The sequence below is a fragment of the Oreochromis niloticus genome, linkage group LG8 (assembly GCF_001858045.2).
Source record: "Oreochromis niloticus isolate F11D_XX linkage group LG8, O_niloticus_UMD_NMBU, whole genome shotgun sequence".
Taxonomy (NCBI): domain Eukaryota; kingdom Metazoa; phylum Chordata; class Actinopteri; order Cichliformes; family Cichlidae; genus Oreochromis; species Oreochromis niloticus.
Genome location: NC_031973.2, coordinates 22,758,710 through 22,829,375, shown reverse-complemented (window position 1 = coordinate 22,829,375; position 70,666 = coordinate 22,758,710). Strand labels below are relative to the sequence as shown.

Here is a 70,666-nt window from a genome sequence, read left to right as displayed (position 1 = left end):
TGGAAATCTGTTTTTTCCTATTTCCGTTGTGTTTTGTGTGCTTTTGCAGCGTTTTTCTTATTGCTGGTATTTTCTTAAGTTGCAGTCTGTTTGGCCTCTCAGGGCCACCGTATAAAACAGACAATAAAACAGAGCATGCTTTAGGGTGTGGGTACCAGAGATGGGTAATCCGATTACTTTTTTCAAGTAACGAGTAAAGTAAGGGATTACTATTGCAAAAAAAAGTCATTAGATTACTGTTACTTTCTCATAAGCACGCTGCATTACTAAACCTTGATTTAGTTTGTGAGAGTGTCTCACAATGACGTACGAGTGTGCAACGTGTGACCAACACTTGTGGCTACCTTTTCACACGTTGCTAACATATGAGCATTCAGTGTTTGTCAGTGAGATTTAGCCGTATGTTGTAAATTCTGGCACCAAAAAAACAAAATAACAAGATGACAATAGCCCAAAATGCCAGAGACCCCAAACCAATGGACCTATATCACTGACCCATGGTGAGACACTTGCTACTAGCTGCTGCTAGCTGCTTCAGGCGGCAGATGTAGTTCTGACAGACTTGATTTTTATTTTCATTTTTATTTGTTTTTTGTTTTTCCTTGACACAGAAAAAAACCCCACCTTGTCAGACCTGCCCAAAATATAAGCTGCTTTGTCGTCCTTCTGGTCACTAATTGGGGCTGTGATGAATAAACCAAATCAATAAGACCTGAAAATAGCAGCTGGGATAATAAACTCATCAGGAAAGTGTTTAATGAGGTCAGAGTTCAAGAGAGCTGGTTTCTTTACAACAGGATTTCATTTTTGCAGACAAAGCCCCCCCGCCACACACACACACACACCACACACACACACACACACACAATACTGGCAAATAGCCTCACAGACCCAGAAGACAACACCATCTTTGTTTACAGTCTGTGGGAAAAAATAAAAGCAATTTCCAACATAAGAGAAAAAAAACAGATGACTATAATTGTAGATAAGAGCAATAAAACGTATTTATTTAATCTAGAGATGATAATAAGTTTTCTCCCCGAAGTAGATCCACAGCTACAAAACACCTGTGGTAAACACACATGTACAATAATTGGAGATGTATTTATTTTTCCGTGACATTTCGAGATCTATAATAAACTAGCTGTATAACTCAATGCCGAGCTGCAGAAAGGAAATGCTGGCCCATTCCTTGAGGGGCTCAGACTGCGCTGCGGTCAGTGAAAGAGAAAGTTTTCGCTTTCTGCTCTCGTGAGTCTCAAGAAAATGGCACACTGAAATTAACTGCAGGAGATTTATTCTTTTTTACGGGTGTGTGTGTGTGTGGGGGGGGGGGTGGCTACTTTAACACCAGTTACTCTAGCAAGTATCTATGCGTGACATTACCTGTGTCCTAGCTTTTCATTTGACATTTTAGCAGGCTTGGTCTTGCTGTTGGCATCAGGTGCGCGCTCAGTGCTGACTAAACTTTTAATAATACATTCCAGTCTCACATCTTTGCGCCGAGAAATCCATCCGCTCTTCAAGAAAGAAAAAAGAAGCCGATGCTTTCCTCTTCGTCCATCTGAGCATTATTTACCCGTGAGACAGCTGACTGTCAGATGTATATGGAAGTAACGGTGGTGACGTCAGGAGCAAAGAGCAGCAGGCGGAGAGCGGAGAGAGAGGAGGGAGGGGGAGGGAGCGAGCCACAACCTGTGCCAGTGCGCATCTTTTCCAAAACTTGTCCGGAGCTGTCAAAGAGCACGGAGCGGATCCGAGCGCGCCATGAGTAACAAATCTTTAAACCTGAACACCAGCCCGCCCCGGGCTGGCGGCACCGTGGACCACGAACTCGTCATCACTTCCACTTTCGGGACGCTCCTCTCCGTTGTCTACATCATCGGGGTCTCGGGGAACGTGTACACGCTGGTGGTGATGTGCCACTCGATCCGGTTCGCCACCTCCATGTACATCTCCATCATCAACCTGGCTCTCGCGGACCTGCTCTACCTCTCCACCATCCCTTTCGTGGTGTCCACCTACTTCCTGAAGGACTGGTACTTCGGAGACGTGGGCTGCCGCATCCTGCTCAGCTTGGACCTTCTCACCATGCACGCCAGCATCTTCACCCTGACCGTAATGTGCACGGAGCGCTACCTGGCCGTCACCAAGCCGCTGGACACGGTCAGGCGCTCCAAGAGTTATCGCAAAGCTCTGGCGTGGGGCGTGTGGCTGCTGTCGCTGGTGCTCACCGTGCCCATGATGGTAATGGTCGCTCAGACAACTAAAAGCACGCCGGACGGGGGTGTGAAGAGGATGTGCGCGCCCACATGGGCTCCACTGGCTTATAAAGTTTACGTAACGGTCCTGTTTGGCACCAGCATCATGGCCCCGGGGCTCATCATCGGGTACCTGTACGTCAAGTTAGCCCGCACTTATTTAGAGTCCCAGCGCAACTCTGTGATCAGCAAAGGCGGCAAAAGGTCACCGAAGCAGAAAGTGCTGATCATGATTTTCACCATCGTGCTGGTGTTCTGGGCGTGCTTCCTGCCCTTCTGGATCTGGCAGCTGCTGCCTCTGTACCACACCAAGCCGCTGAGCCTGGCCTCGCAGACGCACACGTGCATCAACTACCTGGTCGCGAGCCTCACGTACAGCAACAGCTGCATCAATCCGTTCCTCTATACGCTGCTCACCAAGAACTACAGGGAGTACCTGAAGAACAGGCACAGGAGCTTCTACAAGTACACGTCGTCGTTTAAGAAGCGGCCGCCCAGCCTCTACTCGTGGGGCAAGTCGGCGTCCTCCAGCAATCAGTTCGAGTTCAACTCCGAGACGCTGGTCATGGGGTCACTGAAGTGAGGAGAAAGCGTCTGGAGCCGGAGCAGCGACAGGTAGGCGGTGATGTCTCCGTTACGCACGGGCTGGAGTCAGAGCAGCTCCGCGTAAAGCAGGAAGCTGCCAAAGTTTGTTTTCTCTCATTTTAAAGTGCGGCTGTTCTTTAGTCACTCATGTTTGTTTGTTTTTATTCTGTCCATGATGGACAGCACACTGAGCCACCCTCCCTCTCTCTCTGCTGCGCTCCTTCAGCTCAGCCTCAGTGGAAGAACTCTTCCTGCGGTGCTGTGTTGCAGTACAAGGCCGCGGCGGTAATTAGAGAAGCTGAAGCACCTCTTAAAGGCAGAAGTGATTTTAAGAAGCAAATGTTAATGTTTAATTTAAGGGTGTTTTAATCTGACATTGCATTATTTGTATTAGAGCAGTTAAATAAAGGGAGGTAGTATGTCTGAATTTATGCTATTACGGACCGAGGACCCATTTTACAAACGGAATAAGTCAGCGGAGTTCTGATGCCTTATACAACTAACCTCATAGTCCCGAAATACGTATATATACGTATATGTAATCAAATACCGACACAATAAATAACAAATAATAATAATAATAATCTGATTAGGATTTTTTTGTCCCACCCTCTGCAAAGGTTGTGTCTGACTGAGGAAAACATGCAGTGGTGGATGGAATTCCAAAGCCCCACTTTCACACCATGTTACTAGTTTATGCTGAGCACATGTAATCATATTTCTTCAAGCTTTTATTGTTTGAAGTAACTGATATAGATGTTATTGTGTTATTCCTTCATAGAAGTACCAGTATTATATTTGCCTATACACAGAGAGAATGTTTGAACTACGTTGGAATGGGAAAACTGATTTTTTTTTTTGTTTGTTTATTTCTTTTGTTTTTAGTTTATAGCATTGCATCTCACAAACTGGTCAAGGACTTGAACTCATTGCTGCTCAGCTATGATGCTACTCTGCTGCATGCGCTGCAGATAGTGCAAACAGGATCATAAACAGCTGTGCTAGCGCCATTCTGGTGGACATACTATGTGATGATAACATTTCCTAATTATCCTCCATTTATGAATAATAAATGTTTCACGTTGGTGGATATCTGACAATAAATAAATACATAAAAGACAAATTTAAAGACATACAATATGTCAGGTCAGTGTGAGCTGATCTGATCCTTAGCAGGTCTTAAAACTAAATACAACCTCAGATGAACAACAAAACATGAAATATTACACTACATCAGTATTGTTTTGTTTTTTTTTAAGCCAAAATGCAGAAACGGTGTGTGGAAAAACTAAGTACACCCTCACTGCTGTCATAGGAATAAAGAGGGTCAGTACTGTAGCAGCCAGGTGCTGCTAATTAAATACACTTGATTACACTCAGCAAATGTGAGGGCCTCTATAAAAGCAGAATTTTGGGCAGTTGGTGATCTGGAGTATTGAGGTGTGTTAACACAATATCAAGCAGAAAACACACCAGCAATAATCTTAAAGAAGCAACTATTGCCCATCTATCTGTGGAAAGTCAAAAACACTCAAGACAGCTGCTAATCTTGAGAGGAGTGGCGGTCCCAGGAAATCCAAAGAACAAAGAGCTACATCTCCAACTGTAAAAGCCTCAGTTAGCATGTTAAATGTTAAAGTTAAAGACAGCACAATATTTTTTAAAAAAGACTCAATAATTACGGCTTACACAGAAGGATTGTCAGGATAAAGTCTCTTCTTTCTAAAAAGAACATTAAAGCACAGTCTAGGTTTACAAAGTTGTATCTGAACAAACAGCAAGACTTCTAGAATAATGTCCTTGAGACACATGAGACCAGAGTGGAGACGTTTGACCATAATTCACAGAACCATGTTTGATGAAAACTAAACACTGTATATCAGCATAAACATCTCATACCAACCGTCAAGCATGTTGGTGGAGGGGTGATGAGCCTAGATCTAAATGAGTGAATTGTTCTCGATGTGTTGTGTGACAGCCATAATAAGAGCTGGTCAAATTCTCTGAAAACAAAGGAAGGTGCTTTAGTAGTTCCTTTCTTACCTCCTTTAGTAGGAGACACTGGAACATCCCTTGTGACAGGAAAGGAGATAACTTCTTCTTCAAAGTAAGACAGCAATCGACTGTCACTAAAACAGCAGATCAACATAACTGATAAGAGATGTGTTTCACATTGTAAAATGCAGCTTTAACCCACAGGTGAACGAGGAATACTGCACTACTCCTGCTTGATTTGAATTTGTTCCCTTGTGTGAAGCACTTTGTAAAGCGGATTTTAAAAAAGTGTTCCACAAATGAGTATAATTACCCACATTAAACAATCAAACTGAAGTGGACCTAATTTGTGTTAATTGTGTCCTCATTCTGAGTTGCTGTATTATCAGCTTTTAGAGCTCATTAATTGATTTTACTTCACAGATGCTAAAAACCTTAATAAAGGAAAAGTGAAAATAAGGGGATCACCTCTTTAGTGGGGAAAAGAACATCTGATTGGATAGCAGCACGAGTATCTGATAAAACAGCTATTTAATTTGCGTGTTGCTGTCTTTACTTGCCCACAATTATACAAGCCCACATGAAGAAACACACTAAGAACACAAATTGAAGAGTTTGTGTCTCTAATGCTAGTTTAAACCATAGCCTGTATAAAAAAGATGGCCACCATGACTTCACTCGATTGAGATGAGCATTTTCATCATCCTTTTTGACTCTAATGGGAAGATTTACTAACGCACTGCCCCAGCATAAACTGGGTTTTGGTGTAAATTTTAAAAAGTACTGTTGGTATTTACAAAGAGTGACAATCATCCATAAAGCTAATCATGCCCTCACACGCTACTTTGTCCCGTTTTAGTAAATCTGGCCCAAAGTAGAACTGAAAATTAGAAAATTGTTGCATGATCATGTTGCAGGAGGACTTAAAACTACAGATAATATAAGCTAATAGGCAAAGAGTTTACTGAAGTCACTCATCAACACAGTTGAGGGTAGGTTTGATTGATATATGAGTCTGGAGCTATTTGTCAATATATTAGTATCAGAGAGTAACTTTAAAAAATTTTTTTAAAGAAAATTTAAAAAGAACAGATGGAAGAAACAGCCTTCAGTGATGTTATTATGTAATGAGTGTTGATGTTGTGTAGTTTGTTCACCAGGGCCAGCAAACCTGTTTAAAATGCCCCAAACATGATAATCAGTTAATGTGAGCAGAATTATTCAGAGTGTAAATAAGCAAGGTACAATTTGTTGTTCCAATAAAACCAGTTTATGTTTAAGATACACAGTCATATTTTCCTAGTAGGGAGTCATGAATAACTACACGTAACAAATGTTAGGAAAATGCATTTGTTTTGTGTCTGAAAGAAACAAAATATTGTGCAGTATGTCACATTTTTAAATCACCAAATATCAACATCAAAATCTTATATTTTCTGACTTCTTCTTGTCCCAATCAGAAATGCACCCCCTGCTGGTCATTAGAAAGAATGCAGGTTCAATTTCAAACGCCAGGAACCTTGGTTCATCTTTTATATACAGTTTACTGATTTTAACTGCAGAGCCATCACATTATTAAGCAAACAATTATGAGCTGAACCCTCTGAACACTATAATTATCTTTTCCTAAGTCCTTATAAATTCTCCCTTACATCTTACTTTAAGACGTTCCCCATCACCATCAAGGAAAAGTGATTAGCAACAGAGATCATTTTCTGAATATTTAATTGGAATCCTGAATTTTGGCAGGAAATGGAAAAAGAAGAGAAAAAGAAGCACCTACATGGCATGTCACTGCCATTGAATTTGCATGCATCCACCCGCAGAGACAAACACACTTCTGCTGCTGTGGTAAAACCTGAGCCAAAACACCTACTCCTCAGCGTGCTCGCATCCAGGCTTTGTGCGCTGTGGTTACTAGGCTGAACTGTGGCCCACTTACCTGAATGGACAGACAGGACTTCCTTTCATGCTGTAGTGTTTGTGTGTTAATAACACAGTTAATTGCATAGCACCTGCACCCATTAACAATTGCTGCAAAAGTTTAGAGGCTGGAAGGTCTCAGTGGCAAGCACGCTAACAACAGATGCATAAAGTGCCTGTGTTTTATGAAGAGTTCACAGTCTTTAATTAAGGAAGCTCTTCACTCTAATCTGACATGTCGTTTCCAGCTCACGCAGCCTTCAGCTGTAAAGCCACTGTCTTCTTTAGATTCATAAGAAGCATGGAGAAAAAGACTGTTACAGACCAAGAGTGGTGGAAATATTACGTATGTCGAGGCAGTGAAAGTAAAATGTCATTAGTGACAGATTTCCTGTAATTCTGAAACATATCTGAATATCTAGAAGTGTGACATTTTGCAAATCATGTCCCAGGTGGGACTGGGCACTTTGGTACACTGACCTTTTTGTGTTTGCATGTCAAATTCTCCAAACTCATGCATAAATTCATTACATCCTGCCACATCACAGATATGGAAATCCCCCACCCTTTCTTTCCTTTTCTTCCTTTCTCCACATATTGAGTGACAACACTTTGCAGAAGTTTCAAAATTCTGGATAAGACCAGGTCTGTGTGGGACTTAGCAGCTTAAATCTGCATACATTCGAGCTGAGAAGTTTAGCCTGGATTTGTAGAGTTCTTCTAAGCGTTAGCTTGAGAGCCACTTTTGGGTTTTCTGCAATGTAATACGTTAATCCCAAAAGAGAAATTAGAAAGATGGACGCTAAAGGTCTTGAAGAAATTTGTGCCATTTGATTCTGTTCAGTTTCAGCAGAGGTGCAAGCACACTTTTTTTTTTTGATGTGTAATCGTTTTTTTATCTTACATCTTAGCAGACCAGCATCAGCAGTAAGGAAGCTAAAATTCCAGTAAATAAAGCCATAATTTAGTGTTTAACCTTCATGTAAAGCTCAGCAGGTTTTTGAGCTTGTGGATGAAAGAAAAAAGGGAGAAAATCCCTCCTAAAGCACACAGTGCTAGATTCTTTCTTTACTGTAACGTGGTACAGATCATACTGCTGTCTGTGTCTGCAGAATATTACATTACGTTAAACATTACATTAACTTCCAGCGGTTTACAGCTGTCTGTGAACTGTTTATATTGGCGGCTGTTTCCCTGCATTTCATTAAAGTGGAATTTAGACAGATCACTAGAGTCTGAGTCCTCTTTAAGCCTTGCAGAGAGGATCTAATGGCGCCAGTTGGCACAAGCCAATGATAACACCTGTAATAATCAGTCACATCTAGACTATTAATTACACAACCCATATCATGATAAAACACTGCTGAGGGCAATATGCTCTACTGAGAGTCTGCTCTTTGTTTAAATTACCTTAAATAGGCCTCAACTGATCCTGCATCAATGCCTACAGCTGTCAAAGCCTTAAAAATAATACTTGGCACAGTCTGCACCATACATTTATTTGCAGTCCAAATCAATTACACCCACTCCTGCAGAAATTTATCCTGACATGCAAGATAATGGTTATTGGTAAGTAGAAGTATTTACTGTGTTATTGTCGGGCAAGGCCAGACGGGTCATTTACAATCAACTGCTGGCTCAATTCCATCCCCACACAGTATCAACAACTGAAAGAAATCACATTTAGAAGCAGTGTCCTTGATATTTAAAGAGATCAGAAGCCAGTGTTTGTTTTTCCAGTCTGTTCAAACCAACAAGAAAGATATAAGGAAATGAAAAAACTGTGTGTGTCTGCTTTAATATAGGCTAGTACAACCATAACGCAATCAGCTAGCTAGTGATCACAGTATGTCACTTTAGAGGGAAAAAGCTGACATCAATTCATTTCAGTTTTATTCATCATCAAGAAAGCTTTGTCTGGCCTTCATTGTGTGATCAAATTTACATTCCAACCACAGCAAAGCTTCCCAACCTGCAGTACAAGAACAATGCAATTTCTTATCTTTTTTGTTTTGTTTTTAAATAAAGCTTTGGCATCTTTCAGCATCATTAGCCAGAAAAGTACGAGGTGGAAGATTCTTTTGCAAAAATTTGTCTTATTTCATTTATGTTTATATTTATTAACACTTCCATGTGGAAACGTCACCACAACAGTAACTGATGAAGAGTACAGTGACTAGAACCATTATTTATAAGGTTAGAGGTGATTAATGGCTTCTTTATTAGTAAATTCATACGTGGACATCTTTATCAGATCAGTTGTAAACTCTGAACAAGGTGCTGCCATTTACAGCTGTCTGACCTTATCACATCAGAGCATAAATATATATATATAAATATGTAATGTATATATGTGCTATTGCACAGTGACCCAACACCATGCTCACTTCGAATAAACTCCCACACAGCCCTGCACAGCATAGAAAGACTTACCTCTATTCTTTATATCACCACTGAATGTGCTAACAGCCGTGCAGCAAGGTGAAAAAAGTGTAACATATTGAAAAAGTGTAAAAAAAAAATGTTTCAGTCACAGCTGAAAGGTTTTTTTTACATGTATCTTTTGAATATGTGAGTTCACTAATGATAAATTATAAATGTATACTTACATTTTTGAGAACCAGTGTGCAACTGGCACGTCTTTCTGTAGCATGAAAGTTGCAATTCTTAGCAACAAACTGGGGAACAGGGCAGCATCACCTCACTTCAGTTTTTCATGACCTTTCGGAGCATTCTTCATTTACCATTTATTTATTCTGTTTTATCTTGCAGGTATTTTTAATTTAAAATAAACGTCTGTGATTAGATTAGATGTGTAGATAGATTTTTCATAATTTATCTACACAGCCTGATATTTCCAGTAAGAGTTGGAACAGAAACAAAAAGAGCTAAAAAAAGAAAGTGAATATTGGACATGCATCAGACTGTTGCACACAAAGAGAAGTGCACAGAAGCAGCAGTTTATTAGTATATTTATGTTAATGAGTCAACTATATACAAGTGAACCTAGTGCCAAAAAATGAATGGATCTTTTAGTGTAGGCGATTCGAAAAACTTTTGCTTTCAAAGCCAAAAAATGCAGAATTGCACACCTGAGTTTAAATATAGGCTAAAAGATTGTCCTAGTGTGTTTACATTGACAGAAGTAAACAGCTGTTTGCATTTATTAAGTGTAAAAAACCTGCTGTTATTTTAAATGACATGAAAAGCGTTTTTTTTGTTGTGCTTTTTTTAAAATGGAAAATGGCACCACGTAATAATATTTTGACTTTCTGTCTTTCTTTCTTTGTTTCTGATCCTACCTTTAAAAGAAAAAAAAAAGAAAAAGCCCCAAACACACCAGTGTTAAATGTTGAGAGAGAGAGTAGCATTAACATTTAAAATCATATTAGAGCATAAAAACTGAAATGGGTGTTTGGCCTATAAAATAAACACAAAATGATGGATCTTAAAATCAAAAAACTCCAGAATCAATTAAAAAAAATGAGAATGGAGACGGTGGGTGGTTCAGTGCAGCTGTGTGAAAAATAAGAAAGGCGAGGATGATGACTTCCCAACCACGTGATAGTCTCAGATCAATCAAGAGATTCCTCAAGTGGCTACCTCACAAAGGAAGGGCAGATAAGACTCTAGTAGCAATCAGCAGGAGCAGAGACGGGTATAACACTGGTTAATTGAATTAAAAAAGTAGCAATACTTAAAGGTTTAATATTCCAGGCTGCTGGTTTTAAAATAGAAAAGTACAGAGAAGTATGACTAACAAAACCACGCAAACTTTTAATGTCATTTTATTTCAAAACGTCCTCAAGACTGCACAGAAGCATAAGGTAGGAAAAACCAAACGAACAGGACAGAGAGACGGTTCTTCTTAGAAGAAAATACCTCACGGGTCATAGGATGGGGAATGAGTGGTGGACTTGGTGATGAAACGTTGATTATTCAGTTGGCAAGTTTCGGATCTCTTCTTCAGTGAATCAGCAGCTCTCTTAAAATGAAAAACACAGAAATGCAGAAAACAATCCTGCTTTGGCAGAACCCTGCAGGGGAACTGAAAAACCCTTAAAACCAGCGAATAAGATGGTGCAAGAACAAAAAGACATTTCTGTAGAAAACAGGATAAAAATAGTGTGTAACAGGAAAGCACAGAGGGAGACCACATGTGGCTCTTTTTTCCTGTTGCACCATCAGCAAGTCAATACTTGAAAAATAAATGGAGAAAATTGAAGATATTGACCGAGCAGCTACAGAATACCAATGTAAAAATCCATGTAAAAGCTCTTTTTCCTTCCCCTTCTTCTTAATTCCTGCCTATTCTGCCTCTTTGTTGCAGGGCCTATCGGAACCAGTTGGCAGTGCCGTCATCCATCATCCGTGGATGCCTCGTGGCAGGGCGGGGTCAGAGATGGCGTGTTCAGGGTCACAGGTGAAGGACACAGTGATGGCGTAGCGTGTCCCCCACGTTACCTTCTCCACGCGGTGGAGGTTCTCTGAGCCAGAAGAGAAGAAAGAGACTCTCCCTAAGGGTGGGGAAAAAAGGAACAAGAGGAACTCTTTAGGAGAGAGGAAATGTAAAAGTGATTCGGAGAAGCTGTTCAATATTTACTGATTCAGATCCAACACACACAGCTGGTGTTACCATGTGTTGAACAAGGCTTTTAAAGTCAGAGAAAACCTCTATTAATATCAAGGTCAGTTGTTACATCAGAGGTATTGGCAAGGCAGAGATACGGCACTTGACGAATAGAAATCTTGAAGCGAAATGTATTGAAGAATGCTGTAAACCCAACTATAGAAGCTGCCAACCATGCCTCTTTACGAGATGCTATCAAAAAGTTGTGGGATTACACTTCTACAAATCAAAAACAGCATTAGATTTAAATTTAGACAATCTGTCCTTCAAGGGCATCTTCTCGTATATCTCTGGACTAATTTAAGCGCCTCTGTGCGCACGCTGGATCCTCCGCTGTGTCAAAATGACGATCAACTTGAATTAAATTGTATGAAAGTGGAGGAAGATAAACCTGGCAGTGAGACAGGTGGTGAGTAACGATTATGCTCTCGTGGCCAAAAACCTGTAGCATTTTTCATGTGCTGTGGGGGCTCACAGACACGGCAGTGCAGCTCATTCCAGCTCAATATTCTCTCACAGATAGTTCATAGCTTTAAAGGAAAACTCTGCGCTGGCAGCTCAAGCCACGCCCACCCCCCAAAACCCCCCAGCAGGTATGCTCCTGTTTACAAACCTTACATGATGTGCTGCGCTGGAAACTGGACATTTCAACAAGAGAAGGAGAGGGGGGGGAAAAGAAAATGTAGTCCCTGTATCATAATTCAATACAACAATGATCCTCTTCAAGAAAGTGTTTTCAGTTTGACACAAGCTGAGGTTTGCTTTCTGTGCACACTCGAGTCCTTGAACTTGGATCATGGTGAAATCACAGAACGCACAATGTCGTTTCCAGGGATTTATATCAGCAGCACTGGAAGCTGTTCAAAGGAGTATGAGAAGATGACTTTAAAGTCAAACTAATATTAACAAAAAAATTTTAAATTTTTAAATTATGAACACATCTCATCTCAACAGTCAACCTAGGAAACATATAAGCGAGTTGACTGGTTTAAACTGTCATAGTAAAGATGATGATGGTACGTCTGCTTGTTTTTAATGGCTGATCATTCACATGATTAGCATATTAACATTCGTTACAGAGCAATGCTAGGATAAGAGAAGTTATCATATCAGAAATCTGGATAGAGGTGTAAATGAAACTTGCGGCATGTGTACTAGAAATAAATCTGTGAGGAAAAAAAGATTTTTAAAACCTCTTTCTGGTGAAAAGTCAGTAAACTTTTTAAATGATTCTTATGAGATTTAACTGGCTGCAAACATTCAGTTTTTATGAATTACTGATCATATATATAAAGCTATGGCCTCCCTAACCTTCCTTCAGATATGCATCTGGTCTTAACCCAAAATAAATGCCTAACGGGATTATCAAGTGGCAAGACGTCAAGAAAGGTTGAAAACAGAGCAAGGACGTAGCTAGCGAAGCTTGGTATACACACCAGAGGCAGCATAAGCAGTTATTCTGGTTAAACACTTCTCATTAGTTTAACAAAGTTGTTCTCAAACTGTGGGGGTGGGGACAGAAAAACTTCAGTTTGGGCGTGGGTGACCAGGCTAAAAACCTGGAGTCAAACTGTATTGAATGAATATGATAAAAATTAAATTGCTGATACTTGTGTGCATACTGAAATTTTCTTTTATATTGTTGATTTATAAAAAATGTTTAAAATATGAGGTGTGTGAACTATTATTGACTTCTAAAGTGGGACATAGTGGAAGTAGTTTGCAAACCATTGGTTTAACCTGTTCACTGATAAGACAGTCGTCCCTGGTGGAGCCCGACCAGAGATTTTTAAGACTGATACTTGGTCATTTTAAAATCTTACATTCTGAAATAAAGGCTGATCGTTTTAATAAATTCTGATATCAATATTTCGGCAAAATGTTAATATCAGCCAATAATATCAACTCGCTGGTAAAATGGTAAGGGTCTCGAGACAACTCCAACTCTAACACCATACATTCAGAAGCAGAAGTTTAATTGACTTGATGATAGCTTACTAAACGGCTATGCTGTTCATAGAGAAACTGCTATAACATCCAATTTGAAAGTGTTGGTATGCACTTTTAAAAAATTTGTATTGTTATTTTTTTAACCTTTCGACAGATTATACCTTGCTTATTAACCATGCTTCCAGGTTTTTGCCTAATATAGCGTATAAGCCTTAAAACTCTCACTACAATCACAAACGCTGGAAGTTTATTTCGAGCCAAACTTGCTCTTTTGTAGTTATTATGCAAAGCAAGGTAAACCATGTCCTCCCTCTGTCTGGTTGTAATATTTTCCTTTCATTTGCAAAAAGAAAGCAAATAAGGTAAAGCCATTATTTTAAAAAAAAAAAAATAGTATTTGCAATGATGGTGGAGTCAAAAACCATTGATAAGGGAAGCGAACACAAAGACAAGCGGTTGGAAGCAATTTACTTATTCTAGGGTTTCATTTTATTGGACTGAAATGCATTCCTTTGACTGAAGGGGTTTTTTTTCATTAAATGAACAAACACAGTCTGAGTCTGGTGAGGTTGCCTCAGGATAAATTCTCTTCATTTATCAGAAGCTCTGCGTCACCAGGTCATCTCATGAACTACTACCAGTTACTAGCCAGTGTTGTTCTACCTGTGCTCTGTGTTAGATGAGACATTTCCATTCATGTTTAAGCAGCAAGCCCACAGTTGTAGATCGCAATTAAGAGATTTATATTCAGATATCTTTCAGACTCTTGGTTTGCTAACAAACTTACAGTGTCTTAAACCTTTTGAAGAGGATATCTCATTATCTCATGCCATGAATAAAAAGCTGCAATCACTGAGCCCCCATTCTGTTGCTATAATTTCCCTTACAGGCGCCTTATACGTTTGTGTCTTTGTGTGTCTGTGTAAGAGAGTTTGAATCTCCCTGGATAGCATTAGCTGACGACATCAGAGGAGCTCGCTGTATAACAACAGAATTTATGCTGCAAACTCTGAGAATAAGGGAAAAAGGAGAAGGAATTAAACACAAAAGTGCAAGCGTGAACACAATAAATACTCTAGTGTAGATAAGATAATAATAGTAAATTCAAAATGCAGTTTTGAAATTTGATAATTAGGGAAAAAAACATTGTGAGAAAAAATAATTGCCCCCTACTCCTAATAACTGGTAGTGCCATCCTTGGCAGCATGAACTGAAATCGAGCACTTAAGATAACTGGCAATGAGTTTTTCATCTCACTGTGGAAGAATTTTAGCCCACTCTTCTTTGTTTGAATTCAGCCACCCTGGAGGTGGTTGTTTGAGCATGTACGGCTTGTTGAAGGTCATTGTCAAAGAATCTCAATCAGACTGGAGACCGGACTGTGACTGGGCCACTTCAAAACCAACAGTTTGTCATTTTGAGCCATTCAGAGATGGCCTTGCTGCTGTTTCAGATCATTGTCCCGCTGCATAACCCAATTTTGCTTCAGTTTAAGGGTACAAGCTGATAGCTGGACATTATCTTTTAGAATTTTCTGGTAGAAGTCAGGTTCAGTCAGTTACAGCAAGTCATCCAGGTCCTGAAGAAGCAAAGCAGCCACAGAGCTTCCACCACCATGTTTGACTGTTGGTATGATCTTTTTAGTTAGTTTTACACCAGGTGGAACGGGACTCAAACCTTCCAATGATTTTTTGTGGCAAATGTGAGACTTTGTTTTCTGTTTGGTCAACACTGGGTTTCTCCTTGGATCTCTCACATGGAGGCCATTTTTGCCCAGCCTCTTTCTTACTGTTGAATCAGGAACTTTGACAAGTTAGCCGTGGAGTTCTTTAGATGTCGTTGTGTGGATAATGGCTCTTTGTGGTTCAGTGGAGTCCCAAAGCTTTAGAAATGGTTTTGTAACTCTTTCCACAGTGATAGATATTACTGACTTTGTTTCTTTTTGTTTTCTTTTTCTTTTAGCCTACTTCACTTCATGCTTTTTTCTACATTAAAATTATCATTTAAAAACTCAATTTTGTATTTACTCTAGGGCAGGAGTGGGCAACTCCAGGCCTCAAGGGCCGGTGTCCTGCAGGTTTTAGACATCACTCTTGGTCAACACACCTGAATCACATGATTAGTTCATTACCAGGCCTCTGGAGAACTTCAAGACATGTTGAGGAGGTAATTTAGCCATTTAAATCAGCTGTGTTGGATCAAGGACACATCTAAAACCTGCAGGACACCGGCCCTTAAGACCGGGGGTTGCCCACTCCTGCTCTAGCCTATAAAATACAGATGACCAACGAGTAATGCATTTTTTTTTTATTTAGTAACATCAAACATCCATTTCTTTAATTACCTAATAACTACCTTACAATATCAGCCACATTATCCTGTCTGCTAGATTCTAAATAGTACTTTCTTCATTAAAAGCACAACTAGAAAGGTCTTCATAATAAATGCAACATGTTTATTAGCAGAAAAAAAGCAAAACTGATACTTCTTAAAAACAGAAAAACTATATGTTGTAATTATTGCTTTACCTGCGGTCTTTCCCAATAGTATTTTAGCACTTTGCAGTGTCATAAATAGGAGTAAAGCATCAGTACATTTCTGTCATTTAAGGATTTGGGTTTCCACAATAGAAATTTTCCCATGAAACAGGAAACTTTAGAGAAACAATTCCACTACCTGAGCTTACTCTTGAAGCACCTGGGTCAACAATAAGTTCTACGGAGGAAATTTATCCTCCAAAGCTCACGCTTAAGTGATAGTACTTCCTAAAGATTGAGAGTATTTGGGGTTTAGCTTGATTATGCTACCATTTACAGGATACGCAGCACTGCTAAACCTCTGAAGTCATCATAGGTGGCACTTAACATTGTGTTCACCAAATGTATAGGGAAGTTTTGCCTCATGCTACTCATGTGTCATACCATTAAGCCATGAATATTTGCCCATAATCACCAATGGGATGAGCAAGAGTACAGGTCCAACAGTAAAGCTGAACCATAGAGCTTCAACTGCCATCCAGTGGCTTTAATAAGCTTGTCCTCTATTTCCGATTGTGATTGTCAGAAGCATCAGGAGAGAAGCTGATAGATTTTTGTGACACAGCATGACAGGAGCTTAATAGTTTAACTTGCGTATCTACGGATTTGCCTCTCTTTAAATTTATTTTGATCTCAGCTTCCTTTATTATTATCTGTGTTAGTTTATCACTGGTTCTTGAATATAATATGTACTTAATAATGTATAGCATTGATATTTTGTAGTACACTGTATGACTTTTTTTTATTCTTTGATTTTATATAATAAAAAAGTCCAATGTATGTAAGTTTAAAGTCAAGTGAAAAAAATAGTTTTTTTAATTATTTCATGTAATTTTCTTCTTTCACAGAAAGGAAGAAAAGTGGTTTGGGAACTAGTTTGCTTCTCTTGTACGTCAACAACTGAGCATCATGTCAGTGTTTGACTGACAGCAGCTAGCAGGCTGCGGTCCGGCAGCAGAGCAAGAGAAACTGTGATTAATTTTTGATGGATGGAGTGAGAAAGTAAGGACCACACGCCTCCAACTAGATCTCAGTGAGAGCTGCAGCTTTGTTTACATGCAGTTTAATGCGCTGCAACCAAGCAGCAAACCAGGCACCTAGCCTTCAAACTGATGTTGCACACTTCTCCCTGGTGATGTGTGCTTTTTGAAGCAGGAATGTGTGAAACTAGACATGCTCATATTTTTAGGACAAGGAAGAAAAAGACTTAGGTAGTAAAGCTAAAGTGAGTTATTTTCAATATGTAGATGAAGCAGTGCGTGGGCTCTGTGTTTGACAGATAGCCGACTTAATGTAGTAGTGGTAAGTTCAAGGTTTGGCATCTACCACTGGTTAGTTAAATTTAAAAAAAAAAAAAAAGCAGACCTTTAAATTCCAAGCTTTTATGTATTAGAACATTAAAATAATCAGATCGTTAGTTTATCTTAAACATTTGAATCCCACTGAAATGCTTTTGGTTGATTTTAATCAGGCAGTATAAGCGCTACTACTTGTGCAAAAAATGTATACATTACTTCTAAAAGACACAGGGCTGGGTATCGTCCCTGATTTCTAGAACTGATTTGATTTGATCCATGATTTAAATTCGATTTGATTCAAATCAGGGAAATTTTGTCAGAAATATTATAACTCTGATCATTTATCAGTACTGACACTTGTGAGAGCTTCTTATTGTGGTGGAAGCAAAACAGCAAAAGTAAGAGGGAATTCATGATGATGTTTATGTGAAGTGAAATGTGAAGCTTAGATTTGATCTTCTTTTGCTGCTGGTTCAGTCAATTTTGGTTGGAGAGTGATGAAACCTGCAGCTTCAGAATCTAGCGTATAAAAAGACGTAAACACAAAGCACGGATCCGCCGCATCAGAATCAGTGAGCTGTCGGCTTTCAGCCTCGGCGGCGTGTCCATGTACGTGCTGTCGGGTGAGAAAGCCGACATCTGAAGTATCGAGTCTGCGCTTTGTTTTTACGTCTTTTTGCGGAATCTGTTTACCTGCTCTCGTTTGCTGTTTTGGCGGTTTGGTGGTTGGTAAAATAGTTTTGTGAGGTTTAACCTGAGATTTTGGGTTTCTGGCAAAATACATTTATATTTAAAAATCGATTCAGGATTTTAATGAATCGACATCGCTTTATCCAAACTACAATCGATTTTAATCGATAAATCGATTATTGAAACCCACCCCTAAAAATACAATAATAAACTGTTAAAATTTCCACATAAGATTTAGTTCTACTAATAGTTTATAAAATGTTTTTTTTATGTGATTTCTACTTTTGACTGTGTTTAGGAAGTCGACCGTTATCTGTGGGTATTCAGTCATTAGGATCAAAAGTTTGATGCCATACAAGGGCATGCAAAGTCAAACATTTTCCCTGAATACACATTTATTTTTACATCACAGTTAAATATGCTATTTGGAGTCTCATAAGGTGATTACGTGCACCATGATGAATTTTTTTCTTTTGTTGTGTATTATTCAAATGAACAAATTTGCCTTGAGAATCAAACACGGTTAAATATTCAGAGAAACAACGACCACGTACAAAAATGTCTTCTAGATAAATGTAAACGCCATCAACAGGAAGTGAACAGAAAAAAAAAAAAAAGTATGTCATAACACTTGAGACAGTAGGAGAAAAAAACCTGCAGAAACACTGCCGTCTCTCTTGGACCTGCTAATTAGAGACTTTTTTTTTTTTTTAAATCCAATTAATACCATCACAGAGGTACTACGATGCATAATAGTGATCAGCACGAAATGCTTCAAGTAACGCCACCAGTCTGTTTTTGTTTTTAATAATAAAAAACAGCCACATGCTGCTGATTAGCACTTAATGAGTTCTTGAACTCCACAGACCCAACCGGGATGAGTGCACAATTCTAACAAGATGCTAAACGACGTGTGACTCATCCAGCGCCGATAACAAAATCTCCTGCTGGAGCGAAACGCCTCTTTAGACTGCCGGCACAGTCACAAGGTGCGCTGCACATTGACACAATGTCCAGTCAATTTATTACTCCCACAGCCTTATAATTAATCAGCTGGGGAAGAATTAAAGAGGGTGTTTGGTGTAACCAGAGATGAAAGGGATAAAAGATAAAGATAGATCACGTTAAGCTTGAGCAGACAGGACAGAAAAATGTGCTCCCAGATGCAATTACCTGGATTACATTGTGACTGACTTCAATTTAAAACCCTTGAGAAGGCTGAAAGGAGTGTGGGCGCTTTCCATTTGTCACCATGCGTCAGTCTAAAGAGCAGCTTAAGCGGATCCGTTTCACTCTTTTCTTTTAACGATAACTGGATATAGCTTAAGATGGCGAGTGCTGGAAAATGTATATCTGCTAAACATCATCTTATTAGCATTATCACTCTGAGAGTGTTAGCACCGTGAGCTTCAGACAAGAACAGAGCTGCAAAATGTTCTTGTTTTATTCACTGTGAAATTATTCTGGACATTTTCAGTAGCATTTGGGCGTCTCACCACTGGCTGTCTGTCAGTGTGTGTTAGCTGTGTGATAGACTGACAACCTGTCCAGGCTTCACCTCAGCTCCCATCCAGTAACAGCCAGGATAGGCTTCAACGCACCGCAAAGCTGAATGGGAAGAAAATGCAAGGAACTCTGTCGAGCTCTCAATACATTTATACAGGCTTACACTCGATACTAAAGTCATAAATGATTTCACAAGACTCAAGTACAGACGTCATCCAAAGCTGTTTCCCATCATTTGTAGAACAAGAAAGAGAAAATCCTCTTCAGGCGAGCTCTGACTAGACAAGTGGAGGGCATGCAGCAGGACGCATGACGCACGATGCACAAACAATTACTGTGAATTCTCCGGTCAGTTACTTGTGCTATTCTCACATCTCTGCAGTCTTAATCCACACAGACTTTGGATTCCACAGCTGGGAGGCTAAAAGCTAATTGCTTTCTCACATCCACCTGTAGAAAACTTTAGGGCAGTGCTGCAGGCGTGAAAGCATCTTTTCAATGCCCAAATCTGAAACATGAACAAAATTTTATACAAAGTTCAAGGACTCTTTTACCTCTTAATTCCAGAAACAATTCTCACTTTAACCAAGGGGCAGCCTCCAGAGATGAAAAATCAACTGAGTGCAGACATGCTAAAAGTCTACAGTTTCTTCAGTTCAGTTCAATTCAGTAATAGTTATATATCGCCAATCCACAACAACAGTCCCCTTAAGGTGCTTTATATTGTAAAGTAAAGGCCTTATAATAATACAATCAAATAATCAAAGACTCGCTATGAACAAGCACTTGGTGACAGTGAAAAGGAAAAACTCCCTTTGAACAGGAAGAAACTTCCGGTGGACCCAGGCTCAGGGAAGGGCAGTCATCTGCTGCGACCCGCTGGGAGTGAGGGGAGGAAGACTGGACAAAAGACATGTTCTGGTATAAAGCCAGAGATTAATAATAACTAATGATTAAATGCAGAGTGGTGCATAAACGCACAGTGGATGGAGAAAAAAAAACGTGGGTGAAGAAGAAACGCTTAGTGAGCAGCCTCCCAGCAGCCTACGCCTATTGCAGCATAACAAAGGGAGGATTTAGTGTCGCCCTAACTATAAGCTTTATCGACAAGGAAAGTTTGAAGCCTAATCTTAAAAGTACAGAGGGTGTCTGTCTCCCGAATCCCAACTGGCAGCACAGAAGAGGGGCCTGAAAGCTGAAGGCTCTGCCTCCCATTCGACTTTTAAATATCCTCGGAACCACAAGTAAGCCAACAGTATGAGAGCGAACTGCTCTACTGGGATGACACGGTACTGTGAGGTCATTAAAATAAGATGAGGCCTGTATATGAAAGACCTTGAATGTTAGGAGAAGGATTTTAAATTGGGTTCCAGTGGCCACTTGAGGCTGGATACGAAAGGAAGTTGATCCCCAAGTGCCCAGCTATGAAATATATGTTTAGACCCTGGCAAAAAAATGGTTTTGGTGTCCTTTCCCTTTATGACAGTTGTGTAGTAGGTACATTTAAGTAGCCAGTCGGCGTCTGCTAGGCCCCTCCTCACTCTGTGCTGCCCGTGCCTTTTAAAGCATTTAAACTAAACTACCTGCAGAATCCTACAGCTTCCTGTAACACTGCAAGCTGATCTTCCACATACGGTCATTTCTGACTAACATTGATGGCATCGTATCGACTGTGTTCATCTTTTACATTCAGTCTATGATTTCGCCCACACACACTAGCAGCATCTTTAAAACAACACACCTTCTCAGAGTGAGAGATTAATGCACATATTTTCACTCCATACACTGTGTGTGTCTGTACAAGCACAGCGGGCAAGGTCAGACCGGCCGTTTTAAGGTGTCTGCCCACCTGAGGTTATCTAATTCCCCTGTGGTTATCCAAGCAGTCAGGTTAACTGCTGCTGGCTCCTCTAACTGGTAGACGTGTCTTTTTCACTCTGTCCTTTTATTGCCCTGTTTGTATCTGCCATTCCCAGCCAAACACCATATCTCTCACGCTATCACACACTGTATTTACTCTTTATCTGTCTCCCAGCCATTTTCTGTGTCTGACCTACCTTCTTGCCCTATCGGGGGCGCTTTTCACATTCCGCAAATCTATCCATCATCTCGTCTAATCCTCCACTTTTTCCTCTGCAGTCTGAACACCTCCACCGCTGTCCCCCTACTGCTCATTGTCATTACATCCTTGACTGTTGCGCTCTCTGACAGCAAAGTCCTGATTGTCTTCCTGGTGTTATAATTACACCTTGTTCATTGCAGTCGCCTCGAAGACGCATGATTATCTCGGCAAACTAATCATCCGTCCAGATATGAGGATTAGACTCTTATCAAGTCAAAACATGTCAGTGAGCTACCTGGGATCCATCCCAAACAGTTTCCTGATGAGGTGATGGTGGATTTTAGTGGAGAAAATAAAATGATGGGTCGTTGATGGATTATGAATGAACTTGTGTCATCTCTACTATTCGACGCACACACATAGTGGGTTAGGATTTTACCAGCTTTACAGATTGCCAAGCATTTAAAAATCTAACAAGGGGACAGACTGTACTTTTCCTAGTTCACTGTTCCATGATCCTCTTCCCCACCTTCCTCTTCCTCCTGCAATGTTCACTGGGTTTAAAAATCCTGCTCATGCCGCTCTCTTTGCTGTCTGGAGATTATTCTCACCTCGCCGATACAAGACGGCTGAGCTATTCACCAACACCCGTCACAGGAGACTAGGAGGCAGACAAGCTGCAGTCACTCTTTATTATCATACGTCCTTCACTCGATGTCCAAGACAGTGTCAGCAGCCCAGGATCCTTCACTGCAGCTCACTGAGTATGACGCACGAGCAAGAGTGGTAGCAGAGATTAAATGGAGGTGAAAAAAAGGCAAAAAAAAGCATTTAAGGTAAGAGAAGGAGTAAAATATCATTTTTCTGAATTGCTTTTGATTAAAAGTGGCAGAAGACTTGGTGTAAATGCACAAGATGATGGACAGTAGGGGAGATAAAAGGAGAGAGCGAAAAGCGGTGAAGAAAGAAGTTCAAGAAGGGACAAGGTGAGCGGAGGCAGTCTGGGATGGTTTGCTGTCAAAAGTAATCGAGAGGAAGTTTTACTCTGAGGAAGAAGGAAAACGCCTCAGGAGATGTTTCCCATATAGAATTATTCAGGAGTAACGCCGCACGCGGGGGAATATGAGCCGAGAAGGAGGCTGCCCCAAGTTCTTATCACACTTTTTGAACAAAAGCTAGGTCACACAAATATTACAAACCATGACACTTTGGAGCTTCACCTCTTTTCTTTCCCCACAGTGGAGCCTCCACGATCAGCAGACTATACAACACACAAAGCTTTTGACTTCATCTTTCAAATTTTCTTCAGTGATGACCTTTCGACACTAAAGGGAGCTATTATGGTTTTCCTTATTTTCTGTGATATATCTACTGTTACAGTGATGAATGCTCAACCTACAAAGTTTAAAACATGAAGTCACCATATGAGCTCCCCTGTGAGAGTGGATATCCCTAATATTTGGACTTGCTGCTTTTTATTACCAGAAACCAGTTTCCAAAAAACAAAAGTTAGCAAAGTGTTCTCATATTTTTTCCTCTTCTTAGTTCAGTTTAAGAAAACAAACTGCTGCTGTCATCTGTTCAGTCAACAGTTTTTCTTATTTACACATGTTTTAGTCCCGATGGAGCACTTAGCTACGCTTAGTTACGCTTAGCTACGAATCATGTGGACAGATTTGTGGATAATAAATGATTGAAGTGGTCCTATTATTCTTCCTAAAGCTTCATATTTTTATCCTTGGACTCCACATAACTTAATCATAATCATTTTATTTATATGACAGATGGCCCCTCAGTTGATCCATCCCCTGAAACGAGCTGTTTTAGCTCCTCTCCCTTTAAGCCAAACTTTTTCTGATAAAGAAACTCTGCTTGGAAGCATCCACAATTTTAATATGACAAAAATAAGGAAAAGTAAAACAGTTGCACATTACCAACAACTCAGTTATTATTTATTTAATAATAATTCCTTATTGATATTTGATAATTACTTCTGTCTTACTTATTTATTCTGCATTTAAAAGCAAGTATCTTAAGTGTGTCTGTTTATTGGAGAGCCTCTAGAAACAAACTGATTTTAAGTATTGCTGTCACCTGACTTAACTTACACCCTCATGTAATATTCCTCAGCTTCTCTTTGGCTCTACATCAGTTCACCACAGTGCTCTCAATGACTTTACAGGGTTATGTTAGAGCTCTGAAATACGCATGCACACAGTCATGTTTTCATATCTTAGTGGGAACATCTAATTGACATACTGCTTTCCCTAGCCACTTACCATAACCCTCAGCTTAAACCTAACCATAACCTAATTGTAAACCTGACACTAAAACCACATTTTGAGCCTCAAAAACGCCTTCAAACTCGTGGGGACGCGGATTTTATCACCATAAAGGCTGTTAGTCCCCACAAGTACAGTAACATTCGAATCATTGGTCCCCACAAAGATATATAAACATAGTACACACACACACACACACACACACACACACACACACACACACACACACACACACACACACACACACACACACACACAGAGTGGGTCATTTGTATTTCAAGGCCTGGGATAATCAGAGTTGAAAAGTTGGGGAGGTTGAGGAGAGTCCACAGTGGTAGTGACAGAGTAAAAGTAGAGTAAAATGTGAGGTAACCAGTTTTGAACCGCACAAAGCGCAGACGTTACATTTAGACTCTGTGTGTCTACAAGGCTTCATGGTCAATAGAATTAAATAAATATGATTTTTTTTTAAAACCCTGTGAGATTTGTCTAGAAAAAGAATCAAATCACTCTATATCAGGGGTCTCGAACCCCAGTCGTTGAGGGCCGGTGTCCTGAAACTTTTCCACGTGTCCCTGTTGCAACACACCTGAATAAAATTAATAGGTCGTTAGAAAGACTATAGAACTTGAGTGCATGCTGAAGTGGCAACCCCTAACCCTACTCAAGTAAATATAAGTAAATGTAAGTGTTTGGAAGAATGCACTTCTAACAGTACTTTTATTGCACCATGTTCATTCACTCATGAGCTGCTGTAACATGAATCAAATGGCTGAATTACCATCTCAGCATGCAGTCAAGTTCTATAGAGTCTTGCTAATGACCTACTAGTAGTATTCAGGTGTGTTGCACCAGGGATGCATGGAAAAGTTTCAGGACAGCGCCCCTTGAGGACTGGAGTTCGAGACCCCTGCTCTATATACAAAAAACAAATCATATTTATTGCTCGCTTTCAAATTCATCCAATTCAATATATAAATAAAACAGGTTTACATGCTCACTGTGTCACATTCCTTTAAAGTGACCAGCTTGGAAACTTCCCAGATTTTCTGCATGCTCCCCCTGAGGACGGATTCAACTCCTCCGCTTTAAAATGTCTGAAAAGCAGCTGCCCCTCTAGGCTTTGCTGTTTCAGTCTTCAAGGTGTTCATTTGCTCATAGTGTTGCCCATTTTTTCTTAATGTGAAATGTAGACACAGACAGATCACATTACTTCTAAAAAAAGACCACATGTAGTTACTTCTAACTTTCTAACAGCTCAATAAAAAACCAAATCCCCTGCATGCTCAGTGTGCTACAGTCTGTGCTGCTGATTACCCACTTACAGAGGATTACGCCCACTTTGCTGCACATATTAGTGCTAAAACCACCTCCAGGCTCCCTAATGCAGCTCAGCAATTATAATTTTAAACTCTGCTGTGATAATGAAATCATTTATCTGTCTCACATCATTTACTTTAACTTTTAGGCTTATGAGAACAAAAGCAGCTATCAGGTGTTAACGTCGACAGCCTGAGTTTATGCCATCCTGTCTTTAAGCAGGTCAAGCATTGAAAAAAAGGCTTAAAGCTGAAAAAGCACATGTGTTAGGTAGATTCAGCTTCTAATACCTGCCCGTGGTTCCACAGTCCGGTTGCCATTCTGGTCCATGAAGACAAATCTACCTCCAGTGAAGTCAGAGCCATAGTCAGACAGGTACAGGAGCGAGGTGTAGTCGAAAGAGCCATAAGTCACCTGTCAGACAGTGAGAGAGGAGGAAAGCACGAGTTGAGAGCTGAACCCCGCGCTGGTAGTCCAATCAAGGTTGTGTTGATGGATGATGGTGTTGGGCATCAGCAATGGCCACAGCTCACCTATCACAGTGATTTGTAGCTCATTTTTCCACTGATGCATCACATTAATATTAGCATTATAATAATACTCAGAGTCAATTGAATCTGCCTCGCTATAATTTCATGTCTCATCTCCATATTCAACCAACACTCGCAACACACGTGTCACAAGTTCATTCCCAGACTTCCGCACGCTTTAAAATTTAATGTCTTCATGTGGAGCAGCAGCATCGCTCCATCATCATGAGCTGACAGGTAAAAACACAAGCAGAATATTTCTGACTGCTGGCTTGATTTTTGAATTAGAGCTAGTGCAGTGTTCACTATGGCGACTCCTAAAGGGAGCAGCTAGAAAGAAAAAGAAGAAAGGAGGAGTGACACCGCGCTTAGTAAAACATTTTTTCTCCTTTGTTTGTCCTTGAGAAACACCGCTGTAGACCTATCAGTCTAAGATAGAAAAAACCCCACAAAAAAACAGCAAGTGTTATAACTCACCACTGTTTTATTCCACATCATCAGCATCATGCTATACATTATTGTTTTAATGGCTTTCTGGGGGACTTGATGCAAGTGCACCTCTGTCCTCTCAGTACAATTTATCCCTTGGATTAATAAATTATATTCTGATTCTGATCCTCGCACCAACAGACAAACTGACCAGCAGCCTGTGTGAAAAAAGAAATTTATCAATATGACAAAAAACAACAAAAAAAAGGATCAGTTATGTCTGTTTGGTTTCATTTTAATGGAGATGGTAAGGAGGTACAAACTAGTGTTTTTGGAGCTTGGCTCGAGTGCATTACAGTTTTTATATGCACATTAGTGGGTTTTCGAACACAATTGTTCCTAAATGGTGTGGCTCCTGATTCTGTAACACACAGACATTATTACTGCCAATGCAGAGGCCAATTCTGTACTCTTAAAGAGAGCCCCAGTGGCCAGCAGCCATATGCTGGAAAGTATCACAGTGCAAAACACCACATTCCCGACACAAGCATCAAAAATTCAAGACGGGCAGAATGGATTACTTTATCATCTGCAGGAAACCAAAACTAACAACTAGCACAGCACAATCTCTATATATCTAAAGAAAAGAGGGGAAAAACTATCATGCAAGCCTGGTTAATGCTGCTGATTTCATATGTCACAAATGTGTTCCCGGAACCTTCACAATACAAAAAAAAGAACAGACAGCATGCCTTTGGCTTTTTCTTTGTTGTACCTCCGTGACAAAAGGTTTGAAAAGCACTGACCTAAGGCTCCGGTAGAGTCTGCCTATGGAGCGTCACTCCTGTGGATTCCAAAAGTTATTGTATGGATTCTTACTCAACACTGTTTTTAAAAGCTACAAAAAGCATTTGCAGCTGTGGAACCGTTCACGCATGCATTTAATGCATATCGCTTCATGAAGCATATCCCTGAAGGTTTTATCCATCACACTGTAAAAGAAGCAGCAGCAGCTCTCTTTCTGTACATTTTGGCTCCACGTGAGGTCCCCAGGCTCTGAGGCACAGTTTGGATCCACTCACTGTAGTTCCACACATAAAACATTAGGTTAAATGTCCCACCTGCATGTTCTTTACAGGCAGGTGAATTGGTTACTTTCTGCATAAACTCATTGTGAAGTTCCTTTGTGTATACACCACACAGCTTCTCCCACAGCAGGATGGCAGCCACCTGTTTGTGCCCACTGTGTCAGCGGCTCATGTGGAAAAAGAAGAGCTTTGTCTTTACGTCTCTCAGAGATTACCTGCTGCCAGCTCCTCCCTCCCACTCCCCCCATCGTATCTGTAATCACTCAAATACAAGTCAAAAAGATGCCGCTTTGAGCAGCAGCAAGCTTTATTCATGGGAAGTGAACTGTTGCCTGTTTCTGCAGAACAACTAATAGCAGTGCTAACGTGAAAGCGCCTGATCTCAAAACCTTAATAAATCATCTGAAGTAAGCTGAGAGGGAACAAGAAACGGCTGCCTCTCTTATTTCAGAGCAAGAGCGCTCTCACTTCAAAGAGAGAACAAAAGTTAGCTGCTAAGAGTTTTATGAATCCCTGAAACGACGTCAAACCGACATCGTTCACAAAGCGCTCGTAAGTGTTTCCAATCGAGTTCTACAATAGGAAACTTTAACAATGCATGAACATTTGTCTCTTTGTGCGTGTGCCTGAACGTCTGTGTTCTCCAATTAGAGAAGAGTGTGAAATGGAAATATAGTGTAACCATGGGGACTGAGAAGCTGCCTGAAGTTTGAATCATGTTATGTAAGGTGTTATTTTTGGCTAACGTTTAAACACATTTTACTAACATATACTGTAAATCTGAAAAGTTAACATATTACTGAGATTTACAATGCCAGGAAACACACCTAGCACGCATCTGTTAATAGTAAAAGCCAATTGTTGCTTATACACTGTTACTGTAACAGAAGCTCACAGCAAACGCTGCTAAAGTTTCAAGAGGATTTTGCAGGTCTGAAAACCAAACTAGTGAGTTTGAAGATGCTTAAAATCCCCTAGGATTTAAAGTCATGTGAAAAGTAATTTACATTCCATTGAATGTAGTTAAATGTAGAAGCTAGTTAGAATATCTAACTGGCTTTCTAGACTTAAAAGAATCCACAACTTTGAAAAAATGGTTTAGCGTGCATCTTACAATGACTGCACAGAAAGCAAAGAGAACAGCACGCCTTAAACATCAGTTTTAAATAGGACAGGTTCCACCTATCTGGAAACACTGAGTTACAAATTTGACATTCTGACACATTTATATTATTTCCAGACACCGATTCAAAGAAGTGCAAATGTTTACTTGATCATTAAAATTTAAATAAAATAAAATATTCTGCAGTAGATCAAAAACTGAAGAAAACCATGAATCAACATATGAACATTACCTGATGCTGCTGAAGTGAAGCAGAAAATGTTACAGAGGTTATATTAGAGACACAGCCAAGCGTTTTGCAATCTGGTAGAATTTTAAACGTTTAAATTTCTTTGGTATTGAACAGCAGAAATAAGACTTTCTTGTCGGAGGTGATTTTTAAGGCAAGGCAAGGCAAGGCAAGGCAAGTTTATTTATATAGCACAATTCAACAACAAGGTGATTCAAAGTGCTTTACAGAGACATTAAAAACAAAATAGATAAAAAGCATGATTTAAAATTGATTAAGACAAGCAAGCAAGCAAACAAACAAACAAACAAAACAGTATATAAAATCAAAAATCAAAACAGTAGATAAAATCAGAACAGTAGATAAAATCAGAACAGTAGATAAAATCAGTAGTTAAAATGTAAGTTTTGGAATTTAAGCTTAAAAGTGTGGATTTGGTGATTTATTCAAAAGCAGCTGAGAACAGGTGAGTCTTCAACCTGGATTTAAATAAACTGAGTGTTTCAGCTGATCTGAGGCTTTCTGGGAGTTTGTTCCAGATATAAGGAGCATAAAAGCTGAATGCAGCTTCTCCGTGTCTGGTTCTGATTCTGGGAACTGATAAAAGACCGGATCCAGATGACCTGAGAGATCTGGAAGGTTCATACTGGGTCAGGAGGTCACTGATGTATTTTGGTCCTAAACCATTCAGAGCTTTATAGACTAGCATCAGAACTTTAAAGTCTATCCTCTGACGGAGGATAGACTTTAAAGAAAAGAAACAAACAAAAAAAAAACAGCAAAAGTAAGAGGGAATTCATGGTGATGTTTTTCAAATGTGAAGTGTAGTTTTGATCTTCTTTTGCTGCTGGTTCAGTGAATTTTGGTCGGACAGTGACAAAACCTGCAGCTTCAGAATCTGTGAGATGTTGGTTTCCACACCAGACGGCATGTCCGCGTATGAGGCTCTTTAGCTTTTAATTCCTTAAATACAGTGGGGGAAATAATCATCTGATCCCCTGTTGAATTTGTTTGTTTATAAAGATATCAGATAATTACACACACTCCAGATCTTAACTCATTCTGTGTGTAAAGCACACCTGTCCACAGAATCAGTTTCTTCCATTCCAGCCTCTCCTCCACCGTGGGCATGACCAAAGAGCTGTCAAAGGATGTCAGGGGACAAAACTGTACACCGGCACAAGGCTGGAATGAGCTACAAGAGACGTTTGATGAAAAGGTGACAGCTGTTGTTGCGATTACTCAAAAGATTTAAGAAACAAAATGACCATCAGTCGTCAATCTTGCTTGATGGGGTGAGGATGATCATGAGAAAGGAGGTAAATCAGCTCAAAACTACACGATGGGAGCTTGTTAACGATCTGAAGGCAGGTGGTCCACAAATGGTAACACACCTGCAGGGTCTCCTGCTCAAGAAGGCACAAGTTTGCTGACTTCTAAATAATTTACAGGAGCTATGGAGAAAGTGCTGCAGTCAGAATTGTTGCACTAATGCACCAAAATCGAGCTGTTTGGCAACAACTTGACCCGCCACGTTTGGAGGAAGAGAAATGCTCCATGATCCAAAGTAGTCAAAGGAGATTGGAAAGAAAAGCGTCAGGACTTCTTTAAGTTGCTTGAAGACATTTCACCTCTCATCAGAGAAGCTTCTTCGGTTCTAGGGTCAAATGGTGGAGAGTCCCAGATTTAAGCCCTGTGGGAGTGACCCCCTAATGATCCTCTACCTAATCACACGAGCCAAGGTGTGAAAATGGGTGTAGGTCACAATCAGCCAAGGTTTTGGGTGAACTCATTGTGAAACCTTGCCCCACCCTATCATGTGATTTCAAATGGTACAGGATGTCAGTGCGCGTTAAGGCGTCTGGGAAAGGATCTCAACACTGGATTATAGATGGCAGACAGTTGGTGTCGTAAACCACCGCCTCTGTTCAAAGATGGTCATTCACAGTGGACATAAATGGCTTCTTTCACTCCTCTTTCAAACCATCTGTCCTCTCTGTCCAAAATGTGAACATTGGTGTCCTCAAAAGAGTGACCTCTGTCCTTTAGATGCAGATGGACAGCCAAGTCTTGTCCCGTGGAGGTGGCTCTTCTACGTTTTGCCATGCGTTTATGAAGTGGCTGTTTGGTCTCTCCAATGTAGAGGTCTGGGAATTCCTCGCTATGCTGTACAGCATACACTACATTGTTAAGTTTGTGTTTAGGATTTTTGTCTTTGGGATGAACCAGTTTTTGTCCGAGTTTGTTGCTTGGCCTGAAGTACACTGGGATGTCATTCTTGGAGAAGACTCTCCTGAGTTTTTTTCTGATACACCGGCTACATAGGGGATGACAATGTTGTTATGTTCGTCTTTCTGATCCTTCCTAGTTGGGATCCAAAGTACGCCATCTCCACAGTCAAGCACAGAGGTGGAAACATTATGCTTTAAGCCTGTTTTTCCTACTAAGGGTACAGAATGACTGCATTACAGAGCCACGTACCAAACAATCTTAACAGAGAAACTTCTTAACTAAGAACACTGGTGGGTCATGGATGGGTCAAACACACAACAATGTCCCTTCAACTGATGTGGGGCTGCACCATTTTATATGTTTGTCACAACACACATTCATCTGACCCATTGTCAGTGTAAAATAATAATGAGTGTATGCAAGATGCTGTCTTCGTGTGATACAGTGTGACACAGACTTTGTAAAAATGGACCAGGTGCTATTTGTAGCTGTGAAAAGATCTGAGTGTCTGGTGAAAATGCATTTGTTTGGTGGAGTTGCAAACATTGTCTGAAGTGAGTGCAATTATCCTTGGTGGGTGCATCGGAGCGGTTGTATTTCAGGGTAAATCCAGAGTGATTACCATGTTAGTAAGTTGATGTGCAGCTTTACTCCAGCAAAAGGCAAAGAAGGGTCGGGAATGAACAGGCTACTTGACACTCGTGTCTTCACCTTCAATTCCATTTCATTACAACGCCAGATATGAGATAAAACACACTCTCTGTGCTGTCACACCCCAACTGCTGCTATGACACCGCATCAGTGCTATGATCGATGGGGAGAGAAATCGACCACCGAAGACGGCCGAGGGCCATTTAAATTTAAATGAGGGTTGGGTTGGCCAATTAGCCCCAAAATAGCAGCAGAGACAGATGGAGGGGAAAAAAGTGGCTCTTTCTGATTAAGTTTTACCAGCTGTCAAAGGCCAGCAGGAGACGATTAGGTGGCAAATATTAATATGGCCACAGGGCCCACATTAGGTGTTAAGTATACACCAAGGATGAAGCGAAGGCAAACAAGAATAATCTTAGAAAGATAGCACAATCATGGTCGTCACAAGCAAAGTGAACATGTAAGAGAAACATGTCTCGTTTCTGCTTCGTGTAGCAGGAGAACCACAGAATAATATTCAGACTGGCGTGCAGTTTAAACACTATTGCAAAAGCAGCATTCAGGGACACCTCTTAAATTTTAAAGTGTTTTTCTTTCACCAGCTCTTTGGTAACACATTAAAAAAATACCATAATACATTCTTCCAATAAGAAAAGTCATCTCAGAATTTACCTACTAACACATTTCTCACTTTCAATAACATAATTTGTAAGCCATGAAAAGTTTGTGGTCTTTTCCTATCAAAACACATCTAACTCAAGTTGCCTCAAGGTCTTCTTTCAAACGCAGAGCAGAGAATGTCTCATGACAATGACCAAAGTGTAAAATGAAAGAGCGAGATTAAAGCAGCAAGCTTTAAAGCTGCACCTCATGAATAGAAATTATGACTGAATGATGTAGGATGTGAAGAGTTTACATAACAGAGCAGAGACATGGGCTACAGGAAATTAACAACCTGCCTTGCGGGGCAATGTCACCTATTTGAAGCCATGATCTATGTAAAACCATGTCTAAATGTGAAACGGCAGCTGTTTCAGAACTGCTGAACTGATGGTATAAGGCAGACGTTCCCAAAGTGTGGGGCCCGCCCCCTAGGGGGGGCGCAGAGCTATTGCAGGGGGGGCGCGGCATGAAAAGGGAAAAAAACAAAAAAACAAAAACAACGCTTGGACACTGCTAGCACGGGGCGCCCACACAAACGCAAAGCAGGAGATGAAGCATTGCTGAATATGTTTCCAAATCAACTTCATTCTAAGCTAAAGACTAGAAAATATGGTGAAGCATATCTTCCCTTTGGTTTCACCTGCACAAGTGCTGAGGTAGGTCTCCCTGCAGAATTAGTTTTCCCTGCATCGGGAGCAGCGCTGGGCTGTTCAAATCACGGAGAAACAGTATCCCACAGCTGTTTATGTTTTTGAACCCATTTTGCAGAGGGATTTTTTGAAAAATGTATTGACAGCAATGTTGAACATTATTACACAGGAAAAAAAACAACTACATGTAAAATAATTACACCGTGATGCCTCTGCCTTTCTAAATGCAGGGACAGTAACTGCCTGTATATGTAAGCGTGCAAAACCTGCAGAGTCAGATTAACAGTATTTTGTCTCTATCTGCCATTCTGTAATTTATCCCATGTGAACAATAACATGGCGCACAGTGTGACGTGAAAAAAGGCACATACCTTTGACCTTGCGTGACAAACTCTGTATTCCTTGTCCACACGTAAACGCAAAAAAATGAGTTTTAAAAAATCTCCGTTCTCGGTGATTCGATACGCCGTTTACATGTGCCCGAAACAGCTGCGCGTTCAAAAATACCCGTGTAGGTGCGGACTGAGCGTAAAAGAGTTGGTAGTTTATTTTCTTACTACCTGTAATTTATTGCAGATTATTTGTATTTGCTTAATTGTTTAATAAATGTTTGAGGTGTGAAATAAACCGCAATGGAGCAAAATATGGGTGTGCGTGGTTGAAGGATGTGTTTGTGCGTGTGCGCGTGCACGGGGGCGGGGGGCGCGAACATTTTTCTTGTAAAACAAGGGGGGCCCAGCAAAAAAAGTTTGGGAACCACTGGTATAAGGGATGATCAAAAAATATTATTAGGTGTCACATATGTGGCAGATACAGACCGGAGTGAGCTTGGCACTACATGTTTGCAACCTCGCTCAAAGGTAGAAGGAAAAGTCTTCCAGTACTGACAACTTTCTCTTCTTTGAAAGTGACCTGGTAGCAAACAAACTGAGCTTAACAGAAATTCAGACCTTTGTTCATTTCAGAAAAGTCCACAATACATTTCAAGTGAGAACAAGATGTGGGTGGAGAGGCCTTGAGATCATTCTCACTGTTACTTTGATGTTGCAATAAGGTTCCCACCCAGTTCGACATGCCTGGAGATAATGAGATACACCCTTTTACTAACCTGAATGGAATCACTGGAGACACAAAATCCATGGGGCCACTGTTTTCTAATCTCACTTGATCTTCATCCTCTATGGGGGTCTCTCCGTCAGATAATTGACTTTAGCCTTCAATAACAAACCAGTGCTTTTTTGCACTCAGCTGCTATCTCGATAATTCAGCAATCCGGCACTGAAATTGTCCTGCTAATATTCCCTCAGAGTTTTGCGTCTATAAACAGTCTTGATAATTCAGGCCTGAGGCTGTAATTGCAGCCATTATCATATTATTACAAACGAAAGCTGAGGCGAGTGAGTTTATTCAATTTTACATCAATACCAACTAAAACAAATGTACAAGTGCAGCATTTTTCAGTGAATCCTGGAGAAATCCACCACTGTGTCAAGGCATCCCCCCGCCCCCTACCTCCACCCTCTTCTCACACTGTATGTATAGATGAGAACAGCTCCCCTGTGGAAACTCATTTCAGCGGCTTGTAGTGCTGGGCGATATGACGATATATATCGTGTGGACGATAGAAAAGTGTCTATCGTGCCATTTGTCTTCTACCGTTTCTATCGTTTCTAACCCTAACCCTTTACAACCGGTCGGAGCAGGCACACTCCGTTTTGCCTAACTATTTTTAAATCCCTGTAGAACTGGAACCACGTAAGGTAGCGCAATAAATTTTTTTGCATATGAAACCGTAGGAGTTGTACTTGCATCTTATTCCATTAGCTTGCCCTAGGTCACGTTTTCCTTCCACATATAGCTTTGCAAAAATTGCATAAAAAGCACTTCCAGCAACAAAAACATAATATTCCAGAAACACGCTTTGCCGATCCGATCAGCTGTTCATAACACTTCCTACGTTGGAATATAAGTCAGCGCGAACTATCTTATGTCCGCCATTACCTGTCCGAAACCGGAAATGACGTCATTTTCGCGGAAAATGTAGTTTTTTACCTTCAAAGCTTATGTTGGTGTTTTTAAAAGTCATGTTTGACTTTATGCTTTTCTGTATCGTTTCTGGGAGGCTTAGAAGTCAAATTACACTGTTGGAAATAGTTTATTTTGATGCACATGCTGTTTTTTTGCAAATTTGCATTATAATATTTATTTTCATTTTTCCTGTAGTATATAAAAATTATTGCATCTCAAAAATAAAACTATGAAGACACTCAAAATAAATTTCTCGTGGTTGGAAACTATGTTGTGCAACTTTTTTGTAATTACAGTTTTGAGGGATAAGCCTCTTAAATTTCTCTAACTAGAAATATATGTTTAAAAAAAACAAAAACGATTTTCAATTTTTTTTGTAGTTTATTGCACTTCTTTGCAATTTATGTAGTTACTATGGACTTAATGCATACATATTATTAAAATTTGGGCTATAACGGTTGTATTGATGTATAGCAACTTGAAATGCTCCCACAAATGGCACTACAGCATGTAAAATTTAAAGATAAGCTCTGGCTGACTTGGTTCTATGGTAGGTCTTAAAGGGTTAAATAGCCTGTGGCAAATATATTAGTGTTGTCTTCTCACTATACATACTCTTAACTTTATGCAAGAGAAAATAAAGTATAAAAAAATGATATTTTTCGCAAAGAAACTCCGTCTTGTGGTTTTGCGACATGGTGCTGCTTTACGTGCACCCGGATTTGCGGCATGCTTTACGGTAACTCAAAACAAAGACTTCACCCTCTCCACTCGCTGTTTACAGACTGCATACTTTCCAGATGACCACAGGTCAGGTGGTATATCGTGATATATATCGTTATCGTGATATAAATTAATTCATATCGTGATGAATATTTTTTCCACTAGCGCTAGCGGCTTGTATGTGAAATCGAATTATTTCTGTCACCACCTAAACCTCAAGGACACGGTGAGTGTTGGAAGGTAGACTGACTGGTACATCAGAGGACTTTGTTTACAGGTTCAGCCAATCCATTGAAGATATCACCAAACATGATTCCCAGCAGAACCATTTAACAGCAGAGGATTACATTTTGGCCCTGGTTTGTATAACATATAAACATGTTAAATGTAAAGTTTAAATGACGAGTGGGGTAAAATGAGCAGATAGATTAGCTGAGTTTAACAATGTTGTGTTTACTAATCTGAACTAACCAGCAGCAGCTAGCTTCATAAGCATTTCCAGATACACTGATCATTATCCAAACTAGTTTGAGATGATCTTAGCTTCTTGATATGATGTGCTATCTCTGAAGCAACAATCAGTACGCTGTAGTCATAAAGGGATGGACACTATCAGCAACAATACTCAGCTAGGCCATGGTTTTAAAATGATGGTATTAAGGGCCCAGACTGTGCCAAGAAAATATCAACCACACCACTACACCACCACCAGTCTGAACCACTGATAGAAAACAGGAAGGATCCATGCTTTCATGTCATTTATACCAAATTCTGACAGTACATGTCAAAGTCACAGGTCAAGTGGTTATCTAAGTTACTGTTACCTTCCTATCAGTCTGCCCATTCCCCTCTGATCTCTGGCATCAGACATTTTCACAAACTGTATTCACTCACTGGATATTTTCTTTTATTTTAAAAATTCTTTTATTTTAAAAATTCTTTTATTTTAAAAATTCTTTTTAATCCCTGGAGATGACTGATTGGGGAAAAAAATCCACGGTTCATAAATAGTTTCTGAAATACCCAAACAAGTTCACAACCACGCCATGTTCTGAGTCACTCACGTCACCGTTCGTCCTCATCCTGATGCTCAATTTGAACTTTAGCCGGTTGTTGTCACCATGTCTACATGCCTGAATATATTAGGCTGCTGCCTTGTGATTGACTTATTAGATATCTGCATTAATAAGCAGCTGAACAGATGCACCTAATGAGGTGGCCAGTGAGCGTATACCACAATATAAAATTCATTAATTACCTTTATTGCACAGACTAATGACATGGACAGAGATAACTCACTAACATTAGTAAAAATTCATTTTTATTTCCTTATTCTGTTAATTTAATGATTAATGAGTTAGCCTACCTTATGAAACCTACCTTGTGGAGGGCTTTAAACTTAACAAGGTAACGTCGCTGACAACAACACATAATGTCTGACTGGTTCTTTAAATACTTTTGAACTTTTCGAGAACTTTTAGTTTTTCTTGCTTGTTCTGAAAAACAGACGAGGATCCGGTTTTTGTGCCTTACCTTATCAATGTGCGGGTGCCAGTACTCGTCGTGTTGGGTCTTGGCTGCCGTGCTGTTGATCCTGGAGAAGAAGGTGGGCTTGGTGAGGTACATCAAAGCTGGGTCCAAACCAAACGTCTGAGCAATAACTTCCTGGATTCGCCCACGCACATCTCTACCGGGGAAAAACAGACACAATATGACAGGTTGAAAGCTCTGACTTTATTTCTTCAAACAGAATGATTTATGACCGGGGTACACCGTCAGGCAGCGCTGCTCGAGCTTTTAAAAAAATATCCCAAATAAAGCTCTGCAGGGCTCAACAAGCACTGATATTTACACAAACGCTCGAGCACTAAAACTGCTATTAGCAAAAGGTTTGTGACAATGTTCAGTCATTTTGGTTCTATGTTACTTTTTAATAATAGAAAGGTTGTATGTGCACGTTGGGAACAACGAAACCTAAATATGTGTACATCTAAATGACGTAATAGTTGTATATTATCAATGCAAATAAAACAGGACATGTATTAACAACTAACATTGCGTATGTCACCATTTTAAAAATTCAGGTTTCTCTTTTTGGTTTAAACTCTAAAAATATACAGAAAGATTTTTAATAAAGGTTCCTTCATCACCTGTAAAGCTGGAAATCCTCTTGTGTGAATACATCCTTGAGCTGTTCCCCAAAATACCTGCAGTCACATCCCCACCGCACAACCACAGGCAGTTCCAGACACAGCCAATCAGAGACACAAACACAGAGAGAGGAGGGCAGGGGGGAAAACAGAGGAGAGGAGATGGGATCTGTTAGGAGAAATTAATATTTCACAGCACAGTGCACTATTATCCAGACAGGTATTCCCATCCAACCATCCAAACGCAACAGATTCTGAACATCTGACTGTTTCGCATGAGGAAGTCCCCAGCGGAGGGGAGGGTAAAAGGGTGGGAAGTGAGCTGGGAGTGCCACCATCACTGCTTCCTGATTAAAGTCAGCCAGATGCTCCCTGAGGATCTCGTGTCAGCCACCTGCGCTATGTGACTAGAGAGCGACGGAAGGAAACTAAGGCAGAAAACTGATTGTACCGGCGGTGATGAATGAGATTCGTGCGGGTCGCTGAACCTGGAGAGGACAGCTCACAGAGACCGGCATCATTAAGATTGATTGTCAACTCGATAGTTTGAGTAGATTTCTGCACATGATGTTGTAGGCGGTTCCTGCTGGGGAACAAACTGGAAAAACGTTGTTGACATAAGTACCGAGTGTCTAGGGCTGTAAAATGAAGCCAAGGCAGAAGCGCCAAAATCTGCAGTTCTAAAACGGAGTCAGTCCCCATAGATCAGCATGTTAAAATGTTTTCAGCCTGGTATCTAACACTGTTTTGCCTCTATGGATAGTTTCCCCATTCAAAAAAACGAACAGTCTATGTTTGTTACACAGTTTCTGTGTCGATCTATAGAAGAACAAATAAAAAACTGATGTACTTTCCCACCTGTATACGTTAACAAACTGTTTTCCCATCGACAAGGCTCCAGAGTGCAGGTCCAGTATGGAGGCCTGCAGGGTACAAACAAACAAAAACTGGAATCAGTGCAAATAACAACAAAAAACAAGTCAGCTGAACAAATAATTCCAAAGTGTTGATGTGCACTGGTACAAGCATGACACAGTGACCGTTTCAAGGGTCAACACTGATTTCCTCGGTGGCCTTTTTGTGGCGTTCTCCCTCTGCCCTTTACTTGTTATTGCTTATCAACTCCTCGGAGACACTGATCTGAAAATAAGTCATTTTCAAAGAAGTGTCTCTGTGGCTTCCCCTCGGTTGATGTGAGTGTCTTAACACTCCATAAACAGCTCCTTTATTGGCTGTGGACCAGGCCTGGGGGGGAGCGGAAAGCATTACTGGAGAGTGCCCGGAACATCCAGGCAGTCCCAGTTTCATCTTCCACAGCCACAGAGCCAAAGCTCTGGTTACTGCTCAAGCCTGCCCTCAAGTGCTGAGAGGGTCCATTACAGCAGTGGTGGTTTCTAGGTTCATACTGGAGTATTATTTCATTCACATCAACAGAAACACGGATGTTAAAACTACAACACATACACATTCCTGTTGTTGAGCAGGCTTACTAGAACTGCTGATAAAACTTCATCAGACAATAATTCCTAATAAATGTGCCACATACCAATTAGTTTTCTAAAAACTACAGCGCCCAGATGTTTAAGGAAACTGTCTAGACTTTCTCAAAAGAAGTCATTACATACCGAGTCATTTATATATCACACAGCCCATGACAGATTCAATGATTTTTTTTTTTATTTACAAAAAAAAACAAAACAAAAAACATCTGGATTTCCTTCTGTTCCACTGTCAGCTTTTTCTTTTTTTTAAAGATGGATGGGTTATTTAAAAGCTCTGCTCACACTCCCAGATAGATGTAGACAAATGCATACATTAATCATCCGAACAGTGTGGCATCATTTTGACGGAGAATACAAAGTTGAAGGGAGATGGCTCATAAACACACGGGCAGCTACTCTGTACTTATGGAACTGCCTCGAGTGTAGTCACCCTCAGTGTTCAGGGACACTGAGGGTGACTTGTTGTATTAAAACTTTCCCTCTGCAGATTGCCGCTTTGCAACAATCCCACAATAAAGCAGTCAAACAAAATACTGACTTTTAAGCTTTAAATAATTGTTTTTGCCTTATAAACTGTATTTCCATCTATATTTGCACATTTCACTAAATCCCTGTGCCCAATTCTCATTTTCCTGGCAAAAGAAAAAAAAATGTGTTTCTTAAAACAAATGTTTTTTTATTGTCCTCTGCTGTCCACTCTTCTTGTCATTGTTTGTTCTAATATGATGTCATCACTGTTTTTGTCCTTGTCACATGATCTGTAAATAGTGTCTCTGTATGTTTTTACCAACTTGTGTGTAACACCAACCTGCCAAAGGGTCTGCAGATGGAAATTACATGGAAACTGCATGGTCTGAAATTTTGGGTTGCATATAAGCATCCACATACCTGCAGAACATTTTTGTCACTTTGATCCAGTCGTGACAATCTTACTAGACTGAACCTACTAATGTATGAGCTTGAACATGACAGTATGACAGGATCTCATCTTACTAACTGGGTGAAGTTTCCGTCACTACTAATAAAAAAATGCTTCTGTCATGTTCCTCTAATACTTCTGTATCTATAAAGAGACTGAAATGTCTATAAAATGAAACTTTACATGACAGCATTTACCACGATAGGATGAATTTCACAACACTGCACACTCATTACAACTTATAGGACACGTGTGAATATCAAACTGGCTATAAAAATATACCAGCCATGATACAAAAACTCTAATACAACATACAATCAACACTCAAGCTGAGTATACAAGGTGGGAGTGGATGTTTTGGAGTGATGTCCACATTTCTCATGTTAGTTTTAACTTCAAAGGCTGTTTGCTAATATATTTCATGCTTTATTAGTATTAAAAACACAAACCACCTATTTAATCCTGTATAAAGGCACTTATTGAAAGCTTGCTGTCTCAGAGATAGCCGGGTTATCCCTGCCTCACTGTCATGTTATTCCAACAGCATTATTTGGGGATATACTCACTCCTCCCTCTGACCCAGCCAGAGCCAGCCCCCTCTCAGCCAACCTGTGTGCCAGAGACAAAAGCACAGAGAATAATTCAGCTGCACCGCGAAACACAGAAGATGATGAAGGGGAAAAGCACAAAGCGAGCAGGAAAGGGAGGGAGATGAGGCACAGCGCTCTCAGAATGACATTGTTTACCTCCTGAGTGTCTGAGCCTCCTCCCTCGTCACCACGCCGTCTGTGACTGCACGGCCACACTTCTGAGGGGTGCATCCTGAGGAGACGGCCAGGAGAGGTTTTCAAAAACAACAGGAGCATAAAAATAATTGTCTGGGCCACGCAGTAGACAGGGAGAGTGGGTAATAATAAAAGCAGTACTGCCAAAACATGTCCAGTCTTAATTCCAGATTCTTGACTGGTATAATTTCTTGCTTAAAGCTTCTCACTTCATTATCTTTAGGCACTGGAGAGACACAGTTTGAGCTATGGGCAGCCCTCATGTTTAAGAGAGAACAAATGCAGATGCAAGCCTCGGTCAATTATCCATGACTTCTGAGAATGCAGATTATTAACAGTTCTTCGAAGTCAGCAGATGATATGCTCAACTTCTGTTCTACAACACACCAATACAGCACCACTTTAGTACACAACTGGACAGGACAGCAGGCTCTATATCTCCCAGTCTGAGTGTATATCATTAAGACAGTATTATATATCACAAAGAAATGCATTTTGATGAACCTGAACTATGACTGTTAAACCCTTAGTGATGGAACGGAGCACTGCCTAATGAGGTTAGATGGACTTTTGTCATTTTATTTAATCTTGTTTGCTTAAAAAATGCAAATGTATAGAAAATCTTTGAATTTATACTCTTGGAATATCAGGCTCACAGTAAACTTGGAATAAGAGCCAGAATTAACAGCCATCGATTTGCCCACATTTATATCCTGTTACAGCTCAAATCAACTAGAAAGGTTAATATTCAATGTTTCACAGATTGACTATTTTGCTAAAATGTATTAAACATTATCAGGCTCCTCCTCATCCCTACGAAGAATAATCATTTTTTAAAAAACAATATTGAACTAATAATAAAACCTAAACTAAAACTTAACACTTCCAAACAATAAAAATACTAGCAACTGCCAGTACTACCCCTCAAAACTTGACCTCTGACCTTGAGGTTGAGGTCACTGAGATTTGAACTTGTCCGAGCATTTCGAGTTTTGGCTTACAGGGATTACTTACACACATGTTGACAAAAGTTTTTAACTTCATCATATAACAGTAGATATATGCCAGAAAATAAAGAAAAAGCATAATAGATTCTTTTTAATAGAGTGATCAGTGCTATAAGCAATAAAAGAAATCACTTATTGCCACATTACTCACAATCCAAGTGGCAGCTGATTTCCAAAAAGTGTGTCACTCATTCCAAAACAGGGGGATGTTGACTGTTAGCTGTATTCTTTTTACTGTGATAAAGGCCTGAGCACAGATGCAGCAATACAAACAAAAAACACACCGATGGCTGCAATTAGCATATTTGGGTACAAGTGCATAAATTTTGGGCTTCACCTCTGCACTGTAGCTTTGTAGAGCCTTGAGAAGACGTGCAAGAGATACTGTACTATGCTGCCATCTAGTGGATGAAACCTATGCTGTTTTAAAATCAAACCATTTGAGAAATTATAAAAAAGCAATTGTGAAAAACTAATATTAACAGTTCCAGTTTGATTTTAAAGCCAAAAATGTCCTGCTGGATTAAAATGTTATTCATTAACTAGACAGAGCCTCAACCCTGTCATGTTTACACAGCACAGGTGTGTCAGCTGATTAGCTGATTAGCCTTACCTGGGTAGCGTTTGTAGTTGTCATAGTCTTCAGAGCACTGGACGCTGTAGACTCTGGGCTGAGGTGAGACCAGCTCCCCTTGGCTGACCAGAGTTTCTGTGATGTCACTATCCAAAGAGGTCACGTACAGCCACGTTGCCGTCCCACATGCAGACAACGCGACCAGCAGCAAGGCCACAAGCAAACGGGACCCCCGCCATGACGACCCCTGCCTCAGCGCATTACCTCTGACCAAGACAGAGAAAAGCTCCAGATAATTAGCTGAAGTTGAATTCTGAGAGAACCATAACATGTTGAGATGAACTAAAGTCATTTCTCTCTCAGGTAACAGTTAAAGGGATGTATGGAGTAATTATTTGACTTCTAAAATGATTCCCACATTTGTGTGTATAATAGGAAAATCCAGGATTGTGTTGTTTCACACTTGTTTCCATTTCTAATGCACAGTAACTACATTGCAAATTCAAAACAAATGACATTCTTCACTAAATGTCATGGCTAAAGAAATATTAGCTTGAAATAACAGTGAAATACATAAATATGTGGCTATAAATGAAAAAACACCTTAAATTGATGAACAAATAGTTGAAATATTGAAATCTATCAGTGGAAACTAAATAACACTAATAACATCAAAATTCTGGGATATTGATCTGGTCAGTTAATTGGTTACAGCTGGTTCATTAGAGGAACCACAGGTTTTACAGGTAGAGGCCACTGACATTTTTCCCCATCTTATCTTTTCTGGCTGTTTTTTTTGGGGGGGGGGGTTACGAGTTCTGCATTCCGCACAGTTTCAAGAGCATGAAGAAAATTGCATGGAGACAGGTAGGAACTCTAGACAGAGCCATGGAAGCTCCTTAACCCACAGATGAGAGCAGGTTCCCCCAGAGCCCATGTGACATGCGTGAAAGACTCTGGCGAAGCCGTGGAAAACATTACGCTGCCTGTAACGTTTTTCAGAATGACCGGTTTGGGTGGGTCAGTGGCGGTCTGAGGAGGCAAATCCATGGAGGGATTTAGGTCCAGTAGAACACCTCTGGGACGTTATCTTCAGTCCAATCCTTGCTGCCAGTTCACACCTCAGACTGTGCAGGAGCTCATTGATGCCCTGGTCCAGATGTGGGAAAGAGATCTCCCAGGATACAATTCATCATGTCATTAGGACCATGTCAGGCATGCATACAAGCACATGGGGGCCACACAAACTACTGAGTACTATTTTGTGTTCCTGCAATGAAATTTTGTCAAAGTGAACTAGCATGCTGCGTTTTTTCCCACTTAGATTTTGGGGGTTTCTTTGAATTCAGCCCTCTGTAGGTTGACTGTTTTCATTTCTATCAAACAGCTGGCATCCTTTCACTCCTAACACATTACCCAGTCCATATCAGTGTTATGACGTGATTTTTTCCCCCAGAGAGTTCTGATGTGTTTTCAAAGTGTTCCTTCATTTATTTTTTAAGCAGTATATATGCAGTGTACATATACATATAATACATCCTTAATGACGAAGTTTTTAGTTGGGGCTGGATCATACTGTGAATATATGTCACTATACAATTATGTGAAATGCAAATATTATGTGCATATTATTAATTCACTTATGAGAAAACTGGGTACAGGAAAGCACAACTTAAAAGTATTTGGTTCACCTGGACACTCTATACCTGTGTCATTTTAACATTAGCTTAGCATTTAGCCAGCTGACGTTTCATCGCGGTCAAACACGGTGACAGCACCTGACTGGCACACACTCCCCTTTCACACCGTACTGCTGTGCACAGGTGGGCACATTAGCATGTTTTGTTTTTGGGGTTTTTATTAGCTCACCTTTTAATTTTCTTCTCTATCTCGGCTGCATTCGCACCCTTCGCGTTTCTTTGTCGTACTGGAGCCATTCCACCTCAAAACATCTACAACGTAGCATTTACAAAACGCATACAGTCACACACGGCCACAGTCACACACGGCCGCAGTCTCTTGCCTTCTTCCACTAAACCATACCGCTCACCCCGCCAACAGCTTGTACAAGCTCCCGAAACTCTCTACTTCCTGGTTGCCCCGTATACTCCAATCCTATTGGCTCCGGGGAAGGGAAAGCCTTTTTTCTATTGGACCACGTTCGGGTCTCTTTGAGTTGCACTTACAGAGCACAGCTGCGAAAACATAGCTAGGCTACGGTGTAGATAGCTCGGCTGTTATCATCATTTTAATAGTAAACAGTAAGAGAACGGGCTTATGCAACAATATTAAGAACACCAATAAGGGACATTTCATCTGTGACTAAAGTGTACAACTGAGTGGGGCTCTGTGTATGCATGCAGAATGAGCTATCCACCTTGGCCTAAAGGGAAGAAACTGGTGCACTTGGACTTAAAAGGTGCTCCTCCACGAGTTGAATACCTGCACAGGGTAAGCTTCCACTCGGGTCTTGCAGCAACATGCACAGTATTTACAGCTCTGTCAGTTTTTAGTTCCCCATGTGTGCTAACATCCTCAGCTGATCGAGCTCTTCTCTGAGCTGGGAGTGGATGGCCTGCTGGTGGAGTATGAGGATGTGTTTCCTTATGATGGGGAGCTGAAGCTGCTCCAGGCAACAGCACAGCCTGCTTACAGGTGCAGTTTGGGGATCTAGTGTTTCTTAAATAGTTTTTTACTGTGTGTGCATTTTTAATCTCTTTTCACAATAAAAGATCCTCTAATAAAATCATAACCCTCCCTGTGTTTGATAGAGATATTTTAAGTGCAGACGTGAAATGCTTTGGTTTATCAGATCATCTGATTTTTGTGTGCTGTACTTTCAGCCGAGATGAGGTGCTGTCTATGCAGGAATTCGCCAGATCCAAGGGGATGGAGGTGATCCCACTCGTGCAGACATTTGGTCACATGGAGGTGAGGTGGACACATGTGGCTCAATTTTAAGATGGGAGTTCTGTGTCACCCCTGCGCTCATCTCATCTCTGTCATAGTTTGTGTTAAAGCACCGATCCATGTGGCACCTGAGAGAGGTGGCACACTGCGTGGGAACCCTGAACCCCCACAGAGAGGAGGGGGTGAAGGTGGTGATGGAGATGCTGAGGCAGGTAGTGGAGTTGCATCCGGGGCTCAGCACGCTCCACATTGGAGCAGATGAGGTGAGGGTCGGTTTTCGGGGGGAAGTAGTTGTGTTTGTATAACTGAATCTCTTACATTCGTCTTCGTGTCCTCAAGGTGTACATGCTGGGTGAGGGCGAGGAGTCCAAGTTGTGGCTGGCTTCACCTGGGCGTACAGTGGAGCAACTGTTCTTAAGTCATGTGACCAAGGTGGCCAGGGCTGTCAAGGAGGCGTGGCCTCATATGACCATCATAATGTGGGATGATATGATGAGAGGCATGAGCCTGGACACACTGAAAGGTGAGGTGATATTCAGGGTAGTTTGAAGTTCTTGTACGTGTACAGGTCTAAATACTCTCTATAACCACTGTACAATATAAATGATTGGTATTTGTTTATGATCAAATATTCTTAATTACTGTTCTTTTAATCCATATGTCAGCCAGTGGTTTAGTGGGACTCGTCCAGCCGATGTTGTGGGACTACACCCCAAACCTGGATGTGTCCAAAACTGGTAGGTAAAGTACACAGATGTACATTATCAAACAGTGCACTGCAAAACTATTGACTTCAGACTAATAATTCACCTTCGGTAGGTTTTCTTTTTGCTAGTACAAAGTGTCTTCAAATGCAGAAGCTTTAAGAGCTTGATATCAATGAGGGGAAAAAATTAAAAGAGTAAATACAACCAAAAATATGTGACCTAATGGTGATTCAACATGATATCTTAAATTGACTGAGCTTGTTTTGCTAATTTTAGTTGAAATTCTGAATGGCTGTTTTTACATTTAAAAGACTTAGGTATAATTCAACCTATATGTGCGCTTTATTCATTAAGTTACATTTGTAAGTAGAACAACCACTGAATATTCTCAAACTATGTTTTTTAGTGTCTCTGCTGGAGAAGTACTGTAGTGCCGGTATGGCAGATCTTTGGGCAGCCAGCTCCTTTAAAGGCTCCACCAGTGTTTACACCTGTGTGACCAGCACGCAGAGACACCTGGATAATCACCTGCAGTGGCTGAAGGTGGCTGCTTCTTTGTCTCCTGCTGTAAATATGAAGGGTATTGCCATCACAGGCTGGCAAAGGTAAGAAGCAGAGGAAGTTCTCCACGGAATAAAAGGAAAACAAGATGTTTATGTGGGCCATTATTTACCCTTCATCAGGTATGACCATCTGTCAGTGCTGTGCGAGCTGATCCCAGTGGCTATTCCATCACTAGCAGTCTGTCTCCAGACTCTCCTTCACGGACAGTTCAGTGCTGAGGCCCAGAGCAAAGTAACCGGGAAGCTGGGGATCTCATCGGTGGAGGTGGAGACCATGGAGATGTGAGGTTTAACACCGTTTTAATAAACAACACCATCACTGTATCTATGTATGCATCTCCAAGCTAACAGGATTTTACTCCCCACGGCCCTCAGGACATGTGTAGCTGACACAGTGTTCCCAGGAAGGAGGCTGGCTGAGTTAATCGTGGAGCTCAATGCACTCCTCAATTCAGAAGATATAAGATTTTTTGAAAACAGCATGTAAGTTATGGGAAATGATCATAACATTTCATTTTAAATGGAATTGAATATCAGTTCAGCCTCACGTCTGTAGGCTAGCATCTATGATTTGTGCACAGTGTACCACTTTATTAGGCTATTTGTATGCTGCAAACATGAACTAAAACTTAGTCAATCATGTCGTTATTGAACAACAGTTCCAGTGAGATGTGGGAATAGATTAAGTCTTTAGACAGATTTTAAAACATTCTAAAAATGTTATTAAAAATTTTTATATGTGCAGCTACTTTGGCAATTACTACAAGAAAGCCAGATATGTAATATTTTTGGTGTAGTGCACGGGCTACCTGTTAGCAGTGATGTAGGTTATGCTGCTAAGTTTATAAAATGAAATCTAAACATGAAGCCATCGGAAAACAAATTTCATTTTTACATTTTAGGTTTTGGACAATTAGCTTTAAAGGTTATACTACAATCTTTTCATTTTTTGTTTGATCTTTTTTGTTTTACTTTAGTTAGAGCCCGCTTTTAGCTAACAAGCTAACATTAGTGCTATGTATAACTTAGAAATGTGAAGCTAACAGGTGCCCCCAAATATATTTTTAGTAGAGATTTGTCGAGAGTTATTTTTTTCCCGTGTAGATATTTAACTGTGTGCTTGTGTTGCTGCAGGTTTGTGAGAGGATGGTTCAGCCCATACCAGCGGCAGAGGAAAACTGTAACCCCGCTAATCACCATGCAGATTCACAACCAAGCATCCCTGTGAGCACACCTTCTTTATGTTTTACCAAACTGTGGAATATTAAAAATACACAGAATATACAGTGATAGTAAAAAGAAAGTATACTGTGTATCAGGATATATTTAAAAAATCCTTAAAATTAGGTAACTATAACCTCAATTAAACTACATGATATATTGCACTGTATCATGATATATTTAACAAAGGCTAAGCCAAAATGAAGAAGCGGTGTGACCCTGATATCTTGATATGTAAAACTACTGTGGCTAAAATGTTGCCTTTTGTTATCAGTTTTTCAAAAAACTAAACTTTTTTTTTTAAATCTTTTGATTTGTGCTAGCGATGCTCCTTCAGCAGCATCTCTAGTGTGCAGTGAAGTCTCACTTCATCTTTAACTTTGCACTGAGGATATGTTGTGTAATTTGTTTATTTACAATCCAGTTCATTATTTGAATGAGGGACTAGTTTGCACAAAAGACTACATGGGGGTAGAAAAAGAGTCTGGACCCATATCCATACCATTGACAGTATAAAAGACAGACATAGCCCGCATGTCATCACCTGGTTAGGGAAGTCCCGTTATAAAGCCTTAGATTAGCATTACTGTCATTGCCATCTTGGTGGATCTGACTGTGAAACCACACACTCATTGTCAGTCACAAATCATTGGCCAACAAGCACTTTGTAATCCTACATGTATGCTGAGGTCAGAGCCAAGAGCGATTTTACGTACACTCTGTGCAGCTAATGGGATCGCTCCATGGTGACCAATGAGAAGAATTCAGGTTTAGGGCACTTCACAACAGCTTCACTTTTCAGACCCAGAAGTCTGGAGCATCTTTTATGCTGTCGATAAACCATACAGAGATCATTTCTGACATAATTTCGTGTGTCAGTGGTAGCAAGAAACCTATCTAGGTAACTAGTTACCAGAGCCAGTCTACAGAGAATGTCTTTATTTCCTGAAATTCTCAAAGGTATGCTCAGAAGATATGAAGTCGCGCAATTCTAATGTCCTTATGATGCTCTTTTACCCATAAAATCTAACAGGACTGACTTAATGGCACCAGTTTCCTAATAATAAATGCAACAGATGTTGGAAGAAACGTGTACAAAAGGGAGCTTGCTGTGGTGCCAGATAGGCTTGAAGTCCTTAATGCAAGAACGAATATGTTTTACAGCAGTTACAGCTCTGTGAGAAAAGCCTTGAGATGAAACTACATCTGCTTTACTGATATCTTCTTCAGAAATCACAAAGGAAACAGACAAAAATTTGTTTTACCTCTACAAGTTACATATTTTTGGGCTATAGTTAAAAAGGGCCCCTGTAAGTAAGTGCTGCCATGAAACTCATATTTTGTGGTTCCATTAATATGTGCTGAGCATGTGCAGATTAGAACAGTTTTTTAAATCGTGTTAGCACTTAGCTCAGCCCGTGAGCTAGCATGGTGATGAGTCTTAACCTTAGTCTGTGTGGCTTCAAACTGAACCCTCTTCCGGTCACGTTGCAGGTTTTTGGCTACATTACAGCAGAAGGTGGAGGCAGTGAGAGAGGAGATGGCCAAACTCTACCCAGATTCAACAGTCCAGGAGTGGATAGAGGAACACGTCAGCCCTGTAACCGCTCCTCTTCAGAGGATAACAGAGGATGTTGCAGCCTGTTTGAAGGAGATGGTGCCATAGAATCACTTTTCCGCCTTTGACATTGCTGATTAATTCACATAAAGCCTTCCTAATTTCTGCCACACACTGGCACTAAAGTTCAAAGGAGTGATTTTATATAGGGTTCTGCGCTTATGTGAGAGTAAACTGCTATATGTAAACGGAGCTACGTGTAACAATGACAATAAAATCAAACCCTAGTTTAAAAAAAACAAAGTGTTTATTCCTTTAAAGCAGCACACATTTGAACTTGGAATGAGACAAAGTTTGACCAAAGCACAAAAGTCTTTTCCTGAGATTCAGTCTTTGGTTCACTTTACCTGTTTTTGTTTTTTTTAAAGGTTACAAGATAGACAAGCATGACGTCAAAGCATTTCACACATAATTCACTCTTGACTGAGCACAGAAGATCCTTCATGCTCAATTACAGTTTGCACATGCATTCATCTGGATTGTCTACTGGGTTCAAATAAACACGCAAAAAGACAATTATGAGCGGGGTGGTCCAGAAAACTGTGGGAAAAGCACTTTCCTGAGGCTCACATACACAAACACTCAAATTCAGTAGGAAGGCACGGGAAATCTGTAATCTGGAGTGTGCTCTCAAACAGTAATTAGCTCAAAAATGATGAAATAATACTCGCTTAAAGAAGACTCATCTTAGAATGTAACAAAAAGGAAATAAAAAGGTCTGTTCCAAGATTTTCTAAATTGTGAACATTTGTAGGACAACATAACTGAATGGTTGTATTACCAGTAAAAATACAAACAAGGAAGACTGTAAGTAGAAACTAAGGGTTATTTTCCCTGCTGTTCCACATGCATGCACATGCTTAGAGTTTGCTATATATTAAGGACCTTGCACAAACCTCACCCTCTGTAATGCCTCTGCATTGTTGCAATGCCCCTAACTAAATCTCCCTTACATTAGAGTAACACTATACTTCAGACAGATCACAGCTTGTCTGCTTCATCTGAGTCGGTGCTGTTGTCTAGAGAATCTTCATCCTCCGCATCCCCGTACTCAGCCTCATACTCCTGATGCCGACGTTTCTGCAGTTCCTCCAATGCCAGGAAGCGCTTGAGCAGAGCGGCCACTGCCTCCACATCACTGAGGAGTAACCGGAGTGCAGAAAACAGATCCAAATAAATCCAAATATTAATACAGTGTATTCATAAATAAATGTTCATATCAAATCGTAGTAATCAAAGTGTTGTGGTACTTTTTGTGCAGGGTATTATTAGCCATCACGTCTCGATAGCTAATTAGCATGCAACAATAATTCCTGTTAGCAATCTTATAGTGAACACCAGAAAACAAACAGTGTGTCTTTTCTGTCCTGTCTCCCACACCTCACCACCAACCGGACGTGGCAGATGGCTGAGCCTGGTTCTGCTGCAGGTTTCTTCCTGTTAATAGGGAGTTTTTCCTTCCCACTGTCGCCAAGTGCCTGCTCATAGGGGGTCACCTGATTGTTGGGGTTTTCTCAGTGTCATTATAGGGTCTTTACCTTAAAATATAAAGCGCCTTGAGGCGACCATTGTTGTGATTTGGCGCTGTAGAGATATAATTGATTTGAACTAATTTAAACGGTGAAGACAGGCTCATTTAATGTTTATATAACACTTGGCACACACATCTACTTTCTTAGCTAAAATAATTAAAATCTAATAGAACTGTTTTGGAGTCAATTCTGTGTTCTTCAAGATCATTATATTTGGTTTTTGTTGGAACTGTGTAAGAGAGGTATTGATCTATTTATTGATGAGGGCAGGCTGAATAACAAACATCTATCTGTAGAAGTGAGCACAGTTTAACAGCAACATAAAGTCTAGCCTCTAGATTGGCCACAAAATAAATCAATGCAGGAAGGATCTATTATAGAGTTGTTGTGTTTTAGCTACGAGCCCCCTAAAAAACTGCTAGCTAATCATGTATTAACTGCAAGTTTTAATTTTGTGGGCTTAATATACTGAAAATGTGAACATCAAATCTCTATTTTATCTTTCATCTATCATCTAACAACAACTTCATACTAAATCAGATCCTGTGCTTAACTGTCAACTGCCAGTGACCTACCTGCGTCCCCCGAGCGTGGCGCTCTGAGTGAGGGGGTAGGAGAAGCCTGCAGCCAGCTTCAGCATCAGCAGATAACCTTTCCCCAAATAACGCACCCTTTCCTCCTGGACGCAGATATCGCACAGCTGGTCCAGATCCAGCACAACTGGGAGATGGAGAGAAAAAACACAATGGTAAGATCCATTATTTTGGCCTCTCAGCTCACTAATGGAGCTGTAGTGACCAACCCGCTCTGTGGTTTTACTCACTTTTCTCTTGGCCCTTCCTCCACAGAGTCAGGACTAAAGTGTATAAACTGAAGGTCTTAAGCTCAATCAGGTTCTTGGTTTTATCAAACACAGCCTCCTCCCATTCCTCCATGTTCTGCATGGCCACAAACAGACAGCCAGCCACGTAGAAGAGCTTCCACGGGATGCTGTCTGCGGGATCGCCGCAACACAAGGAAAGAAAAGAAAGCTGTACGCAAGTGTTGGAAGTTAAGATGACAGATTATGTAAATTTAGTTTGCATACCTGAGCTGTAATATGCAGCTGTTAAGCCAACAGATGCTATCCCTGCAATGGAAAGAGGAGGCTTATGGTTTTGGAGCAGTTCAAGGGAATATTCCATCAGTGAAGTGTGAGAGCACATGTCATATTTGAGTATGGGAACAACATTTGCACAAAAAACAAACTTACCAACAAGAAGAGACCACGAACGGATCCCCGGGGATCTCTTTAGGTGGAGCAGGTTGGAGCTCTGGTCTTCTACTGTCATGTATCCCATCTAAACAAAGACAAGAACCCAGCAGTTTAGAAACACTAAAAGCCAAATTTCCCCTAATAACACTCAAATAAAAGGGCCAGTTCACCCAAATCACATGGCAAATATTTATTTATAATATGGTAAAAATAAAGTATTTGTTATCAATCTTAACAAAATATTAAAAATACATGTGTTTGCACTTTGCTATGAGTAGAATGAAGTGAAATCTACCTCTGAGATTGATTAGATCACTTAAGGTGAAAGAGTTTAAAATTACTAACAGTAATGTTTTTTTTCTATAGCTGGAGTTTACCTTTGCAAGGTCAAGGTTATAATTTCACAAGTGTAAAAGAAACAGGATTCCCACATGAAAAAAATTATATATATATATATATATATATATATATATATATATATATATATATGTGTGTGTGTGTGTGTGTGTGTGTAAAATGTAAATGTAAAATGTTATTTGTTTCACATCAACCATTTTGACTTCTTACAGTAGGAAAAGTGCAAAAACTTGCAAAACCTGCTTTACTCCATAATTTCACAGACCTTTCCTTTAAAGGAAGTGACTGTTTTAAGTGAAGTCAATGTTTTAAAGAGCCACTGTAAAACATTCACGTCTGTGTTCATTTTCAAATCGCCATTATAATAAATCTGATAGGGACAGAGCTCAGTGAAATGCAAACCACTAGTGAATCGCCCTATGTATTTTCTGCACTTTTTTAGTTCAGTTTCAGGTTTTATATTTCGTATCTTTAAGTTAAGATTAATCAAATCAAAACCCCAAAAGGAGCTATACCAGGCCCGTGCTCTGCTTCAATACAATGCCCAGACAGCAAAGTAACAGCTGTTCAATAGGGACCAAGTCTTCACTTTTTTACCCCAGAGCCTCCCTTACAAATTAGACAAGCCACGATTTGGATTACCTCAAAATAAATCAAGATGGTTTCTCAAAAATAATCCAGACATGTTGCTGTAAGCAGTGGATTTTTTGTTTGTTAGTTTGTTTTCTAACTGAAGAAATACCAAAGCTGAAATGTGTTTCATGGTCATACATTGATGTTTTAACACCCCTGTACAGCTGCTGTACTGCTGTACAGGGGTGATGGCAAAATAAAACTCAAACTGTTCTCGTGGTTTGATCTACATTTTTGTTCCATATATGTTTCTGATCAGACATACGGGTTTTTTTTTAACTGGATCTGAAAACACGAGACAAGAAAGATGCCCCTGCTGCTGCTGCTGCCGACCACGATCACTCGGCGTGACGTAGACCAACAATCTCTGCAGAACAGGTAAAGACACAGTAATATGAAATCTGTATTGCTTACCTTAAAATCGCCTTTTTTCTTATAAATTTTTGCCTTGTAGATTTAGGAAAGAAGAATGTGTACAAGGAAACGCAACCGCTGAAACTATAAGGAAGTTCTATTCATATTGCAACAAAACAGTCCCGAAGGGGCAACACTTCCTTCCAGGAACAGGGCGAGCTTAACTTCATCACGCCTTCAAAATAAAAGCTTAAGAAAGAAAAAAGTAAGTAAGAAAGAAAGGAAGGTTTTTTACTTTAAATTTTACATTTAAACATTACATTTGCCTGCATACACCTGCCATAAGCAAGTAAGTAGTATATATGCTTGCGTACTTAAATGTTTCAAACATAGTAACAATTTGAAAAGGAGTTCATAACTCGATAATAACCACACAGGTTTTCTTTTCAGAAATACCTAAACTGAGTTTTTATCAAAGCTGTTTCTATTACAATTTAATTTAGTGTGAAGTGAGGTAAGAAAACACACAAGCTTCCGGAGCAAACTCGTACCCAGTTTGCGCATGCGCTCAGAGGTCGCCGGGGTACACAATGGAGTCGGACGTACATAGACACGACTGGCTTGGACACTAGAGGAGTCTCGTCGCTTTTGTAAGCGGCAGTTAGAGTATTATGAAATAACCGCAGAGGTTCAAGCCTGCCGGCCAACAGTGGCGGTGACGCCGTCCACAGACGACTTGATCGGAAAACGAAGGGTGCTGAGTAACTGTCGAGTTCACCTGTATGTAGTCTTCTTTAGCACTGGCTGCTCTTCTACATTTTTTCCCATGTCTTTGTCCGAAAGAGCGGTGAAATAAACCGTCCGGTGAGTTACCTTAAAATTCGACCTTGCAGTGTTAACACTGCGTCTGCCGCGCCGTTAAACCAGCATACACATTTCGGTCCCACACAGGAATTAATGTAGAAACCCTAAAAAAGGCCTGGACCGAAATAGCCTGTTTTCAAGTGGTATATTTAAGGCCAGCAAAACTAGGTAGCTCGTTAACGTGAGGCAGGCTTAAAGATTTGGCTACTCTTATTTAAAGATATAAATATATTCACCTCAAACTAGATTTTTTAAAAGGTGTTTTTGTATCATATGACAGTAAGACTGTTTCTATACAACAAGCTAACTCTCTATAGGTTTTTATAGCGCGGTAGCTTCCAGCCCATACTTCTCGCGCTTCCCCTCACGCTCACGCAATCTGATGTAATGGACTTCGTGGCGGTTTCTGTTGGCTCTGTTTATATAATTAACCCGAGCAATTTGGGATGTAATGACAGAAGACTAGTTTGTGCTTGCACTCAGTTTCCCACCATTATAAAGCTGTTTTGTTTATGATAAAACGCCCGCCTGTGATAGGACGCTGGAAGCAGTCAGTGGAGGGTGGAGTTGATTAAACAGCGCAGAGCAGTCGCCTCTGCCTTCCTTACAGGAAACCTTAGGCTGTGTGGAGCTGGGATGTTAATCTCTGTGTCTCTCTCTTAATTTAAAGATATAACTGCTGAGGAAAATGTCAGAGGTCAACATAGCCAAGCGCAAGGACAAGTGCGAGAACTGCACTAAACAGGTATGATGATGGCTCTGTAGCACTATGCTGTCTCATAAATGGGTTGGTTGATTGGCTTTTTCTTGCTCTCAGTCCTGAGCTGAGTTTATCGATCTTTCTACACACAGTGCAATAAGAAGCAAAGCGACGATGGGGCCAACTCAAACCAGGAAAGCGAAGAAGTCAATGGGCAGGTAGTATCTGCTTACCCAGTGCACTCTAGTCATTGATTGCTCTACACGAATCAGTCCTCATCAGGTTCCTATGTTAAGCAGTTTTCATGCATCCTTTCACACTGTTTGGAGTTCACAGGGAGGATAAAGTCTAAAAAGTTACAATTCTTTATTTCAGCATGATGCAGATTAAGATGCTTTTAGCAGATAGTAGGCTTAAGACAGGTAATAACCAGTACAGGAAGATGAAACGTAGCCCACTTCAAAGGTTATTGGGGGGAAAAAAAATCTCCTAATTTTTTCAGGTGAATGAAGGCTCCCAGCTTTTGTTGAGCGCATGTCTGTCCTGTGACGGCTGTCTGTCAGACGAGGACACCTTGAAGATCTCTCAGCAGGGTCTGGAGGAAGTGGAGCGAGTTCTGGCTCTGAATAAGGTACACTTCTTCCAAAACCAGGGAGTGTTTCTGCGCTGCCTTGTTGCACTTGTTAAACGACACCTTCCTCTGTCCCTGTCAGAAGTGTGATGCGTCGAAGCACAAGGTGCTGGTGGCGTCGGTGTGTCCGCAGTCTCTGCCTTTCTTTGCTGTCAAGTTCGGTGTGGACATCACTGAAGCAGCCCACAAGCTCTGCGGCTTCCTCAAGCACATCGGTGATTTGATTTTTTTTCTTTTATGAAATACGAAGTAGACTTACCATAAGTTTCCTACTCTCTCCATTTTATTTCTTTCTGTTGTTAGCTTGTTTTGTTATAAAGAAAGGCTACTTTGTTTCTTTTTTTTTGGCCTTACTTCCCACTTTTCTGCTAAACAGACTTAAGTTTACCTTTCTGCAAGCAGGTGTGCACAGATTACCCGTACGCCCTGGTATTTATCATACATGTTCAACATTCCCCTGTTTGTTGTGTGCATTCTGCTTCGTCACTCTGGGTTTTCCCTGCAGGCGTGCAATATGTGTTTGACACCACTCTGGCAGCTGGCTTCAGCATCCTAGAGAGTCAAAAGGAGTTTATTCAGCGATATCGCAGGAGGCACCATGACTCCCACGCACTGCCCATGTTCACCTCCTCCTGTCCAGGTAAACCGTCCTCGCTTCTTTCCCTTCCTCATACTCCCCCCACTCTTTATGCTGCTTCTTCTTCTCCTCTTTTTTTCAAACCCCCACCCTGTTGTACTGGTTTTCCTGTCAGTGTGATTATCATCTGTGCTGATGTTTGCCTCAGTTTTAAGTTTTCTTTGTTCTGCTAGTCCCCGGGCTCTTTCTTGAGTGAATTTGTGTGCGTGTGCTGAACCTGGGGTTTTAGAGGTGCAGATAGCAGAGAGCTGCTGGGGAAAGATAGGAAGCTCTTCCTGCACCACTCCCTTTATCAGAGATAGGACACTAGAACTTTTTTGGTCTTTAATTGTGGCTATACACGTGCATGCAGAAACCCAGGCATTCAGCCTATGGGGTCTAACACTGGCCATGGAGATGGGCTTTGCTCGCCTCCAGGTGAGGAACGACCAGTAATTAAATACTTGTTACATTCGGTATAGCAAGCTGGCTTATCATCATGAAAGAAATGTATTGGACTATGTGGATTTTTTCCTCTTATCTCTTGGTGTGTGTGCTTCTACAATAAACAACTTCAATTCATGCACAGTAGGCTAAGGGTTATTTTAACATTGTGTGTTTACAGGGTGGATCCGCTATTCAGAGCGTGTCCTGGGCAGCCTGGTCACTCCTCATATCTGCACAGCCAGGTCACCCCAACAGATCATGGGGTGTCTGGTCAAAGACTACTTCTCTAAACAGCAGGTAAGCATTGATCCACTATGACAACTTACAGTCAAAGGTCTCAGAGTAATTGGAGGTCTTTCTACCACTTGTTTAAGTGTCTGTTGACAAATAAGGAAGGGTAAATAAATGAAAAGTGATCTGTTGTATAGGCGTGAGAGTTAAATATAATAGAGGTGATCAGCCTGATGGGGACTGATGGCTAACATTGATTGGCTAAAAGGTCTTCATGCTGCTCTAAATCTTTTTTTTTCTATTAGAAAAGTCTCTAATAGGTTAAGACCGGGAACTTTGCTCACCCAACATGTGGTTCTAAGACTTGTTGCAGTTCAGGAAGTGCTTTACCAAAACAAGTTTCACCACTTCTGAGGCCCTGTGTTAAATTACCTTTAATTTAAGCTGTCACAAAATGCAGAAACGGAATGCATCAAATGAACTAATGTTAATGAACCGCGCCTGAAATCTTAACAGCAGCTCAGCCAAAATTTCCTGCAACAGAAATGAAGCCCGACAAATGTGTAACACCTCGCGTTAAAGCTCTTTTATTAAACTGTCATAGAGGAAAAAGCAGAAGGTTAAAAAGAACATGCTTAGTTATTCATGATTGCTAGCTGGGATGTTTTGTTGGCGTCTTCAGTAGTGCCAGTAGCACTTGTAAATGCAACCAGAAATAACTTCATTTATACATACAAAGATCATCCTTTTAAATGACTTGCGACCCACTAAAATAAGCCATAACAATGCAGGCAGATGACCCTGGCACCTGTCTCTATTGCTGCATTTTCTTGTTATTTTGCTGTGTTCAACATGTTCCTGGGCTTCAACCTTTGGGCAGTGGGTGTGTGGCATCCAGCCAATAGTAGAGTATCAGATTACACCACTCTCAGGTGCAGTGAGAACACAAACAGAGTGGATCTATGACATTATGTTTTTTTTATTTATTCTTTTTAATGATAACTGTCATTTTAAATTATACTACAAAGAATACTTAAAATCCTTCAAAATAACTGAACCAAGAATATTAAAGTAGATATGTTATGTTTTTTTTAAATGATGTTTAAAAATGTAGCCGAAGTTTAAAATAAATCTAAAATTAAAGAGGTCAATTTACCAAACATCTAAAAATCACTGTGAGCCAAAAGGCTGTTCTAAATGTTCTGTATTTGATCACCTAATGTGGTCACGTCGTCCCAAACCACATGCTCCTTCTGAGTCAGTGTTTGTACTGTGCAAATTTTTCAAGGGAGATAATGATGTCTCAAACCTGAACAACCCAAGGCTAATGTCAGACTCAGTTCTGTATTTTATGAGAGAGAATCTCTTATTATGTCTTTGTTGTGTTTTCTGTACTAGCAGAAGTTGAGTCCAGAGAAACTCTACCATGTGGTGGTGGCTCCCTGCTTTGATAAAAAGCTAGAAGCTGTCAGAGAAGAGTTTTACAACAGTATGCTGGAGACCAGGGATGTAGACTGTGTACTTACCTCAGGTAAGATTTTAAAAAAGACCATATTTGCAACTATATTAGAGTTTGTTAGACCCCTCTCTCAGGTTTCAGTAGAACACATTTACTGTCTAGAGGTGTATCTGAACCTGAGGATTGTATGTGCAGTGGAAAGGCTGAATTACTTGATATCCTTAAAAGGTTTCCTCCAAGAGTCTCGTCGAGTTGCTTTCTGCAGAACATTGTAGCTGTTTAGAGGTCATAATGGACACTCAAATATAATCACTGTAATTATGCCAGCAGGATGCTGATCTGGTTTCTTTTGTTTTCTTGAGATTCAGCCATTTGTCTCCAGATCTATTTAAGATAAAGAGCAGCTGACCCCAGTATGACAGAGCATGTCAGAGTGAGCAACTGTGGGAGAGCTGCAGCTGTTGCTAAATAAAGAAATCTGCACTCACACTCATTTGATGCACCTGCATGTACCAACCAACCATGTTTCCTCTTTTTCACTTTCTTTGTTTCAACCAGAGTATGCAAAAGCATACATAAAGCATGTATCAATGTAAAATGTACACTCACTGGCCACTTTCTTAGGTATACCTTGCCAATACTGAGTTTAACCCCACTTTCACCTTCAGAAAAGCCTTAGTGGCATAGATAGGCATAGATTCAACAAATTGCTGGAAGCATTCCTCCGAGGTTTCGGTTCATACTAATATGATAGTGTCACACAGCTGCTGCACATCTATGATGTACCACATCATCAGGTGCTCTGCTGGATTAAGATCTGATGACTGTTGAGGTCATTTGAGTACAGTGAACTCATTGTTATGTTCAAGAAACCAGTTTGCATTATCCTGCTGGAAACAGCCATCAGAAGGTGGGTACACTGTGGTCATAAAGGCATGGATATGATGAGCAACTGTACTGTGGTTTTTAAACAGTGCTCAGCTGCAGCCCAAAGTGTGCCAAGAAAATATCACCAGCAACCTGACAACAGCAACAGTTCATACTAGGCAACATGGATCCATGCTTTCATGTTGTTTGTGCCAAACCAGCTGAATGTCACAGCAGAAATTGACATATTCAAGAAACTGTAGATTTCTTGTCAGCTTGAAATATTCTGTTCATTCTCCTCTGACATCAACAAGACATTTACCAGCTCACCAGGTGTTTTCTTTTTTAAAATCTAGAGATGGTTATGTGGAAAAATCCAAATAGATCCACAGTTTCTGAAATACTCAGATCAACAAAAATGCTGTTAAATTACTTAAAGCACCTTTCCTCCACATTCAGATGCTCACTTTGAACTTCAGCAGGTCGTCTTGACCATGTGTACATAAGCCTTTGAACAGGTGTAGCTAATAAAGTGGCCAGTGAGTGTTGTAATTGATAATGAAAGAGAGCACTGTCACAGTAAGAGTCGTGTTTCATGTTCCAGGGCAGATTTATTACCTGATGGAGCAGAGGAAGGTGTCGGTGGAGGAGCTGGACTCAGTTCCACTGGACCAAGTGTGAGTAGCTGGGAGGATTGTTTTTAATAATGTAAACAATGACGCCAGTGCTATGTAGTTGGCGTGTTAATAAATTGTAAATTATTTTTGAATTAGTTAATTTGCTGTTTACGTGTAAGATTCTAATTTCACGTGTAATGTTTACGTGACTGGATACAACCTCTGAGCCTGTGTCAATGCAGCTTTGACTGTGACTGTAGGCTGGGAGACGGTGGAGACGTGGCGCTGGTGAGACATGACGGCAGAGGCTCTGAAGGTTTCCTGGAGCACGTGTTCAAACACGCTGCTAAAGAACTCTTTGGTGTGGATGTCCAGGAGATCACATATAAGACCCTCAGGTGAGAGACGGCCCAGTCGGCATAGTTGTGTTCTAATAGCTCAGGGTTGTGTCATTCTGGAGATGGTATTAGGGTTTTAATCCATTTGTCCATCTATTGATGTGAAATTATGACATAACTGGTTGTTCGTACGTTTGACACATCAACAAATGTTTTTTTTCCTTCTTCCATGTCAACTTTATGCACATCTGCTGCTTGTAATTTCCCTTCAATTCAATTATTAACGCTGAGCAATACAAAATTTGTTGTCACACCAACTTCACTGTGAGCTAACTTTGAACTAAGGCTGACCCTGTGATCCCACACTCCCCGCATTGCTGTGTTAGCCTGTACTTAAGTAAGAGCTGCTAGTTTGTCTGTGTAAAGGTGAAAAACCAGTTTAATCAGCTCAGCAGTGTGATGTGGTTTTCTAAAACATGGCAGTGGATGGGATCAGTTGAAAAGATCACTTTTCTTTGATTATCGGTGTATCATCCCTTTGCTGGTGACTTTACAGGAATCGTGACTTCCAGGAAGTGACACTAGAACGGGATGGTGAAACACTTCTGCAGTTTGCTGCTGTCTATGGTTTCAGGAACATCCAGACTCTGGTTCACCGTATGAGAAAGGGACGTGTGCCTTATCAACTGGTGGAGGTGCTGTCCTGCCCCGGAGGTAAGGCCCATCACGGCCATGAGCTCAGACATGCTGCTGCCAGCTCTTTAAGATTTATGAGCCTTAACATTCCTCCTGTTTCCCTTCAGGGTGCTTGAGCGGCCGTGGTCAGGCTGAGAGTGAGGGAGGTGCTGGTCGGCTGGACAAAGCCTTGGTTAACCAGATGGAGGAGATCTACAGCAGCCTTCCAGTCCGGCTCCCAGAATTCAACCCTGCCCTGCACACCCTCTATCAGGAGTGGCTAGAGGGTCAGGACTCGTCACAGGCCAGAAAGCTGCTGCACACAGAGTACAGAGATCAGAGTCACGGCCACGCACAGCCCCCACACATGCAGTGGTGAGAAGAAAGGGAACGTCTTCCTTTAAAGACATGAATGGACAGCTATTCGATTGTGCTTCTGCCTGGACCATCACATATTCTAAAAACCTGTGGACCACGCAGAATGACGGACCAGTGACTGACGTCTCAATAGATCATTCTTCCATTTAACCACAAGGGGGGGCTGCCTCTTCTGTGCTGAGCCTGATGAGATGTGAGGGGCAGAAAAACAAACACTTAGAAATGATACAGAGTGAATCAGTGAATGCAGTGAGGTGTTCTTAAACTGGCAAAAAAACGGCACGAGGTACAAGATCACCTGCTGTGCCAGCTGTTCTAATAAGTGACATCTGTAGCAAGTGTGAACCGTCAGTCTGTCGAGTCACAGAGCAATAACCCCTTGAGAAAACAGAAGCTTTTATCACAACTGGAACTCATGAACCGAACCTGTGGATGCTGAATGTATATTTGCTGAGTTTGAATCTTAGCTGTCCAGTATGAATCATGCAGTTTTCCATGCTAAAGTCATCTCCACTGTTCCTAGCTGAAAGACTGCGTGTTCTCTACACAGTGATAACTATGCAACAGTGTCTTATTGAATCAGTCACAGTAAGTCTGCTGCATTATTCTGATTATCCGTCCCAGAGGAAGGAGAGTTCTCCTGTTTAAGTCTGCAAGAGGGTTTCATTTGTATCACTGCTCCAGTTTCACAAACTAGTATTTTTATTAAGTTATGCATATTGTTTTACAAGATCAAACATTCATGTCCTATGTAAAGCACAAAAAGAAAAACGCTTCTCACAAATAAGTGACTTGTGTCATTCTGATGCTGATGGTTTTTTGTTTTGGTCGGGGGACCTGGTCATAACATAAAGAGACATCACTCCTGAAACTTTTAAACTTTTCTTTTTTTCTTTTTTTTTTGGTCCTTTGAGAACCAAAAGATGCTGATCTTGCCAAACCAGGCTAATCACCAAATAATCTAGATAGATAAACAGTACTACAGGTCACAGTAGAAATGTGTATAGTCTTAGTGGAAGCATAGAAGAACTAGAGAACAAGAAGGGACCAAAGTTTGAGCCTTAGTTACACCACAGATGAGAGGGAGCTCTAAAGAGGAGGCATCACCGATGATTGATGGCTGAAAATGTTTAGATTGTCTGTGTTATCATTGAGCGAACAAATGGATTAATCTTTGAATTTCTTCAAAAGAAATATTAAAACTAGCAATTTAAAGAAAAAGGTTATGACACTGTTGAATTAACATGCATATTCACACTTATTATTGCTTATTATTTAGAGCCAGGTTGTCTCTGAGTCAAAGGGAAATGCTCACCAACACCTGCCAAGTTGTTCAGTCTGTAGTCACGTCAAATTAAAATCAAAATATGAGATTTATTGTTTTCTTGGAGGGAGAAAAACACATTTTGTGAACATGTTTTTGATTTATACAAGGAAACAAATCTGTTTTCACTCAGTCAAAAAGTATTATGTGATAATATTATGTAATATCGCGAAATTCAAAGAAGGAAAGATATTAACGTAGTTAATTATCACAACAAAAAAACCAAACGTGCCTTTGATTTTCAATCCTCCTTGTTTTCAGTCAGCATCAGTTGCATAAGTCAGATGAATACGATTTCATAAAATGATCTAAAACACATGCGTGGCATGTTTTTAATGTTCAGAAAGTTTGTAAGAGTTTCATATCAGCACCATGTTTCTCCCGCAGTGCTGGTGTGTGGTTAAAAAAAACAGAGTTTATAATCGGTGGTGTTACTGAGTCGTCCCCAGATGCTCTTAAAGCAACAAGCTCTCTTCCAAGTAAGTGCTTCTTCTTCTTCATATTTTAACAAATGATAGACATGCGTGAGGGTAACTGAGACCCGCTGATCCAAATTTACAAGAGCAAAAGGTTGAGTCTAAAAAGTGAAATTGGTTATTACGTCAAGCTTTTTCCTTTCAGCCAGCTTATTTAAATCCTATTTGATTTACTTTGATCTGACTATTTAGACCATTAATGACTCCTGTTGGATTTTAATATGGACTTATCAGTTATTCCATAACTTTCTCAGGATTTGATCACTTCTCCATTTTTTTTTTTTTTTTTTGGCTTGCTGTGTCAGCCACAGAAAACCATAACCCCCAGTGACTGAATATTATAAAACCACTGACACTTTTGAGTGTGTTTGTGTATTTATGGGAAATCTTAATCTATTAGTTTGTTGTGCATGTATCACAGTCCACATCCTTAAAGGGCCATACTAAACAAGAAAGGTTGTTATACATCTAAACCGTCCATAGCATTTTTCATTAGCTGCTGTTATGGACATGTTAACACAGCAGTTGTCACACACTGTACAATTTACCAGTTCGACATTACAGATGTGATCACTTTGAGTACATGTCTCATCGACTGATGCACCTACTTATATTGAGTGATTCTACTTTAATGTATGTGTAAATGTAAGTGAATGGACACATGACAACAGTTCATGATCTACATCAGGGGTCCCCAATCTCAGTCCACGAGGGCCGGTGTCCCTGCAGGTTTTAGATCTCACCCTGGGTCAACACACCTGAATCACATGATTAGCTCATTACCAGGCCTCTGGAGAACTTCAAGACATGTTGAGGAGGTAATTTATCCATTTAAATCAGCTGTGATGGATCAAGGACACATCTAAAACCTGCAGGGACACCGGCCCTCGTGGACTGAGATTGGGGACCCCTGATCTACATGAACAATTCTCACAAAGTTAACACTGTCTTTACTACAGTAAGGACTTGGAGATGAAGATAAGCAGAGACACAGAAATGGCATCTGTAATCTGTCTTGTGGGTTTTTCATTTAGTTTCTGTTAAGCAATAAACTCAGAGATCTGCTGATATGTATCTGTACCTCCCTTTTTTAAACTACTCACTGTTTGCACCATATCAACACTCACCACTTGGTAGATGTGTCACTCTTATAACTGCTTGTATTACCTCAGAAAACTGTTATGATTGGTAAAAGTAACAGTACAATACAGCGTGGCATGTAGTGGCATGGTTCTGTATAATATTGCCGTGACATCACACGATATCACAAGTATTTGTCACCAATTGTGACAACTACAGTGGAGGTGTAGAAACAATACACACAGCAGCTTTAAACTCAGAAAACACATAAAGATGAAACGGTTCAATGAAATCCAGAGAAATTCTGAAGCATTCAGGTCTGGTTAGTCAACTCCATGACCTTAATGTGCTTCTTCTTTAGTCACTCCTTTGTTGCCTTGGTGATATGTTTTAGGTCATTGTCATGCTGGAGGTCGTCCCCTACCCTTGGCAGAAAAACAGCCCCATAGCATAAGGTTTGCACATCCATGCTTAACTGTGGCGATGGTGTTCTTTGGGTCATACTCCTCGATTTAGGTTTTATCTGACTGCAGCACTTTCTCTGCAGTCTCGTCCTTGAGGTCCTTTGACATCTCTTTGTTGAAATGCAGGTTTTAATAACAGCTTTTTCTCAAACCTTGATGTGACTATAATTTATGAACAAAAAATAGGAGGGGAGGATGGGGCTAATTGTGCCAGTTTTTACTTAAAGCCATGACTGTAATGCTTCCAAATAAAATATGTAAATATATTTCAGGATGTTGTGCATCCCTGGGAACAATCACACATATAGTATTTAAGAAATATAGCTTTCTGGAAAAAAAAAAAAGTGGTCTTATAGCACAACTTGCCCCTGGTGCGGGATAAATTGTGCCATTGATTATGAAAGTAAAACAGTAGATTTTGATCTCAGAAACTGTAATGCTATATAACAGCTAGACAAATTTAACACAAAATTAATTATCTAAGGTTTATTTAAACTTACTTTAAAACGTCAAAGGCCAATTTTACATAAGCCAATTCTGCCTCATGAGCACATCAAACAAGGCATAGTGACACTTGAACTTGTTGATGCTACCCACTGCTCTCTTCTGGCTGTACCACCAGGTTTTTGTGGTGTGGATAGCTTTCCATTCACAGACCTATTACTACTTCACCTTAAAAACTTTGCACCAGTGTCAGCACCATCAACCAGTCCAATGTAGTTGTAGGATTTGGTTTTGCCTGCGAACCTCACAATGACAATCACAACTACTTTCAGATTTACATATTCAAAAATGTCCGGTCTCATGACCAATTTCTTCTATGGTTCCCTAGAAACAAGGGGTGGCACAACTTACCCACTGGCACAAATCACTGCACTTTCCCCTGCTGAAATTAAACACTAGGTTTCAATAAACCAACCAATCTGTTTCTTCATTTTTTTTTTAAAGATGCTCTGTCAGGTGATCCTTATATCTTTTCTTCTTTCCTCCAGTTTCCAAACACAGTGAAGCTTCCAGCATGTTCCGTCTGTGGGTATGTCTGAGTCTGTTCTATGCACTACAAAGCAGTGTCTCGTCAGGTCAAGGTATGTCTATACTGCTTGTAATAAAACGTGGATCTATTACTGTTAAACTGGTCACTGCAAATGCATTAGAGAGAATAACAAATTGAATAATATCATATGTTGCTGTTTTGTCTTTCAGGTGTGTCACTGAACTGCAGCAAGATTGCAGAAGTTAGACAAAGTGTGACTCTAAATTGTACCATAAATTGGAAAGATGGCTCAAACTGTAGAATTCAAAATTTTACCTGGGAGAACACAAATGGAGCCATAACATGTAGCAGCAATTTGATTAAATACATCTGTAAATGGGATCCTCTGAAATATGTATCTCTGACCATCCAAAATGTCCAGAAAGAGGAAAATGTCACAGTTGAAATCAGGTCAGACTGTGGTATGGCTAAATCACATCCAGTACAATTACTCCCTGGTAGGTATCTTTCATCAACAGAAAGCATGTGTGTGTGAATGAGTGTGTGTTTTTGCCACACTTGCAGCTAAACGACAGTGCATATCATAGCATAACATGCATAATTCTTCCCTTGTGTCTATTTAATTGTGTTTTCTTGACAGAATACAAAGACATTTCCAACTTAATTGAATGTAGAAAAAGTTCAAATTGTGCATAAAAGAATAAATAACACAATACAGGAAATGAAGTTTCTGATGCTCAAAATTTGCTCCCAGGCTCTGCGCAGTGCTTAAGGGAAACATACACCTTATGTCTTTAATGAAAACTGCGATACTTACTAAACTGTCCATTGAAATGTCCTTGTTAGTTTTTAGCTTTATTGAACTGTCACTGCACACACCACCAACCTTTATCTATCAAAATAGACAAAGGATGCCTTTTTTAATGTACGCATGGTACTTATTTTTAAAAGGCAAAAATATGTTAAGTTCACTGTTACTGTTCACCCCATGCTGAGCAGCAGTTCTCTATCATATTGAGACTATCTCTCCACTCCATTACATATTCCATATGTACGTAGTATAACCCACCCCTTGGTTGTGGCGTGTGGATACTTCTTTAAGAGACTCTGGCTAGCCCGGCCACACCCCACAGCTTACGTATAAAACAGCTGTGCAGACATGAAACTGGTGATTGTTTGCTCTCCACTGTCTCGGCCTGTCAGCCTGTCTCGGCAGCCTCCCTGCACGAGGCCTATCCCCTAGCCCCTATCTCACTTAAAAAGCAAAAGGCAATAAGAAGCTGCTGTGCTCGAGTGGCTGTTGTGGGCTGTGTTCCCCTGGCGTACTGCTCGCGTTTCCCCGGCTTACGCGCCAGTTGGACCTCGCTGCGGTGAGTGAGAGTTCTCCAGCCTACATAGCCGGGTTCCTGTCTGGTGTATTGTCCGCGGTTCGTGGGTTTACGCAGCCAGCGGCCCCCCACTCGATCACTCGGAAGTTAAGCTCCTCACAAAAAAAACCACACTGTGTAAATAAAAACGGTTTGCTGCCATGCATGACTGGGAGCAAATTGCCTATGGCCCACTTCCCCCGGTAGAGCCAACCCTGGCCCTGCTGGTCACCTCTTGGGCTTCCTGCTGGGGAGAGCCATGGGCCCTAGCAGGGATGCTAGGGTATTGGACTGCCTGTTGGGCTGCACAGGTCCATGGCTTCCCAGGCCTGTCTGTCTAATTCGACAGCCTTTTGTTGCTTCATTTGCGGCACCTGGCCCACCAGTTGCAGGCATGTTCCGTGGAACCGGATGGTGCTGAGGGGGCTGCTGGCTGCCTCCACCAGCATGAAGGAGCACGCAATAGCTACGGGTAGCTCCTAAGCCTCACTCTGGGTGTCGCGCCACCATCTCTGGCTCTCCTAGTCGCGGCTCCGGCAAGACGACCAGGCATACCTGATGAGGCTGCCGGTCGACCCTGCAGCCCTATTGGCCTGAAGGCAGCCCGGCTCCTGGAGTGAGCTGGAGACAATTGATGTACTGCTCAGGAGATGTCACAGGGCCTGCTCAGACTTTTGGCAACTGAGCAGCTGAGTGGGGAGACCCAGAGCTTCTGTGCCACAACCTGCTCCCGGCCTTGGGGCCTTGGAGATCTCCGGCCCCAGCTGGAGGCCTTTCACAGATGTGGTGGCCGTACACAGGGGAGGTGGGAAGGACGTGGAGCCAAGACTCAGCCATGATCCAGCCACCCATCTCCCTCCAGACTTCCTTTTGAGTCAGGGTCAGTGGCCGAGCTGCTGCAGGCTGTGTTTCCCTGGTGTTTGGGACATGGTTCACTGGTTTACATGCCAGTCAAACTGTGTTGCTGTGTCTGATACGTCAGCCGGCAACTGAAAGTTCTCCAACTGGCAACGGAGCCCTGTCTAGCATATTGCCAGCGTGTCGCGGGTTTACATGGCCAGCAGGGGTCCGCTTAGTGAGCTGAGCTTCCTAGCTGCACCAGTGTCTCATTCGAGTTCACTCTGCTTCCCTGTCTGCGAACAGCGCGGATTGGCTGCGAGGCTCTGTGGACAGACCTTCGGTTGGCATCCCTAGCTCGGCCCTCCACTTTCAGCAGCCAAGCTGCTGCTGCAGGCTGTGTTTCCCTGGTGTATTGCCCGCGTCCTGGGTTTACTCGGCCAACGGGGGCCCCAATTGGTACCTCAGTGAGCTACGCTTCCTGGCATCGGGCTAGCAAGTCGACCGTGAGCAGCTGCTCAGTTGCAGTCCTTGCATCTTCCCGGGACTCACCCAGGGTTTTGGTTGCACTGTCTCTTCACGGTGTGTCTTAAAGAGTTACCGCTTACATATGTAATACATAATGGACTGGAGAGATAGCCTCGATATGATAGCCTATACATGTGGAATATGTAACACAGAGGTTTCAGTCACAGAACCAAGGTTAAATGTAACCGTACGGTCTGCCTTTAACGCTCCCTACAACTCTGGTAATCAGAGAATTTCATTTTTTTCAACTAAAGATTATACTGTCCTGAGGTAGGGAGTCAGTTGAGTCATACAGGCCTTTATACCTCTTTAAGTTGTGATCCTGCATTAAGATTGAATTTAAAGTAATCTAAAGATTACTTTAGATGAGTACAGACTTCTGTTATACTAAATGTCCTTTAACCAGTCAATTGTCTTAGAGTCATTTGAGTTGTTTGGCATCCCGCTGGGTCAGAATAAGTTTATATCTGAGGAGGAGTTTGAGAAACAAGCTGATGCTTACACTACGATCAAAAGACTTTCAATGGTCAAAGTAATGGATAGAAATGGACTTTTTACATTTAATCATCCCCCTCACAAGAGATATTCAGTTGTTTAAACTTGTACTTTTTCATCTACTGGATGTATAATCTGCAGTATATACTATGCCATCAAATGAGGAATTGTTGTGGTCCTGTTATTTTATGATTAATATATGCTGTGCATAGACACGTCTGTAGTTCTTACTAGAGGTCCAATCATGTCTATATAATTAACTGATTTATGAACTTCTATGTAATGATATTTGAACATGAACATAGTTCTGGGTGGTACTTTATGCAGGATCATGCTCACGGGTATCAGAAACACAGAGGAAAGCCACGAGCTGAAATATGTTACATACTGAATTGCAATCATTAGAGATCCTCCTAATAGCATGGCATTTTACCAGTTCAGCACTCGCTAGACTGTTTAGTTGTTTCTTTAGTTAACTGTTTAGTCAGCAGTTTTTGTGTATTGGGTTGCATACATCAGGGTAATGTTGGCCCATTGATCTAAATAGAGTTAGCATTAAAAAGCTTGATTTATTAACCTTTAAAAAAACTTTTACTAAAGTAAAAATGTCTCTATTGAAATTTAAAAAGCAAAATGCTGAGTCTAAAATGTTTAAAAGCTTTTTTTCTTGCTATACACTCAGGGCGAACCACCAGATTATGTCTCAGATTGTGACTTGGGTACCAATTTACTATTTATAAAAGACTACAGCGGCAAACAGCACAGGAGATTTCAAACACCAGAACAGTTTCAATATGAGGCCAGCCACAACAAACCTGATACTTAGAGCTTAAAAATCTTGATGATCTTGAAAAATTAATGAAAGTAAGAACAGGACACCACAGTGACAAACATGATACACTTGGATGTGAACCACTGAAACACACCCTTGGAGATTCTCCAGAAAGGACACACCCAGATGTTCAAAACCTTCCTTTTTTCAATTTAACGCATGGGATAGTTTTCATTTCCTATAATAATATTTCACCAAGGAATTCATCCAAACAATCTTTCAGACTGATTGAACTCATAAAGGTTCTGGTTGGAAAAAGTGTGTTTATTTACAATGAAAAAGTATCAAACAGTGCCAACAATCAACAGCGTGTGCGTTCCCAATCCCGGTGCCATGATTCGTGAAGTGTTTTGTCCTCCTTGGTGCTTCTGTACAATGGTGCACTGTTTCCTCCACACGTTTCCCCAAACCACCTGGAAACAGAAGATGCCACAATGAGTACAGTCCCTGCCACCGGCCGACAAAAACACCTTCACCATTTCAGCAAGAGAATGATTGAAAACACAGTAATACGAGTCCGAGAAGTAAATGTATTCCTGGTGTAAAAAACGCACGCCAACTGCCGCTCCACTGCTCTCTGAAGTAGAACTCCTTGATTAGGCAAATCAGATCAGCAACAGGTGAGTGACTATCCTCAGGTATGTCTGGCTCAAAGGTGGGAGACTCTCCAGGCCTGGTGTGGCATAAAAACTCACACACCATCTCGCACGCACACACACACACACACACACACACAAACTCATACACAGGGGACAAAAAGCAGACCACACCAATGAACAAGCATAAAAAGCAATCCAGAAAGACCAATAAAAAAATAATACTCATTACCCCAAAAATGAAACATGAGCACTAGTTCACCAGACGAAGGCCCCTGACAAGTACCTGCTGTGTTTCAGTGGTACATTGTGTTAACTACTGTCAGTTTCTCATGTGAAATCCTGAACTTGGCAGTCAAGACATAAGCATAGACCAAA

The 70,666-nt window shown here is 40.7% G+C and overlaps 5 protein-coding genes across 9 annotated transcripts; 3 read left to right on the top strand and 2 right to left on the bottom strand.

The window, feature by feature from the left end:
* The first annotated feature begins 655 nt into the window (after positions 1 to 655).
* On the top strand, positions 656 to 3,432 carry LOC100696849 (urotensin-2 receptor). The gene has a single exon (XM_025909594.1). The coding sequence runs from the start codon at positions 1,768 to 1,770 to the stop codon at positions 2,842 to 2,844; it is 1,077 nt and encodes a 358-aa protein (XP_025765379.1). The 5' UTR covers positions 656 to 1,767; the 3' UTR covers positions 2,845 to 3,432.
* Positions 3,433 to 10,515: 7,083 nt separating this feature from the next.
* Positions 10,516 to 44,690, bottom strand: ogfod3 (2-oxoglutarate and iron dependent oxygenase domain containing 3). Its single transcript, XM_003438687.5, has 9 exons — positions 44,192 to 44,690; positions 42,362 to 42,588; positions 40,703 to 40,778; positions 40,523 to 40,565; positions 38,394 to 38,458; positions 37,536 to 37,592; positions 36,919 to 37,072; positions 25,330 to 25,453; positions 10,516 to 11,281 (listed from the first exon to the last, which is right to left on the bottom strand). Exons 1-9 carry the CDS (start codon positions 44,257 to 44,259, stop codon positions 11,130 to 11,132), a joined length of 966 nt encoding a protein of 321 aa, XP_003438735.1. The 5' UTR covers positions 44,260 to 44,690; the 3' UTR covers positions 10,516 to 11,129.
* hexd (hexosaminidase d) lies at positions 41,279 to 49,580 on the top strand. 2 transcript variants are annotated; one of them, XM_003438688.4, is made up of 12 exons: positions 41,279 to 41,298; positions 44,686 to 44,773; positions 44,862 to 44,977; positions 45,166 to 45,253; positions 45,331 to 45,495; positions 45,572 to 45,755; positions 45,898 to 45,969; positions 46,346 to 46,544; positions 46,623 to 46,784; positions 46,878 to 46,985; positions 47,637 to 47,726; positions 49,218 to 49,580. In XM_003438688.4, the coding sequence occupies exons 1-12, from the start codon at positions 41,294 to 41,296 to the stop codon at positions 49,387 to 49,389; spliced, it is 1,449 nt and encodes a 482-aa protein (XP_003438736.2). In that variant the 5' UTR covers positions 41,279 to 41,293; the 3' UTR covers positions 49,390 to 49,580. The 2 variants fall into 2 exon arrangements, with proteins under 2 accessions (XP_003438736.2, XP_005448070.1); XM_005448013.3 differs by lacking the exon at positions 41,279 to 41,298 and adding an exon at positions 42,569 to 42,685 and having other exon boundaries at positions 49,218 to 49,389.
* Positions 49,567 to 53,696, bottom strand: cybc1 (cytochrome b-245 chaperone 1). The gene is made up of 6 exons (XM_003438689.4): positions 53,533 to 53,696; positions 52,126 to 52,213; positions 51,961 to 52,002; positions 51,697 to 51,867; positions 51,449 to 51,593; positions 49,567 to 50,479 (listed from the first exon to the last, which is right to left on the bottom strand). Exons 2-6 carry the CDS (start codon positions 52,211 to 52,213, stop codon positions 50,323 to 50,325), a joined length of 603 nt encoding a protein of 200 aa, XP_003438737.1. The 5' UTR covers positions 53,533 to 53,696; the 3' UTR covers positions 49,567 to 50,322.
* A 323-nt stretch (positions 53,697 to 54,019) lies between these two features.
* narf (nuclear prelamin A recognition factor) lies at positions 54,020 to 63,340 on the top strand. 4 transcript variants are annotated; one of them, XM_025909593.1, is made up of 12 exons: positions 54,020 to 54,336; positions 55,007 to 55,081; positions 55,189 to 55,254; positions 55,539 to 55,667; positions 55,750 to 55,882; positions 56,173 to 56,307; positions 56,909 to 57,027; positions 58,360 to 58,492; positions 59,892 to 59,964; positions 60,165 to 60,302; positions 60,877 to 60,956; positions 61,046 to 63,340. In XM_025909593.1, the coding sequence occupies exons 2-12, from the start codon at positions 55,025 to 55,027 to the stop codon at positions 61,294 to 61,296; spliced, it is 1,314 nt and encodes a 437-aa protein (XP_025765378.1). In that variant the 5' UTR covers positions 54,020 to 54,336; positions 55,007 to 55,024; the 3' UTR covers positions 61,297 to 63,340. The 4 variants fall into 4 exon arrangements, with proteins under 4 accessions (XP_025765378.1, XP_013128637.1, XP_013128642.1 ...); XM_013273183.3 differs by having other exon boundaries at positions 54,021 to 54,252; positions 60,799 to 60,956; XM_013273188.3 differs by having other exon boundaries at positions 54,021 to 54,336; positions 58,363 to 58,492; positions 60,799 to 60,956.
* Positions 63,341 to 70,666: the final 7,326 nt, after the last annotated feature.

Coding starts and splice junctions, on each gene's coding strand:
- hexd (XM_003438688.4), top strand. Junction 45,496..45,571: donor TCCACATTGGAGCAGATGAG/GTGAGGGTCGGT, acceptor CGTGTCCTCAAG/GTGTACATGCTGGGTGAGGG. Junction 45,970..46,345: donor CCTGGATGTGTCCAAAACTG/GTAGGTAAAGTA, acceptor TATGTTTTTTAG/TGTCTCTGCTGGAGAAGTAC.
- cybc1 (XM_003438689.4), bottom strand. CDS start 52,213: ATGGGATACATGACAGTAGAAGACCAGAGCTCCAACCTGCTCCACCTA. Junction 52,003..52,125: donor TTCGTGGTCTCTTCTTGTTG/GTAAGTTTGTTT, acceptor TTTCCATTGCAG/GGATAGCATCTGTTGGCTTA. Junction 51,868..51,960: donor AGCTGCATATTACAGCTCAG/GTATGCAAACTA, acceptor GCGATCCCGCAG/ACAGCATCCCGTGGAAGCTC.
- narf (XM_013273183.3), top strand. CDS start 55,025: ATGTCAGAGGTCAACATAGCCAAGCGCAAGGACAAGTGCGAGAACTGC. Junction 57,028..58,359: donor ACTACTTCTCTAAACAGCAG/GTAAGCATTGAT, acceptor TTTCTGTACTAG/CAGAAGTTGAGTCCAGAGAA. Junction 60,957..61,045: donor GGTGCTGTCCTGCCCCGGAG/GTAAGGCCCATC, acceptor GTTTCCCTTCAG/GGTGCTTGAGCGGCCGTGGT.
- ogfod3 (XM_003438687.5), bottom strand. CDS start 44,259: ATGGCTCCAGTACGACAAAGAAACGCGAAGGGTGCGAATGCAGCCGAG. Junction 37,073..37,535: donor GAGGATTTCCAGCTTTACAG/GTGATGAAGGAA, acceptor TTTCCCCGGTAG/AGATGTGCGTGGGCGAATCC. Junction 11,282..25,329: donor GACTGTGGAACCACGGGCAG/GTATTAGAAGCT, acceptor CCCCACCCTTAG/GGAGAGTCTCTTTCTTCTCT.
- LOC100696849 (XM_025909594.1), top strand. CDS start 1,768: ATGAGTAACAAATCTTTAAACCTGAACACCAGCCCGCCCCGGGCTGGC.